The sequence below is a fragment of the Lygodium microphyllum genome, chromosome 23 (genome assembly GCF_053477565.2).
Source record: "Lygodium microphyllum isolate KBCC chromosome 23, Lygodium_microphyllum_v1.1.10, whole genome shotgun sequence".
Lineage (NCBI taxonomy): Eukaryota > Viridiplantae > Streptophyta > Polypodiopsida > Schizaeales > Lygodiaceae > Lygodium > Lygodium microphyllum.
The window spans coordinates 104208275-104280363 of NC_141157.1; the positions used below are offsets into that span (position 1 = coordinate 104208275).

At 40.4% G+C, this 72089-nt stretch overlaps 1 non-coding gene across 1 annotated transcript; it reads right to left on the reverse strand.

The window, feature by feature from the left end:
* Positions 1 to 48235: 48235 nt before the first annotated feature.
* Positions 48236 to 48500, reverse strand: LOC148016564 (signal recognition particle RNA). The gene has a single exon (XR_015688221.1).
* Positions 48501 to 72089: the final 23589 nt, after the last annotated feature.

Below are 72089 nucleotides of genomic sequence, written 5' to 3' on the forward strand. Positions count from 1 at the left end.
AAAATGAACAAAGAGGAATTCTCATCCATATTGCTAAACTTGTTGATAACAATTTTTTGGTAATATTTTCTTTCTTGTGTGCAAAAGGATCTTGAAATGTTTATATTTCTTCTGTGAAAAAGGCATGTGTAATGGCCTCTACTAATAGAGATGTGTAAGTCAAACTAATCAAGTATGTAATCAAGGCCAAAGGAAATTGCTCCAAACTTGAGAAGTATAAGCACATTGACCCTCTTGAAGCTTATAATGGAGTTATATTTTGGGGCTTTTGTTCAAAGAGCTTGAATCTTCGACATTCGTGTTCAAGGAAGCTTGGGGCATTGATTCTTCACCAATTTAATCTTCTTTAAGCATGTATGGATTGAATTTTATGGGATTTTGGAGCTTCATGATGGATTTTGAAAGTTTTTTCAACCATTGGACTAAATATTGATTCCAAGTGAATTAATCATATTCTTCAAGCTTGATCAAGGTATTTTACTTGCTTCATCTTTGAAATATCTCAATATCCACTTGTTTTAAAGCTTGTCCAGTTGTCAATGGGAGATTCTTAATCAATTAATTCTCTAAATTGATCAATAGATCAAAGATTATGTTCTTCTCATTGATCAGATCCCTCTTCATTGAAATTCAACATTCACTTTAGTCCTGTTTCATCATGGATTTCATTTACATTGTCTTAATGCATAACCTTGATTTGTTTGTATGATTATATTTTCCCAAGAAATAAACATTGTAAAGGGTAAGTACTTGCAATCAGTGAGTCACTCAATTGCATTTGTAAGATCCTTAGCAAACACTTATTTCTTGATTCCAATTTTTCATTCATCAATCTTGCATATCATTGAAGGCTAAAAGAAAATTTCACTTATGCATCTCATATTTGTTTGCTTAATTAGAATGCTCTAGCCATATTGATATTCCCATGAAGAAAAAGATGGATGGTGAGGGAGATAGTGGGACAATAGAGAGATGACCCTCTCCCACTATTAAAGTTTCTAAAGGGGTGCAATCAACCAACCCAGGAAAACTTTGCCCACCTCCTAGTGATTCAGAGCATGTGTAGGAAGCATATTATATTGTTATATCTTTCACCATAGGTACCACGAGTGGAGTCATTGAAGATCTAAAGATTTCAATTGGATAGCCTTGATTGGGACTCCATTCATGAGTTACAAGGATTATACATGTTATTACAGGTTTACTACAAGGAAAATTTCAATCATTATACTCCTTATAGTAGGGGATGTGTATATTATGTGGTAACATGGTATTTGGATCTTCATTTGGATGAATTATCAGTCATCTACAGTGTTTCAGGTTATCCCAGATTGGTTACAGGTCTTACACAGAGTATTTTACTCAAACAATGAATTGGGACCACTTTTGGAAGACTTTTTACTTGGTTATAGATATTATAGAGTAATTTAGAGAATTTCTAAGACTTATATAGGTTATTCTAGGTTGCACTTAGATCACATAGGTCATATATAGGGTACCGTAGGGTTGGAAGACCTTATCTTGGACTTAGGGGAGGTGGATGCACTAAAACAATGCTTCTACAGGGTGCAATACACTTTTGGACAATAGTCAAAGAATATTCCCAAAATATTCCATTTTGATTTTGAAATCGAGTGTTACAGCTCAACCTAAAGACCTATTTGTGGATTTTTTTTTTTCATCAAGAAATTCTTGATTCTGATATCTGACACAAAAGTTATAGCCATTTTTATTTTAGAGAATATATTAGGACTGCACTATACTAGTGAGCAGAAATGACTCGAAACAAGGGAAATAATAAGCTTAATGATGATGTTTAGAAAGAAATTAGGAAAGCACATCATGATGATGAAGATTCTTAAGAATATGGTACATATAGTACTCTTAATACCACTCTTTATAACCATGAGACTAGGCATTCCATTAAATACATGGAATTAGTTTCTAAATTGGATAAGGTGGTTGAACAATTGGTTCAATCCAATATGCAAAATCAAGGAATTGATGGAGCACATGGCCCAATCTACTAAGGATTCCTTGGAGAAGTTTGCTTCTTTCACTTGAGATTCTTTGGACAAACTTACTACTCAAATCTCTATACTTGTGGTAGCACAAATGCTAGACAAAGAGAGTAGAGATCAACAATCCTTTCATACGTCAAATAATAATTCTCAGTCAGGTATCATTGAAAAGAAAGGGATATCACATAACAATTATGAGATTGGGGAGACTTCTGTTAGAACTGATGAGTCGATTTTGAGCATTCATGGGTCAAATTCTTCTCAAACCATTGCAAGCCAACCACCTATTCCTCTAGATAGGTTTCAAACCAACTATCATAGGAGTGTCTCTAATCTTTCAAGCCCCAATGGTCATTACATGGACATGCAACCCTAAGTAACTAATGGGCAACAAGGCTTTGTTGAGAGAAAATTCCATGATAAGATATGGTAACCAAATATAGTGATCATTCATCATCACCAATTGATTTGGAGTAGTGGATGTCAAAGTTAGAGTCCTATTTTGATGTTTTCCCTAAGTCAGATGACCAAAAGATTCACTTTGCTATACTTCATCCTAAGGGTTTTGCTCATACATAGTGGAGGTACATAAAGAGGGAAAATTATGAGGTAGATAGTTGAAAGGAATTTAAAGCTATGGTTTGGAGCCTAATTTATCAGCTGATGTTATGGCCCAAAAACCTATAATACTATTTCATGCCATTGAGCTAGTAGAGAGAGGTATGATCATAAGTATAGAAGGGACATTTTGATGCAGAATTCTTTTGGAGAGAAAAGGATTGTTGCTAAACATGGTAACTTTGGTGGCGATGATGGAGGATTCAATACTTCATTCAGTAGTCCTTAGAGTCCCTACATACCCTACTTTCAATGATTCAAGACAGTAAAGTGTTTCAAAGACAACAATCAGCCATAAAGTGGAGCCTAAGCAAGGTGACAATAGATCCCAAAATAACTCGACAAACAATGGCAAGTTCATATCTATGGATATTTTCAAGGAAAGAAAGGAAAAGGGTCTATCTTTCCAATGTGGTGAAAAGTATACGATTTATCATGCATCTCCAAGTGTACTTCCAAGAGGTTGCTGATGGATCAGTCTTACGAGTTGTTGATGGATTTCCATTTGACACTAGTGGGTAGATTCCTTTTGATCCTAGTGGGACAAATTTACCTCTTATTGCCACTACCCTTTGTTATATTTCCATGGATGCTTGGACACGTTCAAAGAGCCCTAATACACTTTGTATGAAGGGTACAATTCATGGAAATGATTATATCTTGATAGACAGTGGTAGTACACCTCAGGGGGGGGTCACTCATGAATATATGTATATATAACATGAGTTCAAAATAAGGGGTTTTTAAAACACCAATTTTATACATTTTTTACATACAAAAGGGTGTCATATAAAGGGATTACTTACAAATTAAATAGAAAAGGGTTGTGTTTTATTTACAAAAATTCATAAATTAGGATATTTATAAATAGACCATGAATGCACATTATATAGTTTTGTGAATCCCCAAGCAGTACACATAGTTTTGTGAATAAGTTAGATGTGGATAGGTTACACTAATTTTCCACTAATTTATAGCAACCCATAAGAGTACAAGTAGCTAATGGTGAAGAGGGAATCAACACTCAAATGTGCCCACAGGTTCCCATATAGTTAGCTAAAAATTATGAGGTACATGGAACCTAATTTCTTTGGAAATGGGACCCATAGATATTGTGCTTGGTTGTGATTGGCTGATGACATTTGGAAAACTTACTATAGATTTCTCGCAGTTGTACATGAAGTTTGCCATTGATGCGAAGCCTATACAACTATAGGGAATCCTTAGTAAATCTGATTTTCAGCTAATCACCATGAAATAACTTAAAAATGAAGGGAGAGAGCCCTGAAGTGAAAGCATGGAGCAGAAGCAAAGCTATGGATGAAGGAGAGAGAGAGAGAGAGAGAGAGAGAGAGAGAGAGAGAGAGAGAGAGAGAGAGAGAGAGAGAAGATGTGGGAACTCCAATAGTCACAATGTATGACTATCCTTCCCTTTATTCAAATGTCATTGAAATGAACTCTAGCTGAATATGCCATGCTTTCCCATAGTAATGACAAGTCAATGAGGACTTATGGCCATGAGACTTATTATGAGACTGTCCAGGTGAGAGGGTCCATGTGACTAAGAGCGAGACTGGTGAGAGTATCTACCAATGGCGATCATTACCACCCCTACCATTATTTCCCCTAACTTTCAAAGCATGAGAGGTGCAAGAAGCATCAACATTATTATTGTTAACCTCTTTAAGAGTACACCCTCTACATCGTGCAACTATAACCCATCTCAGTAGGTGTATTGGTACATATAGCATTGCGAAAGGTATCCCATGATTCAGGTAGTGTAACTAAGAGAAAAAAGGGAAGAAGAATACTTTTGAATTCAATCCCTTGTGAAGACAAATGGTTGATAATGGAATGAAACTCACTTAACTGGGCTAAGATAGAAGTGCCATTCTTCATGCAAGGCCCATGAGTTGCTTCAACCAATACATCTAAGAAGTGGGGCTATGTTTATCATAGACATTGTGAATCTTTTCCTATAATTTCCATTCTCACAGCCCATCAGAGTCAAAATTATAGAACACCTACTTAGAGAGGGATAATATGATGGTGGACTTACATAGCTAAACTAATTCAACCCAAGTGGAAAGCATCAACATTATTCTTGTTAACATATTTTAGTAGTCAAGAGTACACTCTCTACACATTGTGCAAATTGTAACCCATTAGTAGGTCTATTGGCACACATAATAGTGCCAAAGGTATCCCATGATTCAGGTAGTAGTGTATTTAAGAGAAACAAGGGAAGAGAATGTGCCCTTGAATTCAATCCCTTTCGAAGCCAAATGACTAATAATGGAATGAGACTCATTTAAGTGGGCTGACATAGAATTGCCCTCCTTCATACAAAGGTCCATGAGTTTATTCAACCAATATATATAAGAAGCAAGGCTTTGTTTGTGATGGACATTGTGAATCTTTTCTCATGATTTCCATTTGGATTTCCTATGAGAGACAACATTATAGAATACTTGCTTAGAGAGGGATAATATGATGGTTGACTTACATAGGTAATCTAATTCAGCCCAATCATCTGGATTAATAAGTTCGGGCTTGACACCACCCTTATGTTTCAAGGGTCTAACTTGCATTTTCTACATTTTTAATATCAAAGATAGCACTATAAGTCAAGTCACCAACCATAATGAAGGCAAAAAAGTGCACAAATTGTCAATGCAAGCTACTTTAATTATTGCAAACAACCCTAAAATCAATGCTAGATCAAGCTAAAAATAAGGCGTACTGACTAAGTGATGAACTGTCCACAATCATCAATGCAAATAACTCTAAAATGAAGATGACTATTTGTATAAATAGTGTAGAAAACTATAATTACAACATGTTGAAAATGAAGTACATCAATAAGAGATCAATGCAAAAGAGGGGTAATCATCGATATAAGCAAACTACAACTTCCAAGGACTAGCTCCAACTAGCAATGAGTGAATATGCAAGACTAGCACCAAGATTTGTCAAAGAATAAATGTGTCATACTGAGATATATCCCATAGGCATAACTATCATGCATAGAGTGGGTCTCGTGGGTAACAGATGAGACCAACTAGAGGCACATCAGATTGAGCAATGTAACGAAAGCTCAGTACATAACCAACCAAGATGCAGACATCACTGTCAACATCATGTGACGAGGATAGGTGTGGGCCCAAAAGTAATGTCAAATCAGCCCACTAAGCATCAACTACATACATAAAGCATAACAAGAGCATGTACATGTCACCAAGTCCCACGGTCTCATTGTAAGATCCTCAAGCTCACATATGTAACCAAAATCTCAATATAATCTCCAAATGTCAAGAAGTGGCTCCCACTAAATGAAAGTTGAATGCCAAATGAGAAAAGAAAGCTCAAAACATAATGTGAAAGGCATCCATACATCCAAGTTCCAAGTAGCATACATTTGGGAGTATTCAACCCAAGTATCTTGCAAAGCTCTTACTAGAGCATCATATAACCATATATAATAGTTAGTGACAACCAATGGTAAGAATCAAAGCTCCAATATTTTCTCAAAGGTAATTTGAAAGCATATCCAAGCATGTAACAAGAACCATAAGTATTGATACATCACTGAGCAATAGGCATATGCTTTCATTGATAAAATGGCATTCAGTCTTTGCTTATTATAGCAATAAAAGAACTCTAGAAAATTGAGCGAAATAGGTCTCAAATCAATCCCAATGCATTCCAATGCATTGGTATAACATTCGAGTCATATGATATAACATCAAATAGATATCCTGTGAAGCCTAAGTGACCTTCAGATGATTAATCAAGTGATGCCCTAAACTATATGATAGCAAATTGTCGCAAAATGTGAATTAATGGCTGATCCCATGAGCTCCAATAGATGCCCAAACTCATGCTAGAGATGTCGAGAAAGTTTCTAATGATTGCCAAGAGTCGAGTGGAGTGCCAAGAGGAGCTGGAGGATGAGATAGGCTGGTCAAGAAGGCAGGGCAGCAAATAGATGTAATTCATGCTAATGTGGATGTCCCTATTACTGCTCTTAAAGCTAGTGTTGAAGCTTTGGAAGCACTCTCAGGTGCTCAAAGGAACCGAGTAATGCTCAAGAATAAGCAGAAAAAGAGGGACAAGAAGTCAGTAGAGCTCAATCCATACATCGGGGTGAAGAATCCATGGCTACCGTTGAAATTGTGTGATTAAGATTTTCTCCACAAGTTGAAGCAATGGGTTAGGCTCAAGCTCTCGAGAAAGATGGCTCTGATACCAGTTGAAGGTATTACAACTTACATGAGACTGACCCAATTAAACATAAAGGTCATTTTGTAAAACATAATTGGGTATGGTAAGATGATGTAGTCTCTCAGTTCAAAGCTAAAAGACCTTTCTAATTACCAACATGATAGGTTTATAAATGATACTTAGCTTCTCAACATCAAGGCATAGAAAAGGGAATCATGATGGAGCTGGGGAAGTCATTAAAAAAACCCTCACTCTCATGAGGAGTTTCAAATAGATGGGAAGCCTACAAAATGTGTAGCTCATGGAGTTAAATATTTAAATAAGGCATTTTGAAAAGCTAGAGATAAGGTGCACATTGAAATATGGCGTAAACGTATTGGATATGAAAATATGCAAAGGCTGAAATTAATGGAGTCCAAAGGATTGATTACAAGGTTGCCTTCTTTTAGAGTTGCAAAATTTCATAAAGTGTGTGAAGGATGTCATTTTGGTAAGCATGCAAGACAATCCTTTTTGCATGACAGAGAAGTGACCAGAAATATACTTGATGTTGTGCATAATACAAATGTTTGGGGACCTACACAAAATGTATCTCTTGGTGGCAGCAAATACTTTGTCACATTTATTGATGATTGTTCAAGGAAGATATCGCTATATTTCATGAAGGAAAAGAGTGATGTATTTGAGCACTTCAAATCTTTCAAGATAGCTATTGACATGGAAACAAGCTTGAAGGTTAAGTGCTTGAGATTAGATGGAGGGGGAGAGTACCTCTCTAATGAGTTTAATGGCCTCTTGAGGTCTGATGGGATAAAGAGGCAATTTACTTTGCAAGTATACCCCACAGGAAAATGGGGTTGTAGAAAGAAAAAATAGGCATATTGTAGAAGTTGTACGAGCATGGATGGCTAAAACAAATATGCCAAAATATTTTTGGTCTGAAGTTGTTTCTACTGTTGTCTATATTATGAATAGAACTCCCATAGCTTCAATTCATGGGTGACCCATGAAGAATGCTTTATATGCAAGAAGCCCAATGTATCACACTTGAAAGTATTTGGCTGTATTGCATATGTTCATGTGCCAGATAAGCTACAAAAGAAGCTTCATCCAAAGCTAAAAAATGTATTTTTATTGGTTACTCTTTAGAGTAAAAAGGGTATCGTTGTTATAACCCAGTCACATGTGAGTTGAGAGTGAGCAAGGATGTTATTTTTTATGAGATGGGTAGTTGGTATGCACCTATTGCTGGTGTATTGGATGATGATAATGATCATGATAGCTATGTGTGAAAAGAAAAGCAAGAATCACAGAGTCTTAGTAGACCGAAAATATCATCTGGTACTACACGTACAGTGAGCCCTTGGTTTGAGAGACTAGGAAGTAGCCCCATATCTTCAGTGCATCCACAAGTATTATAGACAAAGACAAAGAAAGAAAGAAAGTGTTGGATGGTAATGACATATCTACCAGTCATTTGGGATTTAATGGAGATTATAATGGTTTAGAGAGTTTGGATGATGGGCTTGGTATTCCTTCAATTAGGACACCGAGTGTACAGAGAGCACATAGTAATGTAAAGGCTACACTAAGTGATCCTGTGGTATATAGGTCTAGCAGGGTCAGATACCATATTAATAGATTTGGTTTTGAAGATTATGCATCTCACCATTATGCTTATATGATGAAGGTGTTGAGGATGTTGAGGCCACTTGTTTTGAGAATGCTATTGGTTATGCTCAATGGGATACCACAATGGATGAGGAGATGGATGCATTAGAAGCTAATAAGACTTGGGATTTGGTAGGCCTACCTAAGGGAAAGAAAACTATTGTCTATAAGTGGGTTTACAAAGTCAAGAATAATGTAGGTGGTTCAGTTAGCAGGTATAAGGCTAGGTTGGTTGGAAAAGGCCATGGTCAAATATGTGGCATAGATTATGAAGAGACGTTCAATCCAATTGCTAAGGTGGCAACAATTAGATACGTGATTGCCTTGGTAGTAGCCAAAGGTTAGAGGTTACAAAAAATGGATGTTAAGGATGCCTTCTTGCATAGTGAATTGCAAGAAGAGGCGTATATGGAGTAGCCATGAGGTTATGAGGATTTGGAGCATTCCACATATGTGTGCAGGTTAAAGAAGGCACTATATGGACTAAAGTAAGCACCTAGAATATCATACCAATATTAGATTTTATATTTGTGGTGTTGATCACTCACTTTATGTGAGAAGGGGAGATCTAGGTTTGGTCATCACAATGCATTCTCCGCTTTATAGACGAAGAATTGGGATGATGAACATCCTGGAGCAGATTTATAATCCATCACCTTTATACATAGAACGAAGATGGACGGGTGCTTCAGGAATCTATTATATAGCCGCCCACCGGTTTGCTTATCTACAGACCAACCTAAAAAGGATCAAGTGGTTGGAAGACTTGAAAGTCGTGAAGTTATTCGTTTTTGTGGAAGCTCACGTAAATTTGACTTTACATATTCGAGGTCGGAGGGTTGAAATGAACTCATATGTATATGAGGAAGTAACCTGTGTAATCCTCACCGATAGGATTAAAGTGTTGGGCCATCATGAGAAGTATGGATTCCAATGGAAAGGATATCCTAAACTTCCAATGACTTATCGATTCCTGAAGATCCATGACCCAAAACCCTACTATTACACAGTTCCTGTAGATAAATGCAATACAACGTTGTTCTCCCCAAACTAAATGTAACAATTGACTTATCATCACATGGAACGTTGTATTCGAAAGGGCTATGCCCATGTAAATACAAATAAAGACTTCTTTTTATCAATGTCTAGCTGTATATAAGAGTTGATAAAAAGTTAAGTAGGTTAAAAATGTCATATAAGCTAACGTCGATTATCGTATAATAACATTAAGAAAACCTTTATTCAAGCACAACCACAAGTACAGGTTCCAAATTCGCCTTCTACATCAAGTACTACTGTGATCCAGGAGAAGAAGTTCCTCCTCAAGCAGATTAAGCCACCCGAGTTTGACGGGAGAGGTAGATTTGTCCAGGCTGATGCTGAAATTTGGATTGAATCCATGGAGGATTACTTCGAAGTAGCCGATACTGCACCCGCCAATCAAGCAATGCTCGCCAAGTTAAAACTCACCGGCGAAGCCACACTTTGGTGGAAGCAATGGTGCAGGGATCAAGGGATCACAGAGGGATCCGTTACCTGGGAAAAGCTGAAGAAAGTCGTGCAGGGAAGATACTTACCACCTGCATATCGCACGCAGAAAATGAATGAGTTCTAAGAGCTAAAACAACTAGGACTCACTCTTGACGCATACTACTCTAAATTCGTCTCATTTTTAAAGTATGTGCCATAGATGGACATGACACAACAGGTGTCCAAATTTTGTGCGGGTTTAAATCCACCAGTAAATACCCGTCTTGAATCTATGCGTCCATCAGATCTTCAGGATGCACTCATTCGAGCGGCGCCTATAATTCAGGAGGTGCAAGCTAGACCAAGGGGTAACAAAACTTGGTCTTATAATGACCCGAACAGAGGAACATTCAGACCTCAAATGAAGAGAGTTCAAGGTCATAATCAGGGACAAAGAAAGAAAGCTAGGACGAATAACGTCAACAACTTTGTTCCTACTCAAAGTAATGGCCGAAACCTCCGTTGTTTCCACTACAACGAACCCGGTCACTTCAAGAGGCAATGTCCCAAGCTCGGTGGAGGACATCGCCAAGCACCTTTCCAAGGAACAGGCCATGGTCAAGGAGCCGCTACTCGAGGAAGAGGAAGAACCGCCTGTATTGCCAATATGCAAATGTGCGAAGAAGAAAAAGAAGAAGATCCGACCATGGAAGCAGAGTTCGAAAGAGCGACAGTCCACGCTGCTTTGCACAAGAAAGGGCCAAATCGCCAGTTCTCGGTGATTCAAACACCGTCGGACTATCAAGGTAAAGGTTTCAAAACCATGATCGATTGTGGCAGTACACATTCCTTTATCTCACCAGCATGTGCAAAAAGATTAGGAATAGCCACAGTAGAAGCACCTACCCTGCTTGTGGAATTGGCAAATGGTTGTGAAGTAACTTGTACCAGGAAAACTGCTAAGGTGGAATTCTTTCTGGGAGGAAAGAAGACTTCAGTTAAATTCAGAGTCATGAATTTAGGTATCCATGAGTGTCTACTCGGAATGGATTGGCTTAAGCCCAACGATGCCCACATTCATTGTGGAAAGGGTCAAGTTTCCTTTCGAAACTCTGAAAGGGAATTTGTCACAACTCAAGATGAGGCAGGAGTGCCAAGAATCCAATTGGCCAAAATATCTCGGATCATAAAAGGAGTCAGAAAAGGATTACCTATTTACTTGATCAAACTCAACAAGTCAGATCAAAAGCAAGAGTCTCATGAAGGACCTTCCTGGCTAAAGGAATACGTGGACGTATTCCCTGAAGAGTTGACCGAACTTCCGTCTCAAAGAGAAGTAGATCATGAGATTAGGGTTAGTACCTGGAGCTACGCCAATTGCCAAGAGACCTTATAGAATGTCCATACCAGAAGAAATTGAGCTAAAGGAACAACTCAAGCAACTCTTAGATCAGGGCTACATCCGGCCTAGCAATTCACCGTGGGGAGCTCCAGTACTATTCCAGAAAAAGAAAGATGGGACACTCCGACTATGTATTGATTACCGAAGGTTGAATCAATCAACAGTCAAGAACAAGTATCCTATTCCTAGAATAGATGAGCTTCTTGATCGTCTTCAGGGTGCAAAGATCTTCTCCAGGATTGATCTCAGGCCAGGTTACTATCAGATAAGGATGAAGGAAGAAGATATCCCAAAGACAGCCTTCAATACAAGATATGGTCACTTTGAGTTCCTGGTTATGTCATTCGGTCTTACGAATGCACCTGCTACCTTCAATAGATTAATGCAGGACATCTTTAGGCCATATCTTGATGATTTCGTGCTTGTCTTCTTCGATGAAACTTTAGTCTATTCTAAACAGGAAGAAGATCATGAACCTCAACTGCGGATTGTCCTTGAGAAATTGAGGTCACATAAGCTGTATGCAAAAATGAAAAAGTATGCATTCTTCAAGCGTCAGATTGAATATCTGGGATTCATAGTATCATCAGAAGGAATATCAGTAGACCCAGCCAAGGTCAGAGATGTGCTTGAATGGCCAATACTAGTATCCATCAAAGAGATACGTAGCTTTCTTGGATTGACAGGATGGTATAGGGTCTTCATAAAAAACTATGCTTTGATTGCAGCACCTCTGACGGATTTACTGAAGAAGCAGACTTCTATTGCATGGTCAACTCCCGAACAAAATAGCTTCGACAGATTGAAGCAAAGTTTGATATCAGCACCTATTTTAAAACTTCCAGACTCAATTAGGAGTTCGACGTAGTAACTGATGCTAGCATTCTTGCCTTGGGGTGTGTACTTATGCAGGAAGGTCATCCAATAGCATACTCTTCAAGGAAACTGAAGAACCATGAAAAGAATTACGCTACGCATGATCTGGAATTGCTAGTTGTCATCCATGCTCTAAAGCTTTGGAGACACTACCTGTTGGGTAACAAGTTTACTTTAGTAACCGATCATAAGAGTCTCAAATGGATCTTTACCCAGAACGAGCTCAACATGAGGCAACGTCGGTGGATTGAAGTGTTGGAGGAATATGACTTTGAAATCAAGTACCGACCAGAGAAAGAGAATGTAGTTGCCGATGCACTTAGTCGCAAGGCATTCCTAAATTTCCTGATCTTACAGAATCCATCAACGACCAGATCTCTAGCTACAAAAGTATGCCATGGTTTCTAGATACTTGAGTTAGCTAGAGAGGAAGCATGCCATGATTTGGCCTACCAAACTATGCTAAAGGAGATCTCTATCAAGGATCAGAATCAAAAGTTGCAAGCTAAATATCAGGAATTTTCCATTGATAATGGACTTGTCTACTACAGAACAAGGCTGTGTATACTAGCAAGCCAGTCACTTAAGCAGAAGATAATGTGGGAAGCTCATGATTCCCCTTTCGCAGGACATCCTGGCTATGCTAAGACTCTTAATGCAGTTAGGAAGAGCTACCATTGGGAGAGGCTCAAAGGTGACGTTCTCAAATATGTCACTGAGTGTTTGTCTTGCCAACGTATCAAAGCCGAACATGTCATGATGCCAGGGAAACTGCAACCGCTTGACATCCCCCAAATTAAATGGGAATTCATCAGTATGGATTTTGTTGTAGGCCTATCCCAAATCCAGGGAGGATACAACTCCATCATGGTTGTGGTTGACATGCTTACCAAGGTTGCACACCTGATTCTAGTAAAGACAAACTATAAAGCCTCCGACATTGCAAGGTTGTTTATCAAGGAGATATTCAAGCTACATGGTTTACCCAGAAGAATCATTAGTGATCGAGATTCTCTCTTCACATCACACTTCTGGAGAGCTATCTTTGAAGCTATTGGGACTCAACTCTATTTTAGCACTGCCTACCATCCCCAAACGGATGGCCAAACAGAGCAAGTAAATCAAGTCATCGAGGATATGCTTAGGGCATACTGCTCTCGAGAAACCAAGAAGTGGATTCAATACTTGCCTTTGGTAGAATTTGCCTATAATGCTTCTTACCAGCAAAGCATTCAGATGACCCCTTTCCAAGCATTGTATGGTCATGATTGTCGAAGTCCCCTAAACTTTTCTGATCCAACCCTAAGGGTTGAAGTGTCAAGGCGGATGTTGGAAGAGATGGATGATCAAATAAAGTCAATAAGACAAGACATACAAGCGACCAAGGATAGACAAAAGGCATATGCGGATTTGAAGCGTCAAGATAGAGTCTTCGAAGAAGGAGACATGGTCTTCATTTGCGTACGCCCTAAAAAGAGTTATCTATCCCTAGGAGATTGCAAGAAGCTAAGTCCAAGGTATTGCAGGCCGTACAAAATCCTCAAATGCCTAGGACCCAATGAAACGTCAGCTTAAAGAAACTAAAACAGGATGTTTCATCGTATATTACGATGCAAGACTTGCGCAGTAAGTATGAAGTCATATAGTGTTGTGATTGATTCACAAGAAGAAAGGTTAAATACCCTCAACAAGGATGGCGGATCCTTACGCAAATTATCTTGAAAAAGGATGTATTCTTTGATATCCTTCTAAATAAGGAAAATTAAAAAATCGGAAACTAAAGTATCCAATGAACTTTAGGGTTGACCAAGTTGGGTTAATAGGGTACGCCCTAACCCATAATATAAGGGATCTTGCCAAGTTGCAAGACACCCTGGAATGAGTGCAGATGCATTCGAAAGGAAAGAATCATTCCTTAGCATTTGCCAACAACAAGATCTGTTAATGAAAGTGTTTGTGCTTGCTAGAGAATTTAGAGCACTGTTTGATTTATGAATTACAAATTAAATGAATATCTATACTTCAAGTTGAAGGCCTGAAGGGAGAGGTAGCTTCAGTTACCCCCGACTGCCTGCCTGACCCTAACCAAGAGGGTTGTTGACCGTGCCGGGAACGTGGACCAAACCCGTCGCGAGAGGTTTCTTTGTTGAGCTCTACTTGGAACAGGAGGATGCTTGGGTGCCAGGGGGGGCTCTGGCCGTAAATCCCTCGCCTTCCGAGTCCTGCACAAGAGGCTAATGTGACTCGGGATTGGATCTCGAGGCCCGCATAGTAGTTTATGGGCGGAAACTTGGAATAGTGATCCCTGTGGATTACTGGTTAGCCTTCGAGCGGATTATGGACAAGCCTACGGGCGGAACTCCTTGTATTTCAAAGATAAATTTGATAATATGTTAATAAAGAACTTGTTTGATATTGTTTTTCTATGTCACGTGATAAGATTACATGAACGAACCAGTGCTTAACGGATTAATTAAAGAAGTTGATTGTTACATGTCCAAATTAATGTGTTAGATAATTACATAACTAAAACAAACCGAGGAAAGTGTGGAGGATGGGCCATGGGTCTGTCCTACGGTTGAGTGGTCCCGGTTAGCCGGGAACTTTTCTCAAAATCTCGAAGAACAGCGGGATGATCGTCAAAGGAAATGAATAATGAAAGCGATGACCTAAAGTTATGTCTTAACCTATTTATGCTGTTTTAGGGGAACGGAATGGGACTATGCCTTATGGCAGAGAGGTTGAGCTTTGCATCCCTCTCGTTTCCCATTCTCCTTGAACCAAGTGCAGCGTGAATCTGCTTCGGACCCGGCGCTTCTGCGTAAAGTAGTTCGCCTGGGTCCGACGCTAGTTACTGTTAAGTAATGACCAATTGGAAAAACCCTAATTCCGGTCGATCCTAAGTGGGAACGGCCAAGATACTTCCGCTATGTGGCAGACGCGTGAAGACCTAGATCACAAATCCTGTAACATTCCATGGGAGTGCCGGGCGGAGCTTTCTAGACATCCTTTCCGATGGACTGCTAAGACGTGTCTTGGAAGATACTAGTGGACACGTTACAGTTTTGGACTTCCTACTTTACGCAAAGCTACCCAATCTGAAGCAGATCCATACCGCACTTGCTTTAAAGAGAATGGGAAACAAGAGGGATGTGCCACTCAACCTCTCTGCTCGTATGGCATAGTCCCATCCTAGTCCCCTAAATTGGTATGAATCAAGTTCTAACCTAACCATATCTAAGGGTCAAATGATGGTAAAACCTTGTGAGAATCCTCCTTGTTATCTAGGACCACCCTACCATAGGACATGACCCATCGTGCTTCCGCCCACCCGCTTTCCTTAATAGCTTTAGTTTTCTAATTAGGTTCTATCACATCTCTGTGTGACATTCAAAATCAGCTTCATTAATTAAGACTTTTAGGGAACTTGGTTCGTTCGCATAACTTATAGCACAAACACAAAAACAGTGCAAGCAGTCCTTTTGACAAACACGTTCGTTAACTTATTTTCTTGTTAATCTTTATCTCCTGCCCATACAGGAGAATTATGTATCCCTTTTGTCCAATAGAAGTACTTGGTCCCAATCACATGGCACCATAATTTCTATCATTTATTTAGAATAGGATCTTCCAATGCCCCAAACATTGGGATCATGGTCATCTACAACTCCGTTCCAGGCTAGGCAAGGGGTGTCCAGAGTTCCACTCACCCCAAGCGACCTCAGAGTGAGACACACTTCTATGGTTGTTCTTTTCACCACTCGATCTTCAACTCGTGAATCAAGCAATGTCCTCTCGGGGTAATCCACAGTGCGATCTTGGAGATGATCCACCCATGCAAAATATCCTTCCTTAATTAATCCATTTAAGAATCAAGAATGATCAAGGCAATCAGCCTAATATCATTTTCTAAGGAGACATTCTGTTATTTCCCACGGAAATTTATCATTACTAACCCCTGCCATGCATTTACCATCACAAGCAAAGCACTTGGAATAATTATCCAAATCACATCCCAACAATTAGTTTAATGCAAGAAACATTTAAGACGATGTTAGATCAATCAACAAAACAATGACATCATTTTTCAATATTGCAAGAATAGTCGCGATAATCTTTCCATCGCACATTTTCCCTCCCCCTTAGGATCAAGAGCGGTTTCATGTAAAATTTACATAACACACCCTTCTTTTGACTAAGGCATATGTTGAGGTTTCAAACATTGTACAAGACATAAGTTCTATTAATCATTTATATTGATCAATAACCTAGCCCTAGTACATGAGCATCAATCTTCCCTTTGCCTTGGGTTTTCCTAGCACCTTGAGCTCTCTACTTGCATTTGAGGCCCAGAGTTGTTTGTATCTATTCCAATCCCCCAATAGGATCGGTAAACATAGTCGCTATCAAACGGATCTCAAGGCATCATAGTTATAATCCTAATGATTGTTGTTTGCACTAGCTACGCATAACTTCAAGATCCCAATGAACTAATAGCTCGTGATATTAGCAAGATTTTAACGCAAGATCAATTTGTGTACCCTCGATGTATGTTTCACACATGCACTTCGCAAACTCCATCTTTCAAAAACTTGAGATGAAATTTATCCCTTTTAGCGTTTCTTTCTCATGTGACATAATGTGGATCTAATGCATCTCATGCGGGAATTCAAGCGAACATTAGTCAAATTGGAAGTACGTTACTTATGACCGGTATCATAGTTGGATAGGATGTGATGCCCTTGGCTGAGGCTTGTTGCCCATTGAGGGATTGCCACCCGCACGCGACATTCTTTTCTTGGGGGCCATTCCTGATCTTCCTTGCTTTAAGTGTAATTTCATAGGAATTTCATTAGCCTCTTGAATAAGGGGGGGGGGGGGGGGCGGGGGGAGCTTACAGGATAGGGATTAAGTTTGTGTGAAAGGGAATAAAATCGGGAAGAAGGAAGAGGAAACGTGTGTGGCCACCCTCCTCTAAGGGGGAATCAAATCTATGTGTAGAAAGAAATTTTGATACAAATGGAACCATAGATGGTTGCATGCCTCATTAAGATGGGTCCCCAAGACTGTACTCATGGCACAAGGATACTATCAAGGAAATTTTTGACTCTTGGCTCCTAAACATACCGTTTTCACATACATACCTTAAAGAAAAACATATGAGTTTATGTGTTAGAACAAAAAAATGGGCTAATAGTCAAGATTATATTTTTAAATCCATAATTGAATTTTGAAACATCTCAACCCTAAATCCTATTATGGTACAATTGACCACGAGAAGGAATAATAAGACCTTTAGGTTCTTAGCTTCTTTGGAGAGAGAAAGGTTTATAAAGCCTAAGAAGGCCCTATAGGGTATATACACGGCAAAAAAGGTTATGGGTGAGTGTGGCTTCGCAACCACATGAACCTTTGGAGAACTTTTTGGGATTTTAACCCGGAGTGAGAGGGAAAGGTGAAGGGTGAAAGCTTATAGTAGGGGGGAGAGAGAAAAGGGTGTGTAAGGAAAAGGGAACACGGGGTTAGAAAGGGCTTAGGGGGTGTGTGTTAAAAGGAATATGAGGGGGGTGCAACACGGTTTCAAGGAAACACAAGAAGGGACTTTACAGATTTAGGCACGGGAAAGGGATTTGTGGGTTATGAGGCCAAGGGGTGTGGGTTTTAATGGCCCCACGAAAAAGGGTTAAGGCCTTAAGATCGGGATGGGATGAAAGGATTCCAAATGGGGTAAAACTGGGAAGGGGTGAAAGGGTTTTAAGAAAAACGGGGAGGGGGTGAAAGGGTAATGTATAGAAAGGGGCTTGAGGGTTTTAAAAACCCGGGGGTGGGGGGGGGGAGAAAATGAAAGGGATATGAGGGGGTGAAAGGGGGCTTAATTAGCCCCCCTTAGGAAGCTTCCCTATCCTACGTGGTAGGAGGGGGGAAAATCTGGCGGCGATGGCGGTGAAAAGTCCCTAGGTGGCAGATGATGGTGTCGTGGGGAGAGAGAATGGAGGTGACAGGCGGCAGCGGTCCCTCGGCAGCACCAGGCGGCGTTCTCCTCCTCTTCGACCTCCGTTGATAGCAATACCAGCAATGCCAAGGTTCCGTTCTAATCTCTCCCGGGCTCTCTGTCTCTGCCGCCCACCCCTGATTTTATAGGGGAGGGGAGGGAATCCTCCCCCCCTTGACCTGTCCACTTGCATGGCAATGGAGCTGAGAAAGCTCTAGCGAGGAGCTTGATGTCTCCCTACCCCCATCCCCCTTCCAGCACGACGCGCCGTTGATGGGAGGATAGGGGAAAAAAAAATTCCCCTTATGTTAATCAATTTGATATATTAGATTCTCTTCCCCTTAGAGGAATCGAGATGTCCTCATCTCGAGATAAACTGGGGATATTGATGGTTGAGAGTGCCTTCATCTACCCAAGTGGCATCCTCTTCGGGATAATCTTTCCACTGGACGAGGCATTCTCTCAAGGTTCTGGATCTTAACTGTCTCTCCCTAACATCTAAGATCCTATCCGGCCTTAGTTCAAGGACTCCTTGACTAGGCATTACAATTTGTTGGTCATCAAGTACATGGTTAGGGTTGGGTACATATTTTTTCAATAGGCTGATATGGAATACATTGTGAACCTTTAGGTTCTCAGGGAGTTGCAATCTATAAGCATTGGGTCCTAGGCATTTCAGGATTTTGTACGGCCCACAATACCTTGGACTTAGTTTCTTGCAATCTCCTAGGGATAGAGAACACTTTTTAGGGCGTACGCGAATGAAGACCATGTCTCCTTCTTCGAAGACTCTTTCTTGACACTTCAAACCTGCGTATGCCTTCTGTCTATCCTTGGCCACTTGTATGTCTTGTCTTATTGACTTTATTTGATCATCCATGTCTTCCAACATCTGTCTTGACGCTTCAACCCTTAGGGTTGGATCAGAAAAGTTTAGGGGACTTCGACAATCATGACTATACAATGCTTGAAAAGAAGTCATCTGAATGCTTTGCTGGTAAGAAGCATTGTAGGCAAATTTGACCAATGGCAAGTATTGAATCCACCTTTTCGGCTCTCGACAATAGTATGCCCTAAGCATATCCTCGATGACTTGATTTACTTGCTCTATTTGGCCATCTATTTGGGGATGGTAGGCAGTACTAAAACAGAGTTGAGTCCCAATAGCTTCAAAGATAGCTCTCCAGAAGTGTGATGTGAAGAGAGAATCTCGATCACTAATGATTCTTCTGGGTAAACCATGTAGCTTGAATATCTCCTTGATAAACAATCTTGCAATGTCGGAGGCTTTATAGTTTGTCTTTACTGGAATCAGGTGTGCAACCTTGGTAAGCATGTCAACCACAACCATGATGGAGTTGTATCCTCCCTGGATTTGGGGTAGGCCTACAACAAAATCCATACTGATGAATTCCCATTTCATTTGGGGGATGTCAAGCGGTTGCAGTTTCCCTAGCATCATGACATGTTCGGCTTTGATACGTTGGCAAGACAAACACTCAATGACATATTTGAGAACCTCACCTTTGAGCCTCTCCCAATGGTAGCTCTTCCTAACTGCATTAAGAGTCTTAGCATAGCCAGGATGTCCTACGAAAGGGGAATCATGAGCTTCCCACATTATCTTCTGCTTAAGTGACTGGCTTGCTGGTATACACATCCTTGTTCTGTAGTAGGCAAGTCCATTATCAATGGAAAATTCCTAATACTTAGCTTGCAACTTTTGATTCTGATCCTTGATAGAGATCTCCTTTAGCATTGTTTTGTAGGCCAAATCATGGCATGCTTCCTCTCTAGCTAACTCAAGTATAGGGTTGTTTGGCATAGATACTTTTGTAGCTAGAGATCTGGCCGTTGATGGATTCTGCAAGATCAGGGAATTTAGGAATGCCTTGCGACTAAGTGCATCGGCAACTACATTCTCTTTCCCTGGTCGGTACTTGATTTCAAAATCATATTCCTCCAACACTTCAATCCACCGACATTGCCTCATGTTGAGCTCGTTCTGGGTAAAGATCCATTTGAGGCTCTTATGGTCGGTTACTAGAGTAAACTTGTTACCCAACAGGTAGTATCTCCAAAGTTTTAGAGCATGGATGACAGCTAGTAATTCTAGATCATGCGTGGCATAATTCTTTTCATGACTCTTCAATTTCCTTGAAGAGTATGCTACTGGATGACCTTCCTGCATAAGTACACACCCCAAGGCAAGAATGCTAGCATCAGTTACTACCTCAAACTCCTTATTGAGGTCTGGAAGTTTTAAAATAGCTGCTGATACCAAACTTTGCTTCAATCTGTCGAAGCTATTTTGTTCGGGAGTTGACCATGCAATAGAAGTCTGCTTCTTCAGTAAATCCGTCAGAGGTGCTACAATCAAAGCATAGTTTTTTATGAAGACCCTATACCATCCTGTCAATGCAAGAAAGCTACGTATCTCTTTGACGGATACTGGTATTGGCCATTCAAGCACATCTTTGACCTTGGCTGGGTCTACTGATATTCCTTCTGATGATACTATGAATCCCAGATATTCAATCTGACGCTTGAAGAATGCGCACTTTTTCATTTTTGCATACAGCTTATATGACCTCATTGTCTCAAGGACAAATCCGCAATTGAGGTTCATGATCTTCTTCCTGTTTAGAATAGACTAAAGTGTCATCGAAGAAGACAAGCATGAAATCATCAAGATATGGCCTAAAAATATCTTGCATTAATCTATTGAAGGTAGCAGGTACATTTGTAAGCCCGAATGACATAACCAAGAACTCAAAGTGCCCATATCTTGTATTGAAGGCCGTCTTTGGGATATCTTCTTCCTTGATCCTTATCTGATAGTAACGTGACCTGAGATCAATCTTGGAGAAGATCTTTGCACCCTGAAGACGATCAAGAAGCTCATCTATTCTAGGAATAGGATACTTGTTCTTGACTGTTGATTGATTCAACCCTCGGTAATCAATACATAGTCGAAGTGTCCCATCTTTCATTTTCTAGAATAGTACTGGAGCTCCCCACGGTGAATTGCTAGGCCGAATATAGCCCTGATCTAACAGTTGCTTGAGTTGTTCCTTCAACTCAATTGCTTCTGGTATGGACATTCTATAAGGTCTCTTTGCAATTGGCGCAGCTCCAGGTACTAACCTAATCTCATGATACACTTCTCTTTGAGACGGAAGTTCGGTCAACTCTTCAGGGAATACGTCCGCGTATTCCTTTAGCCAAGAAGGTCCTTCATGAGACTCTTGCTTTTGATCTAACTTGTTGAGTTTGATCAAGTAAACGAGTAATCATTTTCTGACTCCTTTTATGATCCGAGATACTTTGGCCAATTGGATTCTTGGAATTCCTGCCTCACCTTGAGTTGTGACAAATTCCCTTTTAGAGTTTCGAAAGGAAACTTGACCCTTTCCACAGTGAATGTGGGCATCGTTGGGCTTAAGCCAACAATCCATTCCGAGTAGACACTCATGGATATCTAAATTCATGACTCTGAATTTAACTAAAGTCTTCTTTCCTCCCAGAAAGAATTCCACCTTAGCAATTTGCCTGGTACAAGTTACTTCACGACCATTTGCCAATTCCACAAGCAGGGTAGGTGCTTCTACTATGGCTATTCCTAATCTTTTTGCACATGCTGGTGAGATAAAGGAATGTGTACTGCCATAATCAATCAAGGTTTTGAAACCTTTACCTTGATAGTCTGACGGTGTTTGAATCACCAAGAACTGGCAATTCGGCCCTTTCTTGTGTAAAGCGGCATGGACTCTTTCGAATTCTGCTTCCATGGTTGGATCTTTCTCTTCTTCTTCTTCGCATCTTTGCCTATTGGCAGTGCAGCGGTTCTTCCTCTTCCTCGAGTAGCGACTCCTTGACCACGGCTTGTTCCTTGGAAAGGCGCTTGGCGATGTCCTCCGCCGAGCTTGGGACATTGCCTCTTGAAGTGACCGGGTTTGTTGCAGTGGAAACAACGGATGTTTCGGCCATTAGTTTGAGTAGGAACAAAGTTATTGACGTTATTCATCCTTGCTTTCTTTCTTTGTCCTTGATTATGACCTTGAACACTCTTCATTTGAGGTCTGAATGTTCCTCTGTTCGGGTAATTATAAGGCCAAGTTTTGTTACCCCTTGGTCTAGCTTGCACCTCCTGAATTATAGGTGCCGCTCGAATGAGTGCATCCTGAAAATCTGATGGATGTATAGATTTGAGACGGGTATTTACTGGTGGATTTAAACCCGCACAAAATTTGGACACCTGCTGTGTCATGTCCATCTGTGACGCATACTTTAAAAGTGAAACGAATTTGGAGTAGTATGCGTCAAGAGTGAGTCCTAGCTGTTTTAGCTCCTAAAACTCGTTCATTTTCTGCGTGCGATATGCAGGTGGTAAGTATCTTCCCTGCATGGCTTTCTTCAGCTTCTCCCAGGTAATGGATTCCTCTGCGATCCCTTGATCCCTACACCATTGCTTCCACCAAAGTCTAGCTTCGATGGTGAGTTTTAACTTGGCGAGCATTGCTTGATTGGTGGGTGAAGTACCGGCTGCTTCGAAGTAATCCTCCATGGATTCAATCCAAATTTCAACATCAGTCTGGACGAATCTACCTCTCCCATCAAACTCGGGTGGCTTAATTTGCTTGAGGAGGAACTTCTTCTCTTGGATCACAACAGTACTTGATCTAGGAGGCGAATTAGGAACCTGTACCTGGGGTTGTGCCTGAATAAAGATTTTCTTAATGTTATTATACAATAATTGATGTTAGCTTATATGACATCTTTAATTTGGCTATCTCGTAAACAATGTAGCTACTTAACTTTTTATCAACTCTTATACACAGCCAGACATTTGATAAAAAGAAGTCTTTATTTGTATTTACATGGGCATAGCCCTTTCGAATACAATGTTCCTTGTGATGATAAATCAATTTTTACATTTAGTTTGGGGAGAATAACGTTGTATTGCATTTATCTACAAGAACTGTGTAATAGTAGGGTTTTGGGTCATGGATCTTCAGGAATCGATAAGTCATTGGAAGTTCAGGATATCCTTTCCGTTGGAATCCATACTTCTCATGGCGGCCCAACACTTTAATCTTGTTGGCGGGGATTACATGAGTTACTTCCTCATATACATATGAGTTCATTTCAACCCTCCGACCTCGAATATGTAAAGTCGAATTTACGTGAGCTTCCACAAAAACGAATAGCTTCATGACTTTCAGGTCTTCCAACCACTTGATCCTCTTTAGGTTGGTCTATAGATAAGCAAACCGGTGGGCGGCTATATAGTAGATTCCTGAAGCACCCGTCCATCTTCGTTCCATGTACAAAGGTGATGGATTATAAATCTGCTCCAGGATGTTGACTATGCCTTATGGCAAAGAGGTTGAGCTTTGCATCCCTCTCGTTTCCCATTCTCCTTGAACCAAGTGCAGTGTGAATCTGCTTCGGACCTGGCGTTTTTGCGTAAAGTAGTTCACTTGGGCCCGACGCTAGTTGGTGTTATGTAATGACCAATCGGGAAAACCCTAATTCCGGTCGATCCTAAGTGGGAGCGGCCAGGATACTTCCGCTACGTGGCAGACGCGGGAAGACTAGATCGCAAATCCCGTAACATTCCATGGGAGTGCCGGGCGGAGCTTTCTAGACATCCTTTCCGATGGACTGCTAAGACGTGTCCTGGATGATACTAGTGGACACATTACATTTTTAGTGACAAATGTAAGGAAATAGGATAGAACTCACATATGTAAGAGAAGTATAAGCAATGTACATGATGAGGGAGTGACCTTGAAGGTTGGTAGAAATATCCAATAAGAATTTATGAGGAAAAATAGAGGAGTATCCATGTTGCCAAAAAAACTGAGAGAGTGATGATATTTTTCCATCTTTTTGTCACTAAAGTACCATAAAAATTTCTTGAACAACACAATTTGATAGAGAAGCCATGGAAAATGCCTTCTTGGGCCTCAAGATGTAGGGTACAAAGGGCATCTCCTTCTTCAACTATTTCTGAGATAGAGTTCCCTATTTTAGGATACAAGAGAAGAGACTGTTAGAGGTGATAAACATTGTAGTATTGAGAGTGATTGGAAGACCTAGAATATACTTGGATGGATGAGTTGAGAGTAGGAGAGCACAAAATGGAAGAGTCATGACAAAGAGATGGATGTGAGAGGCCTTCATTTGGTAGAGAATTGGGGTTGTCCATCAAAGAATTTTCTATGTATTCCAATAGTTGAAAAGAGAGAGTGAACAATGGACTTAATGAGGATACAATAATGGAACATATGGGTTGCATGATGTGATAGAAATATATTGTGACAAAGACTTTAGATAAGGGAAAACATTCAAAGTTTAACAAAAAAGGTTATAGTAAACATGTGGCAAGGGAAAGGAGCTAGGAAACTATGTGAAACATATGTGTGTTGGCACAAAGTAACAAGGTAGTCTATGTAAGTGAGGATAAGATTAAAGATAATGTTTGTGGATAAGGATCAATAAAGTGGAGGAAAATTGGAGGTAATGTAAAGGCTTGAGCTAGATTAGAAATGAGTGAAGTATATGTGGCATGGATAGCTCAATGTCTAAAGGTGAAGATAGTGAGGTTGGTTTGAGAAAGGATAGAAAATATGTGTGGCTAGGAAAATGATTATTTGAGGATAAGGTTGGGTGAGATTTAAATATATTGTGTATGGAAGATCACTTTAATGGATAATGGATGGATGGGACACAAATGAGGGTGAAAGAGAAGGGGTTTAAACCTTAATATGGCAAAGGACCAAAGGGGTAGGTAGGTGGATAGAGGAGATAATGTGTGATAAGGATGAAAATAATGATAAAGAGGACATATATATATATATATATATATATATATATATATATATATATATATATATATATATATATATATATATATATATATATATCTCTTAAGGAGAGGTAATACTAAAGAAGATAAGAGTAGATGAAGATGATAAGGATAGATAAAAAGTAGGTGAACAAGATAAAATGAGTTCGAGATAATGAGGATAAGGTGCATGTGGACAAGGTTAGTTTACCTTGACGTGGATTCAAGTCCTATCGATCTACATACAAAGCAATTGATTTTGATTGCATGTAAGAAATTAATCTAAGGATTAATTGAGTAGACAAAAGTTAGAAGCTAATAATCTAGGCCCTCAAGAGCTTGGTGTGCTCTAAGACCATGTAGTGGAACTGATGATGAGAGAAAGAGAGAGAGATAATGAGATAATGGGATAGAGAATGAACCACACACTTGTAATGCACACTTGCTTATACTCTTACATTGCAATAGCTAAGAGTACACACATATATACAATAAAGGTGTGGATATAGTAGGTTCTGTTGGTGAAGTATCCTCCACATGTTTTAGATTCATCTTATCTAGTTCACCTAAATTTCTAGATATTGTATTCTGAGATATTCTCTAAGTAAATGTTCATATGAAAACATTCTAATATTCTAACAAATTGTTACTAAAACAAAAATAGGCTTGAAAGTTAAATGCTTAAGGTCAGATGGAGGGGGAGAATATCTCTCTAATGAGTTAAGTGATTTTTTGAGGTCTCACAAGATAAAGTGATAGTTCACTTGTAGATATAACCCATAATAAAATGGAGTTGTAGCAATTAAAAACACAAAGACATATTGCAAAGGTCACACTAGCATTGATAGAGATGAAATAATATGCCCAAGTGTTTTTGGTCTTAGATGGTTCATATTGCTCTTTGCATTATGAACGTCTCTCATAGCTACAATGTCAAGGAGAGGACTGAGAGTTGAGAAAAAGAAGAGTGGAAGAGAGAAAAGAGGAGAGAGAATGAGTGATAAGGAGAGAGAAATACTAGTTTTTGACACGGTATTAGAGCAGCACCACTAAGAGAGGCTAGTTTTGAAGGCTGAAGTGAAGGTGAAGAAACAAGGTTCAAGCAAGCAAGCAACGAGTAAGAAGCTCTCCCATTCTTCCACTCTTTCTCTTGGATAGTGCTTATGGAGGCACCGAAATCAAGGTAGAGTAAAAATTTCAGATTGCTGTGAGATTTGGTGTGCAAGAAGAGCACTATATATTCGGCCTTGTTTTAGAGCCGCAAGGTTGTGGACACAAGTTTTAGGGTATACTGCAATTTTGACTGTGCCAATTGAAAGTGGATGCACATATTACATATTTCAAATTTACAATTTTGGAGGTTTTTGTCAAGGAGAAAATATAAGATTTATCTACAAACATGTTGCACATTATATGTATTGTTGAGCAATTAGTGAAAAAGGTTGCTTGGTGCATTGTTGTGCACTTGTTGAAAGGTTACAGAAGACTTGCTTGTTGTTTTATATCATTTTTGTGATAATGGTAGAGAATAGTGGAAATCCCATCATTGAGAAGCTTTACAAGAACAACTACTCTTCATGGAAGTTCCGTGTGACAAAAACTTCACATACAAATAATAGAATGCGAAAGAAAAAAAGGTGATGTATTGGCTATTTTTAATCATTGATAATACTATGCTAGGACATATTAGGAATGCAAAAAACTTGGACAATTTTTGAGAACATGGTTTTAGTAAATACAAAGGCACGAAAGATTCAACTCAAGCAAGAGTTGAATACCTTGAAGAAAGGGAATATGTCTGTCAATGAGTATGTTTTAAGTGAGGAGTATTGATGCTTTAACATTGGTTGATGCAATGCCTAATGACGATGACTTAGTTTCATTTACTTTGAGTGGTTTTAATAATAAGAAGGCTTAAAAATCATTAATCACTTCTGTTTATGTACAAAATGCATTTCCAGATTTTGATGAGCTAGTCTCTCTCATGATTACTGAAGAGATTAATATGCAAGGTGACTCATCTGAAAGAAATGGTGAACAGGTCCAAGCATTTTACTCAAGTTTGAGAAGGGAACATGGTAGATCCTCTTCAAGAGGCTGTGGTATGGGATTTACTAGTGATAACCAAAAAAATAAAAAATTTGGTGAAATACAGGTTTTAGGAGGCCAAGGAAACTTTAGAGACAAGGGCAGCTCTAGAGGAAGAGGTGGATGGAAGAATAGAGGTTCTCAAAATTCTACTATTTTTTGCAATTATTGAGGAAAAATAAGTCATATTGCAACCCATTGTTATACCAATAAGAATGATATTTGCAGTGGTAAATTGTAGCAAGGAAACTATGCATCGTCTTCATGACATAATGAAGAAAAAAATGAGCATCTGTTTGTTATGAACATATAATGAATGTAGTTATAGGAAAGGGAACACATGATGATGTATGGTATGTTGATTCAGGTACATCTGAACATATGACCAGCCATGCTAAATGGTTTGGAGAGATGTAGAACTTACAAAATCTAGGTTATGTGCAAATGGATGATGATTCATGCCACCCAATTTCACACATTGGAAAGGTTCCTTTATCCTTTCATGATGGCCAAGACAAAGAGTTTGACAGATGAATTACATGTACCATCAATCACAAAGAATTTAGTGTCTATTGCCCAAATGGTAGAGCAAGGATTTCAAGTTCAATTCAATACAAGAGGATGTTTTGTGGAAGACTTTAATTATAAGTCGACGTTGGTCGCAAAAGGAAGTAGAGTTGGCTGCATGTTCACTTTAGATATTGGAATTACTACAATGAATGCTACTGTGTATGCTAAAGGAAAAGGATTTGTTGCAAACATTGAAATATGGCATAAATGTATCAGACATGCAAATGTGCAGAGGCTGAAATTAATGGAGTCTAAAGGATTGGTTACATGGTTGCCTTCTTTTAGAGTTGTAGAATTTCATAAAGTGTGTTAAGCATGTCAGTTTGGTAAGAAAGCAAGACAACCCTTTTCTCATGACAGAGAAGTGAGCAAATATATACTTGATATTGTGCATAATACAAATGTTTGGGGCCTACACAAAATGTATCTCTTGATGGCAGCAAATACTTTGTCATATTTATTGATGACTATTCAAGGAAGATATCGGTATATTTCATGAAGAAAAAGAGTGATGTATTTGTGCACTTCAAATCTTTCAAGCTAGCTATTGAAACCGAAACATGCTTGAAAGTTAAGTGCTTCAGATTAGATGGAGGGGGAGAGTACCTCTCTAATGAGTTTAGTGGCCTCTTGAGGTCTCATGGGATAAAGAGGCAATTTACTTGCAAGTATATCCCATAGCAAAATGGAGTTGTAGAAAGAAAAAGCAGACATATTACAGAAGTTGCATGGGCATTGATGGCTGAAAAGAATATGTCAATTTTTTAATGGTCCAAAGCTGTTCATATAACTGTCTGTATTATAAACATAACTCCCAAAGTTGTAGTTCATGGGATGACCCACACAGAATGCTTTGCTGCCAAGAAGCCCAATGTATCATACTTGAAAGTATTTGGATGTATTGCATATATTCATGTGCCAAATGAGCTGTATAAGAAGCTTGATCCAAAGGCTAAAAAATGTCATTTTATTGGTTACTCTTTAGAGAAAAAAGGGTATCAATGTTATAATCCTATCACAGGTGAGTTCAGAGGGAGCAGGGATATTATTTTTTATAAGATGAGTAGTTGCTATGCACTTGCTGCTAGTGATGTATTAGATGATAATAATGATCATGATAGCTATGTGCGGAAAGAAAAGCAAGAATCACAGAGTCTTAGTGAACTAAAAACATCATTTGGTACTATAGTTACAGTGAGCCCTTGGACTAGGAGACTAAGGAGTAGCCCCACATCTTCTAGTGGATCTACAAGTGCTGTAGGCAAAGACAAAGAAAATGAGAAAGTGTTGGATGGTAATGACACATCTACTAGTCATTTGAGATTTGATGGAGATTCTAGTGGTTCTCTCAGAGCGTTTGGATGATGAGCTTGGTATTCCTTTAATCAGGACACCAAGTATACAGAGAGCACATAGTAATGTAAAGGCTCCACGAAGTGATCGAGTGGTACTCAGATCTAGCAGGGTCAGGTACCCTATTAAAAGATTTGATTTTGAAGGTTATGCAGCTTACTATTATGCTTATATGGTAAAGGTAGTTGAGGATATTGAGCCCACTTCTTCTGAGAATGCTATTGGTCATGCTCATTGGGATGCAGCAATGGATGAGGAGATGATTGCATTAGAAGCCACTAAGACTTGGGATTCGGTACCCCTACCTAAGGGCAAGAAAGATATTGGCTATAAGTGGATTTACAAAGTCAAGCATAATATAGATGGTTCAGTTAGTATAAGTATAAGACTAGGCTATTTGCAAAAGGCTATGCTCAAATATATGGCATAGATTATGAAGAGAAGTTCAATCCAGTTCCTAGGATGGCAAATCTTAGATGTGTGATTGCCTTGGCAGTAGCTGAAGGTTAGAGCTTGTAGAAAATGGATGTTAAGAATGCCTTCTTGCATGGTGAATTGCAAGAAGAGTTGTATACAGAGCAGCTAGTAGGATATGAGGATTCAGAGCATCCCACATATGTGTGTAAGTTAAAGAAGGCACTCTATGGACTGAAGCAAGCACCTAGAGCATGGTATAACAAGATCAGAGAGTATCTTGTAAATATTGGCTTTTATATTTTTGATGCTAATAACTCCCTTTAAGTCAGAAGGGGAAATGCATGTTTGGTCATCATAGTCATGTATGTGGATGACTTGATTATTACAAGTAACAACGACAATGGGATTGTTGAAGTTAAGGACTTCTTGAAGAAGAAGTTTAAGATGAAGGATTTGACTAAGCTGAGATACTTTCTTGGTATTGAGGTGATTAGATGTGATGATGATATACAGTTATCCCAAAGGCAATATGGCTTGGATATGTTATCCAAGTATGGTATGACAACATGTAAGCCTCTTTCAGTACCGTTGGAGCAAAGTGTGAAGTTGACTGCTGACATTGGGGATGCGATAGAAGACCCTACTATGTTCAGGAGGATAGTAGGGAGTTTGATTTACATGACTATTACAAGTCTAGACTTGAGCTATATTGTTGGCCTTGTCAATCAGTTTATGAAAATGCCTAGAAAGCCTCATTTGGATGCAGTTAGATGCATATTGAGGTACGTGAATTCCACTTTACATTATGGACTTTTTTATGAGGCATGTAAGGATGTACACGTGTTTAGATGATAGACAGATGAAGATCGGGCTGATAGCATGTCAAACAGGAGATCTACTAGTGGCTTCATGTTTTTTCCTGGTAGTGTAGCAGTTACATGGAGTAGTAAAAAACAACCTACAGCTGCTTTATCGAGTACAAAAGGCTAAGTATGGAGGTGTTGCTATGGTAGTATGTGAGGTGGTTTGGCTGTAAAAGTTATTAGGTGATTTGTATGTGCAAGGAGATGGTCCAATTGTCATTCACTATGACAACATGAGAAGCATAGGGCTAGCTAAGAACCCAATGTTCCATGCTAATACAAAACACATTGACATGCACTACCACTTTTGAGGGAGAATGTACTTACAGGAGAGATTGACTTGGTATATGTTAGTCAAAGGATCCGATAACTGACATTTTTACAAAGACATTGGGTGCAAAGAAGCTTCAAAAATTCCGAGCTTACTTGGAGCTGCAAAGATAGAGTTGAGCTTGAGGGGGATTGTTGAAATGGCAAGCTCAACACATGCAAACATTGATGATGGACTGCCTAGCTATATGGGTTCACACGTCGACACTTCTCACATTAGTGGTCATTATTATACTCACATGGCCAACAGCTTATCACTTATTATATTTAGTTTATTCCACCTAATTACAATTGGCATAGATATAATCCTTCAATCCAAGCTTCAACTTGGCTATAATATAATCTTTCAATTACCTTTATCCCTCTATCAACTTTTTTGTGTCTTCAGTGTCTTATATATAGTTTTGGTGCATTTGATCATATAGAAATCATTATCTTTCTCTACTGCCCTGATTACAAAGTTGTCTCCAATGGATGGTATCTCACACAAATGATTAGCGTTCTCTTCGTAAAGAGGAAAATTTGAGTCATTTCTCACCAAAAAATAAAAACTAGAGTTATCGATGTCTCCAACATCATTATTCTCCTTAATGCTACAAGCATCCTCTAATTATGTGCTAGGCCGGATGATGAGATAGTTCCATTCTTCTACATGTTGCCAGTTCTTGCTTCTCCATTGTCCATAGATACATGGATCATAAAAACACAAGAGTGTTTGATAATGTTAAAAAATGTCATGGATTATCCTTTGAATATTCATCAATGCAACGAAATGAGCATGAGCCTACAACATGGTCACAATCCTATTGGTAATAGTGTTGCACATCATCTTTGGAAACTAGCCAACTAACTCTCTATCTATTGCATCTATGCACCTTATCTTTAGCCTTTAAAAATGCATTATTTAAATATTTAACTACATGAGCTGCACATTTTGTAGGCCACCCGCCTAATTGAAACTCCTCGTGAGAATGAGGGTTATTTTATTGACTTCCCTAGCTTCATCATGCTTCTCTTTTCCATGTCTTGATGCCTAGAAGTTAAGCATCATCTGTAAACCTATCAAGTTGGTAATTAAAAAGGTCTTTTAGCTTTGAATTGAGAGACCACATCATCTTACCATACTGAATGATGTTTTGCAAAATGACCTTTATGTTTTCACCACTTATCATGTATAAGAAAACAATGATGTACAAAAAGAGTATCATCCAACATTCCTAACATACCTTATGTGAACAAGTATTGTAACTTGATTAGACCACCAGTACATGGGATTATATCTCATTTTGCATCTTAAATGAGTAATTCTCTGCAAAGACAATAACTAAAACAACAATATTAGATGGAAACTGCATCAAGCACTCTTTAAACTACTATACTTGCCATTGAAAAATGATGTTGTGCTATATGAAGCGCGTAAGATGAGAGGAGAACATTTCAATAAAAGTTGAGCTTCTCACTCGTTCCATCACCAAGTTCTTTATTTTGTTCTTAGTTCCACATGCATCCACTTTCCTTGTTGAGACATTTGTGAAGATCTTCACATTCATGTTCCTGGTGTCCACACTAAAGTCTCATTAGGACACATTGTCAACCTCTTAATTCCACATCTACTACAATCTCCAAAACAAGGATTTTTTAATATGGTATTTTAGATCACAAGGCTTTGTGCATATAAGTGATTCCAACATATTGGTGATGCTATGATATACTAATTAGTTTGCCATACACTGACTTGGATCATTATTTCTGCAACACAGAAAACATATGCAAGCATGATCCTTTCCATGGTGCCCAAACTTGTTTTGTCTCATTAGATTAAATGCCTCCTTAAAATATATCATTAAAACATGATATACACAGGAACACATATATCACTCCTTCAATTTCTAGACAAAGTAAGGTTTTAATGCCTCAAGGCATCTAAGAGATATTTGTACTTCTAGATGGGCCCTTATTTGCTACAACTAAACCTATGGCATCAAACATTCAAACTCATGAAGTTAGTTTTTCCTTTAAAATTATCATTGGTATTGTGCTAGAACATTTTGGTAGCCTTATGTGGTACTATTTAGTGTAGATTTAGGAATCCATAGTATCAATTCAATACTTTATAGTAACAAATTGAGGCTTTACGACAAAATTTTGGTACTATGCTAGGAAGTATAAAACAGAACTAGGCATGTTTAATAACCCCTTTGGGTTCTATATAGAACCAATTTGGTACTTTGTCGAAACATTTTGGCACCATTATAGGAAAAATAACAAAGTACTAGACCTAGTTGGTATCCATTTTTGTTTTACATAGATCCAAGTTGGTACTATACTACATAACCAATTTGGCACTTTACACAAGAATTTTTTTTGCTATGTTATGAAATATAATAGAGTACGTCAACCATTTGGTACTATAAAGTACCGATTTTTAACTTCACATAAGTATTTGGTACTATTATAGAAAATATAAGAGTATGGGAGCCCATTGATACCCCTATTTGGTACCATGTTGTACAAATTTGAATCTTTATAGTACTCTTTTGGTACAGTTCTAGGGAATGTACTAGAGTACTAGATCTTTTTTATAATGTATAGTAGCAATTTGGTACTTCACATAAGATTTTGGTATTTTATAGTACCCTTTTGGTACTATACTAGGGAATGCAATATAATACTATATATTTTGGTACTATATATTTTACTCTTCACTTTACATTTTCTACATCTTGTCAAATCTTCTCCATGATGTGTCATGTGGTTCATAGCCCTTATTCCAAAAACTAGTCCTCATCACTAGCTAACTTCCTTGGCAGGTGCACCCCTAAAAAATCATCTATATTGCATGCATTCAAAGGATATTAAGAAATACACTTTCTTTACATGAGATAAGGTCATAAAATGACTCCTTTTACTTTACTAAACTCACGATATTTTTTCAGATTATAATTTAAAAACCCAATTTGTAAATATAATCTTGTAAATTTTACTAAATAAAATATAATTTCCTTTTAACTCACATGGTATCTTACATGTTCTATAAGGTGGACTGCCTAGGGTGACTTCATCTTGTTGAGGCTCCTAAGAAGTTGCTTCAATTGTCTCTACCCTTTTGACCCAAATTTTAAATGTCATCCAAAGGTTTGGATTCCTCTTGAACAAGGTGCGTAATGGCACCCTAACATTGGTGGAGGCTAGGGTTGCAATTATGCTGGGATATATTTCTTGGAATTGGAAGTTATTGGTCCTCACTATGTGATTATGAGGTTGTAAGGATATGCTTCAAAGTTCTTCTTGAAAAAGTGGTTTAGAAGTACTTTTCCAAATGCATGGGAATCAATGGGGATTTATAAAGGTATTGTATTGGCTAAGCCAAGCACATTCATGTCATCCACTACTTTCTCTTCTTGCTATTCTACTTGGGCCTTCCTAATCTAGTGCTTTACTTTCTCGATCTTGGCTAGTTGTCACTCTAGATCAGCATATTCACCAACTTTGATTGTGGTGGCCTTTTATGTGTGGAGTGCAATAAGGGCACTTTGCACACTAAAAGAAAGTATTTATCTCACAAACTCTTCAACTTGATTTCACCACACTTCTCTTTTTGAACTCTACTAATCTCAAACATGAGCAAGTTGAAGCAAATCAAGTACCAATTGTTGGAATTAATCTCAAATCAAGAATTCTTCTTTTTAAGGGTTCACCATATCATTTTCAGCACTTTTGAAGAGGAAAATATTATTCAATAATGTTTTTTGAGAATTGGGACAGTCTCATGTAAGTTGTAATATCTTCTTATGATGGATTAGGTAAATCTATCTTCTCAGGATTGCATGAAGTAAAATTAGCCTAAGTGGATAATTTATTAAAAGGAGAAGTAATAAGCCATACAAGTGGTTAGGGTGCCCAACCTTTATTGAAAACACTACCCCTAACCATAATGTATAAAAGCCGAAATTAAAGGGAAGCGCTCATTCTTATATGAAATTTGTGAGATTTAACTTCCTCCTTTCCTTGGTTCCATTGCAACTAGAGGGACTTGGAGAATAAAACACTCTTAGCATCCATCCTTCTCTTATTCTTCTTCCTCTTCTCTTTTATATGTTCCATGCCTAAGAAAGTACAATAGTTGCAAAGGGCACCCTCAAGGAGCATGTGACCATCCACTTTACATTTTAGGAATGGACTACAAAGAGAACGTATTGGAGAGGTGTGTCTACTACAACCTGTTGAGTCATTGAAATTTCTCTCTTATATGAGCATCATGAGAGGATAATATACTGATTTAGAACTTAGAGTAGAGCGACAATGTGGGAGATATTATCTTTAATGAGTAAGGTCTTCATCCAAGTCCCATCATTGAATACTCCTAGAGTCCAAAGTTTGCAATGATGGTGCACATATTTGCAATTACCTTAATCAGGAGAAGGTAGATACAATCTAGTATCTATAGAGATCGTGCTCTTTAGATTGACTATGATTGTGGAGATTCATTACATGCCAACGAGCAAACAAATATCTTCTTGATAGCCAAATAATTGGACATAGATAAAGTAGGGGATGGCCCCTTCAACTTTATAGAGTTGTTTGGCTTAGTGTGCAAGGTAGAAAACCTTACCACTAACTCAAAAACAAGCACAACCATTTGGGATGTGCTCATGTAAAATGATATCGCAAACATTTGGGATGTGCTTAGGTAAAATGATGCTACCTATGAGAATGGGTATCACACTCAAAATTAGGAGAAAACAAAGATCTGCTTAATGGCCAAATAATTGGACATGTATAGAGTAGGGGGTGGCCCCTACAGCTTTATAGAGTAGGTTGAATTAGTGTGCAAGGAAAAAACCTTACCACTAACTCAAAAAAGAAAATCATAAACCTTTAGAATGTGCTTTAGTAAAAAAAAAAGTCATATTGTTCACAAGGTTAGATAGTAATGAGAAGCCCAAAATTTTAAATCTAAAAAACCTCTTCATAATGCGCTTTTCAAAGGTCATGGGTACAAGGAAAATCTTATTATATGGCTGATGAATCTTGAGCAACAAGAGGAGAAGAATGAGAGAGATTGTGTTTCAAAAATCCAAAGCATGCACAAAGGGATTCTTTTAGGAGAAAGACACAACTCCAAGGCTATCAAAAAAGCTATTGTCAAGAATATCCAAGACAAAAGAGTTTCTAAGGAAATTCCAAGTAATTCACAATTAAATAGATCCAACATCAATTAAACCCTTGATGAAGCAATATAAATCAATGATCTTCATAGGAAAAGGAATAGGGACAAGAAGGGGATAATCAATCAAACTTGATAAGACTTTAAAACAACCATTAAATTATTAACAAAACGTGTGCACTACGAAAGTGATAATTTGTCATTAGAGTACCCTAGTACTACTCAAGCATGGAAAATTTGTTGCTAACAATTTATGCATGAAAGCGCATACTACCAAGCCACAAGAAGACTCCTTCATTTTACACAATTTCTAGATCTAGGATATTGAGAAAAATCAAGGTCCATACTACTAAAGAGCACAAGAACATGCAATATCTATGCCACTAAAGTAAAAGCCAATGGCCCATAGAGTAAACATTAATCCATAAAGAATACTAAGACATCTAGCACCATTTGTGACTCACCCTCAATGATGCTCCTATACATTACATCCCATAGAAGAAGAGGAGTACACAACCCATACATCATGTATGATGAAGAGGGAAATGTTGTTCTCTTGGACTATCACCCAATTCTTATGACAATGCTAGGATATGGTCAAGGGAGAGAAACAACCTAGCCCCTTTGAAACCATCAAGTGCTACAATTTCGAGCGACTAGATCATGTTCCCACTAAATATCCACAAAGATTAGATCCTCCTATGGATAACCAATGGTGCACCACAATACTCTTTACCTCACAATTGGGTATGGATATGCATGTAATTGCAAGCTGCGCCATTTTCACTACTCGCCCACTTTTTGTAGGTGGCATCCCAAGCATAAGTGATACTAGTATAATAGGTTTGTAGGCTAGTTAGTGCTTGTGTGAAGACTTGGCTTCATTACTACTTGATGTATATGCAATCATTGATGCCTATATGGATATGATTTTGCTCCCATATGATATGGAAAATACTCTGAGATTGATGAACCAAATCTTCCAAAAAAATTCCCACTTCTAAGCAGCAATGAGCACATCATGTTTGGCTTGAATGAGCTCACCAAGTCTTGCATTGGCTCTCACTGTGTATCTTAGATGAAATTGTCATGCAGATCATGAACTGAAAATCATCAAAGATGCATGGGACATCTTGATGCATTATTATGGCACCACTAGGGCATGAAAAATTTAGCTGAAACAAAAGTTTAATACTATGGATAGAAAAGGATAGTCAATACAGGAGTATGTCATAGAGATCAAGATTATTGTTGATCAATTAACTTCTATTGGAGATGAAGTAGAGGATGAGGACTTGGTTGCAGTTATTCTAAATGGTCTTGGACATGAGTATAAGTTGTTTGATATATCTATATCATTGTGGTAAGAGATGAGTGATTTCAATGAGTTGATGTCATTGCTTCTTCACAAGGAGATCAAGCTTGGATTAGCTATTGGATCGAGTAGCTCAAAGGGTTGAGATGAAATCTTCTATTCAAATCAAAGAGGCCAAGGTAGCCATGGAATAGGATCCTCTCACAGTCAAGTAACTAACCAAAATGCATATCAGAAAGTGAATACTTAGCATGTGCAAAATAGTAGAGGTGGTGGATACTTCCAAGCAAGGGGGAGATCCAACTCTAGAGGTGGAGGTTCATTGGAATCTCAGAATACAAATAAGCAGTCCAATAAGGACAAGGGCTGTCACTACTATGGTAAATATGGCCATATTACTAGGAATTGCTAGAAGAAACAACCAATTTAGAAAACTAGAGATAAGCAATATGATCATTACGCCTCATCTAGCCATGTTGATGATGGTAGTGTTTACAGAATGTTTGATATGGCCTATGTATGGGGAGAGAAATAAAAAGGGGTATAGATAAAGACAGGGATATGGAGAGAAAAGGAATGGATAAAGAGATATAGAGGGAGGCAAACAAATAAAAGAAAAGGGAGAGAAAGAGGATTAGAGATTTTAAAAAAGGAAGATCATAAATGAGGGAAACAAAAACCTGTTGCTTGTCGTAATGTAGACCAAATAAAAAACAATGATGGTTGTGATGTCCAAGATCGTGAGGCATATCTTAATCATCATGTCCCATGTCCTTGCTCTCAATGCAAGCTAGCAATCAGATGAAAGAATCGCTTGTCTATAGAACACGCACGACGATTCGGTGAGTTCCAATCAGAGATCATTGATCAGGCAATCTCAAACTTTGAGCAAATGGTAAGAAAAGTGTGTATCCATCATGCCTTACATTCACAAACTAATTGAATATCATATACAAAAACATTAGACGTGCTCATAAAATTTATACAGGGGGAGGTGATGCCTCATCCTGAGGAGGAATGTACCTATTGCAAGCCAATTAGAAGAGTTCATGGGCATGCGATGGATGGAGTGCGTGAGCCAATCCACCAATTGGAAGGCACAATTCAGTCTACACCCTTGGCACCAGAGGAGATAGTTACCCTTTCGGACCTTCCTCCAATCTTGGATTTTGAAATGGAGGCAATGATCAATGCATTGATGCCTATGGATGCTGAGTCATCTAATCCGCTGAGAGAGGAAGTGTCCATACCATTGTATGATGGGTGCTGAGTATCTCACCTGAAGATGCCCGTCCATCTTCTTTCTCTAAAGACCACCACTATTAGGGCTAAAATCCCATGATTGGCATAAGATATGTCAGGCTTGTACTGGCCTTGATTGTAAGTGGCTTGCATATTTTGCTATTTAGTATCTAGTTATGTTCGCAATGCTTCTTCATTTGTGGTAGTTTGTATTACCAATCACGATCACGGGATGCCTCACTCCAAAAATACGCCGAGGTTGTGGAATTTAGTACAATGGATCTCACAGAAGGAGATCAAGCTATCCTCTATTGAATCTCCAAGAGAGGAACCGGTGGAGATGGTCTATCTCTTTGAGAAGTACCTACCCACCAGCATGCTCATGATACAAACTCACCTCGTGGTACATCTTGTAGATGAAGTGGAGATTGCGGGACCCGTCTATATGTGCAATGGATGTTTTTCTTGGAGTGCTTCATGAAAACCCTAAAAGGTTTTGTGTGACAATGAGCTTGGCCAAAAGGTAGCATGGCTGAAGGTTGTGGCTGGTGTTGGAGGCGTTAGTGCATATTTCACAGTGGCTACCAAAAGTGGATTCAAACAATAGTATGCTATGATTGTTGAAGGACAATGATAGACTGAGTGAAGATGTGGTGGTTGAAAATGGAGTAGGAAAAATTATGGATGTTGCAATGGAGGAGAAAGTGAATCATTTTTGTATGTTGCATCATGCATCCATGGGTGCTACTTCAAGAGATACTACCCCCATGGGTACACCAAATATACAAGGGTCTCCTAGTTATGCCTAGGAGTGCAGTCATAGCTGGAAGAGAACAACCTTAGACATACCTCAGAGGGGTTTAGATACCTTGTAGATGATACAACAGGTGGTGTGATCATGAATGATGAGGGGAGGAGGGTGATGTCTCTCATGAGAGAGTTGTGCTAACAAGTTTTTAGGCACAATGTATTGGATCATTGAAAGAATATACTCGAGGGGAGCTAGGGCTATATAGTGGCATCCTTACACGTGGAGTTTGTGGTATGTATCGCGACAGAGATTCTCCGCTGGGTGGATGATGGAATGTATGCATGTATACATATCACATAAACGATTGGACACACGCAAGAGATTAAAAGTGGTGTCTCAAAGCTTGAGTGGCTAGATGAAGATGATTGGAAGAGACTCAGGGAGAGGCTATAGATTCTCCAAGACATTGGCGACAAGCAACAGAAGCAACAGAAGCAACAGGCAACAACAAGGGTAGGATTGGAGATAGGGATCATGCATCATTTGGGGAGTAACGACCACAGGACTTATCTGGAGGACTTTGTAAGTTTTTCTTTTGTTTTTCTCGCTTTCTGATTTGCAATATCACTTGTTCTAACAATCATATTTCTAACCACTGTATTCCATTTTCTTTGCAGCACTAGATCACAAATCGAAATCCCATCGGCTTGGAGACTTGATATGTAGAGAGACACGGTCTCACTACACTCATCAATAGACTGTACGCATGTGGCAGCCCAGTAAGTCAATCATCTTTCTTGTTTGTAGTTACTAATTTTTTCTTAAATGCATTATGCATGGTCGACTGATGTGTAGTTGTTCATTTTGTAGAGTCTGTTTGATGCTCCTTTGTGTCTAGTTGAGCTTTCTGATGGTGAGGATCTGTATCTCATGCTTAGAGTTCGTTAGATGCTCCTTTGCGTTGAGATGAGCTTTTTGATGGCGAGGATCTATAGCTTATGCTTGGATTCTTGGAGCACACACCTTCTTCTTCTTTGGTCTTATGATCTATGCACGAATCTTCCATGTACTATTTCTTAGATAAACTTATTATCCTTTGTATCTTACAATAATTACAAATAGAATTTCATGTTAGTTGTGGCTCTCTTCTCTCTCCATGGTTCCATATAATCTCATGAGTTTTGATCAGCGGTCTTGTACTTATTCTATGTACCACTCTCGTGGGTTCAAGTACATTTTGCGCTCATCTTGATGACCATTGCATACCCAACATGTAATTTATTTGTAGAATATTATACAGCACATGGTGCTATATGTGGTAGGGTAGCTTGCTGTCCTAGCACAATTTTTTTTCCTTTGTAACCATTGCTAATTTCTCTACATGTATCACTATTGCTACCACAATTCACGTCGCAAACCGTTGCTATATGCATTGCTATTTGCGTTACTTTTGCGATGCAAATAGTGACACATATAGTGATGGTTTCTGCGACGATTTTGTAGAGAGGCTTTTACCTATGATTTTAGCGACGATGGGGGCAATTTATTTAATGAACATTTGCATCACTTTGAACATTGGTATGACGCCTGTATCTTGTAGTGATACTAGTTTCTAGGGTGAACAAATGACATGTCTTTTGCCTCAAGCTATCACCTTATAACCATTTCCAAACTCTTTAATAAAACATCCATGCTTATTGAACCAAAATTGTAGACTTTGCCTTGCCATTTGCCCAACTGATAGCAAATTCTTAGTAATTTAAGGAACATGTAGGACATCATGTAAATTCTTCTTCTAACCATCATGTATAACCAAAGGAACTACACCCTTATGCTTAATATTATGTGATTGGAGACCCCTTAATTAACATACCATACATCATCTGACTTACGGTCCTTAGTGGCATTACTTTGGGCTGATTTCAATGAGTTGATGTCATTGCTTGTTCAAAAAGAGGTCAAGCTTGGATTAGCTATTGGATCAAGTAGCTCAAAAAGTTGAGATGCGGTCTTCTATTCAAATCAAAGAGGCCATGGTAGCAATGGTAGAGTGTCCTCTCATGGTCAGGGGACTAACCAAAATTCATATCAGAATGTGAATACTTAGTATGTGCACAATAGTAGAGGTGGTGGATACCTCCAAGCAACAAGGGGGAGATCCAACTATAGAGGTAGAGGTTCATTGCAATCTCAGAATACGAATAAGCTGTCCAATAAGGACAAGGACTATCACTATTGTGGTAAATATGGAAAAATTACTAAGAATGGCTAGCAGAAACAAGAAAATTAAAAAACTAGAGGTAAGCAATATGATCATTATGCATCATCTAGCAATGTTGATGATTGTAGTGTTGATTGAATGTTTGGTATGGCTTATGTTCGGAATAATTGCACTAAGGAGACCATAAGTCAGATGATGTATGGTACATTAACTAAGGGGCCTCCAATCACACCATGTTAAGCATAAGGATGTAGTTCCATTGGTTATACATGATGGTTAGAAGAAGAATTTGCATGATGTCCTACATGTTCTTCAATTATTAAGGATTTGCTATCAATTAGGAAAATGGCATAGCAAAATCTACAATTTTGGTTCAATAAACATGGATGTTTTATTGAAGAGTTTGGAAATGGTTGTAAGCTGATAGCTTGAGAAAAAAGACATGTTATTTGTTTAGCCTAGATGCTAATATTCCATAGCTAAGAGTAGATAGTGTACAATTAGAGATATTGAGATTTGCTATAAGCGCATTGGACATATCAATGTCCAAAGGTTGTATACTATGCAAAAGAAGCAATTGTATAGGCTTGCCAAAGTTTGCCTACTCGGATTTAGGTCATGTTTGATGCATGTCAGTTTGCTAAGTAGTCTTGATTTCTATTCATGAAGAATATTCTCAAAACAAATCTAGACCATTGTTGTTGATCCATTTAGATGTTTGGGGACTAGCCCATAATGTTTCTCTTGGTGGATCCCAATATTATGTCACATTCATTGGTAATTTCAACAGATATACATGGGTGTATATCTTGAAGTAGAAGGATGAAGTACTTGTTTTTGAATAATTTGAGCAATAGGTTGAGAAGGAATTAGACTATTCTATCTCTTGTTTACACATGCACTTTATTATTGGGTTGAAGCCATAATGATAACTATGTATATGCTAAATCTCATTCCTATAACAAGGATTCATGACATGATACCTTATCAAAAATTGTATGGACACAAGCCGCGGATGTTAACTATCTTAAAGGCTTTGGCTGCATTGCACATTCTAGATGAAAAGAGAAAAAAGTTAGATCCTAAGGCATAAAAATGTGTGTTTATTGGCTATGCTCAGGAACAGAAAGCTTACAAATGCTTTGATCCATCTACATGGGAATCTATTAGCAACAAAGATGTCATACTTGATGAGTTGGCTTCGTGGTAAGGTCCCTTTGCTATTGTTCCCTATGATCAGTCTTCAAATCATGTATCTATTGCTATTCCACATCATAGTACTACTATGTTTGGACCTACAAGTGACGTATCTTCAAGTGTTTCTCCTTGGAGTGGCAGATTACACAGTCATGCATCACCATCCACTGATAGTGCTATGTCAATGAGGGAGAGAAGTGAAGCAAAAGGCAAAGGCAAAGAGAATGTTCTTGATGATGCTACTAGGATGTTGACTTCAAGATATGACTCAGCTAACATCTTGGATAGTGAATTTGGAATTTCATCCATTTATACCCTTGAAGTTAAGGAGAATATATATGTCCTTCCTCATGAGGAGAGAGGGGAGTCAAGCAGTCCACCTCTGTTCAAAACATCAAAGAGGGTGAGATACCCTACTGGCATGCTTATATATAGTGGATTTTCAACAATGCATTATGCATATATGATAACATTCATGGAACATTGATAGCCTACTACATTCAGTGAGGTTGTTGTGGACAAAAATTGGTGATATAAGATAATGGATGAGGATATGAATGCACCAACTCAAAATAGACTTGGGAATTAGTAGCACTACATGATGGTAAGAAGTCAATAGGTTATAAATGGGTCTATAGCGTTAAGTATAAGTCAAATGCCACCATTGAAGGGTATAAAGCTAGGCTAGTGGCAAAAGGATATCACAACAATATGCCCTAGATCATGAAGATACATTTAGCCCCATTGTCAAAATGGAAACCATCACAATAGTTATTGCATTGGCTGCAACAAAGGGCTGGAAATTACACCAAATGGATGTTAAGAATGCATTTTTTTAATGGAGACTTGGCAGAAGAGGTGTTTATGGATCAGCAAGAAGGGAATGTCCACACCCTCAATATCCGTACTATGTATGCAAACTGAAAAAGGCACTTTATGGGCTGAAATATGGTCCAAGAACTTGGCATGCATGGATTAGTACTTACTTGTAGAGCCTTGGATTTGTAGTTGGAAAGGCTTATCATAATCTGTTTCCTAACAAAACAAATGCAAGTCTTGTGATACTAGTGATCTATCTAGAAGTCTTGTGATACTAGTGATCTATGTAGATGATCTAATCATTATAGGGGATGATAACATTGAGGTACACAATGTTATGGCCATGCTGATAACATTGAGGTACACAATCATTATAGGGGATGATAACATTGAGGTACACAATGTTATGGCCATGCTAAAAACTAAATTTGATATGAAGGATTTGGGAGAGCTGAAGCTCTTTCTAGGCATTGAGATTGTGAATTCAGCTGATGGACTTTGGTTGATACAAAGACAGTATGCACTTGAGATGTTGACAAACTACAAACCTTTGGATACTCCACCAGATTAGAATAGTATGTTGAATGTTAACAATGGAGCTGAAATTTGAAATATTACTGTGTACAAGTAGATGGTAGAAAGTCTCATCTACCTTACCATTACTAGGCCTAATCTCAGCTACTCAATTGGAATTATTAGTCAATTCATGTAGAATCCCAGAAGACCTCACTTGGATCTAGTGAGAAGAATTATGCGCTATGTCAAGGCTAGAGTAGACTATAGACTCTTCTATGAGAGTGATAAGCACTTAAAGCTCATGGGGTATACTATTACAGATTGGGCAGGTTGTCTATATGATAGAAGGTCTACTAGTGGATATGCTTTCAGCCTTGGCAATGGTATGCCTAGTTGGAGTAGCAAGAAGCTACCAATAGTTGCACTCCCTAGTTCCGAGGCAAAGGATAGAGGTGTCGCATTAGTAGCTTGTGAGATTACTTGGTTATTGAAGTTATTGATAGATTTAGGTATGCAAATAGATACTCTAGTCACATTGCATGTGAAAATATGAGCAGTGTACTTTTAGCTACAAATCCTGTGTATCATGCTAGGACAAAACACATTGAGATACGTTATCATTTCATATGAGAGATGGTACTTGCAAGTAAGATAGATCTCCTGCATGTCAAAATCGAAGATCATGTAGTTGATATCTTTACCAAGTCATTATGTAAAGATAAGTTCAGTCACTTTAGAGAGTTCCTTGGATTACAATGTCCTTCTTGAGCTTGAGGGGGAGTGTTGAGAATCAAGCTCTACTAACTATATAGTACAGTTATAGCTTAGTTGTGTAGCTTTCATCCATTACCATCATGTATGATACAATAAGTGAGTCAGTGAATCAACCAATGTTAGTCAGTATGGTTAGTTAGTGACCGATCTCTCCTATTAGTTGTGTGTGACTAAGTTAGTGTACTTGTTATTTAGCTACCCCACATATCGCTCGAAAATCGACAACAAGATAGGGAAAAACTCTATTGGATTCCCAATTAGACTTCCATACAATGAAATTCACTATGTCATGCACACACATTACCCCCTTTCAATCACTCCTTGGTGCTACGTCCCCTCCCATGTGGGTGGACTCTCATATAGACTAAATTGGTTATATATCTTTCGGTGTATGTGTGTTTGAAATGTTTTGTGCTCTGTTTTTTTCTATAATTACTTGGCCTTTGAAATCTCTAAATTATTTCAATCAAGTTATATATATATATCTACTTTTCTTCAATGCAAACGAATATTAATAGATAAATTAGGTATGAAACAACGTGTTACACTGAGTGATATGGAATAATGGGAGACTATGAGGGTTCTTGGCCCTCTCTATTGACAGCTCCACACTGTGTCATTTTCTCTCCGTCTCTTTGAAAAAATGATCAGTTTTAGGATAACAGTTTGGATAGAGCAATACAAATATCCAAGAACGAGAAGATGCCAAAAATGCTCAAAAGATGCTTGCAAATCTACTAACAAGACCCTTTAATGCTCTAAGTGTCTTAACTCCAAATATCTACTAGTGGTATGTGCAGTAAAGTAATGATGTCATGGCATTTGCAAGGCTTCCACTCATGATATAGAGGTGTGCATATATGCATGCAACCAACTGGCTTAGGGAGGTAACTAACAAGGAACTAGGGTGAATGGCATCACATATTGGAACTCATCAAGGACATTTCTGGTGGTTGCACCCACAATTCCATATGATCAATAAGATTAGCCTTCAATTAGACTACGGGAGGAGATAGAGATTAAGGAAGAGGTAGTTGAGAACCTCATTGATCCTGGAACAAAACCTACTTCTTTTGTATGCAGCAAGAAGAACATTGGTGGCATGGATTTCCAAAAGCAATGGGGTGATAAAGGCAAGGCTCCTATGCATTCGGTGAAGGTGGTTGAAATTGAGGAGTTACCCGACCCCACAGTCAATGTTATTACCAAATCTAGGAAGAGAGTGAAGAAAGAACTAGTAGAAATCCTACTAGAGTTCTCTAGGCCATGCAAGAAGCCATTCGACATTAGCCTACAAAAGTGGTCAACAATAAAACTAGTGGTGATGTTGGACTTGGGTCAGTTTTGGAAAAGGTTCCAATGTGCACAGAGACAAAGAATGTAACACCATAGGCTTCAGTAGAGATACCTAATCTAGAAGTTCATATGCAAGATGCACCAGCAAAAGGAAATGCCATCCTACCACCTTACTATATCAACCTTCTTTAACCTATGACCACTTACACTAAATTCTTTAACCTATGACTTTGGCCCCTTTAATGTCAAAGGTGGAGACCTCAATAGCAACAACAACAGAAGATGTGGTATAGAAGGCACAGGACCACCGTTGTTTGACTTAACTATTCTAGTAACCTTTGCTCAATCTCAAGGTCAGATTATCAAAAATATTTTACTAGATAGTGGCTTGAGAGTCAATATTATCGCCAGTTGTCACGAGTTTGGCCTGATGGATGGGAGCCAAAACCTTGTTTCTGATCCATATAGCAAATCCATAGCATGCAATAGGTATGACCCTTGGGTGTACTTCTCTCTTTGGTGATAGAAGTAGCCATTATTTATTTTCTAGTATCCTTTATGATGTTAAATATGGTAACGGAGGGAAAAGATTGCTACCTTCTTTTAGGCTACCCTTGGCAGCTCTGGAAAGCTCGAGTTAGTCACAATGGGCATGTAGGCCATCTGATGGCATCAAGATAAGATCAAATTTTCTCTAACTAAGATTCCTTCCCCACCGCTCCTAGTAACCAATGAAATTGTGATTTATAGTGATCTCTTACAATTTGGGAAATGATATATTGATAAGTAAGTAGATCGTGATCTACCATGTAAAATAGCAGATCCTTCCAACCCAACTCCAGCTAATGCTATGGAGCGTTGGGAAGTAGTTTCATTAGTGGCTTCTTGATTTTATCAACATCGAATATCTTTACAATGAGATTCAATTCCTATCCACGTGCAACAATACTAGATGAATGTGCACACAAAGCTTGCGAGTTCGCGCTGCACCTTCAACTCTACCCCCTATGCTACCAATCAAGGACTTAGCTATCAAGTGGGAGGACAAGTCATAGAGCGAGAAGTTGGCAGAGGAGAATGTCACTACGGATAGTGATGAACATATTGTATTGGCTTCGGAAAGATGGAGGATGTATTCATATTACAACCAGGTGGTTCATCTCAACATCCTACCTTGGAGCTGTTGAAGGAATACTGTTAGGTGTTGGAATAGTAGAATGCGGCTTTGAACGAGTGGGCACAATCTTGTAGAATGATGTGCTCTGCTACCATGCCAATTTTGAAGCTAAGATAAAATCTTTATGGGATGAAACTCCTGAAATCGTGTAGGATACGCTTCCCTACCATGATGCATGTTGCTCCCCTTACACTTTTCACTTTAGAGCTCACACCTACAAGTTTCCCCCAATAGGAGAAGACTTGCACTCAACAAGATGATGTCAAGGAGTAGCACCAACAGAAGCCACCCGAGTCCTTTAACGATAAGGAGACCACTTCCAAGGATCCCAACAAGTCTACTCTAGTGTAATGAGATCGCCCGTCTACCTTAGATATCCGAATGATGCAGGCCCAATAGGACACAAAGCTGACAAAAAGTTACGTAGAGTGAACTTAGGATGAGGTACAAGTTATGCAATCGGAATGGACAATTAATCCAATGCAAACATGGTTGTTTCCTGAGGCCAATATCCTATAGAAGTTTTCAAGAGGATTGGGACCTCCTTTAGTAGTTGATGATGGAACTAGGTTCATCAAGGCATTGGCGATGGAACCGATTTATTATAACATTCAGTAGCCTTCACTTTGGGTATGGATGAGGACTTATAAGGAGATGAAGCATGACAAATATCGTCATTGTCGGGCTCTCTTGCCTCCACCTTTTGTTAGGCCGCGGCTTATGGACGGCCTCTAAGTACCGCCCCTTAGAATCCTTCAATGTCTCCAGCTCTGAACCTTACAACATGAGTGGTGTTCCTTCTGCCAGCATATCTGGTTTTGGTCGCGGTCACTCGAGATAAGCTCGTGGTAGCCGATTCTGGTGACAACAAAGAAGATGACGGGACTGCGGGTCCACGTCCACCACATGTGCCATCTATTTGGGTGCCAAGAAAACTAATTATTGGTGTCTATCGAGATCCGCAAAATTTTGAGGGTTTGTCGCCGGGGACTGAGAGGAGGCCGAAGGTTGGCCCGCAGACAAAGGTGGCGTTATCCCTCCACCGTCTAGAGCGAGGGGTAGCGTTGCTCCGTTTCCGGCCTCACGCGGTCCCCCCTCCTTCAAGCACGGAGAGATGCCAGTTCCCTCCGGGCGGCTACGATCTCGTCCACTCGAGACTTGGAAACGGGCGCCGCTGCGAAGGGCCGCATCCAAGAACGGCCTTGCGTCCCAGTACAACATACCAGCCGTCGACATCCGCCCAACCGTACATTCCCCCCTCCTCGGGTTACAGGCGTCATAATACACCCAGGAACGAGAGCATTGAAGGCCGCCGGCTGCCGCAATGTAAACCGTACCTGTCGTGCCAAGCTTCGCATGTGGGAGATGAAAGCCCTCTTGCCCGCGCCCCGATCCAGAGTCCCGAGTGACACACCTCCACACACAGTGACCTCGATCATGTGTTGACGCTTTCGAGTTCTCTAGACTCTCACACTCTAGAGCCGCCGTCCTGCCTCCTTTGAAATCCGGAGCTTCAGCAAAGATCCAGGCTAACTCAGGAAGAATGCATTAGAAGATCGTTCCCTTGGATTTTGGACGGCCTTTTCCTTTTCGACGTACGGTATATGCAGAGTATTAAAAACAGCTCTACTTCGAAGTTATATATGACACATACTTATGCATGGATGCTAGAATCGTTATGAACACTACACAGCGCTAGTTGTATGAGCTTTGGTGCATGAACACTAGTACTGTGCTCAGCATACTAGTCCACATATTATTCCCCGGTTATCTCCATGTTGGGAAATCCCTTAAGCCCATTTACATTATTGAGGACCTTACTATGGAGGATAAGGAACAATTGCTTAACTTGTTGGAGGAATACAGAGATGTTTTTGCCTCAACCTTAAGGGTATTTCCTTGCAAGTTCTCACCCACAAGATTCCTCTAAGGGATGGTACCAAAAGCTAATCAACAGTGAGCCTATCCAATGAATCATCGATATTCTCATCATGTCATGGAGGAGATCAATAAGTTGCTAAAAGCGAGATTCATCTACAAAATCGAGCATATAGACTAGGTATCATCAATCATCATGATACCCAAAAAGAACTGGAAAATTTGCATACGCATCAATTACAAGAAATTAAATGCCACAACCAAGGGAGATCACTATCCGCTACCATACATTGACCACATAATCAACTAAGTAGTAGGAAAGAAACTTACAGCTTCTTAGACGGGATTGCAAGATATAATCGAGTGCAAGTCCACCGGGATGAAAGACCAAAAAACTACCTTTCCCACCAATTTGGGGGGGGGGGGGGGGTATATTCACTTATATTGTCTCGCCTTTCAGATTGACTAATGCACTAGCAACCCTCCAGAGGGTCATGAGCACTATCTTTAAGGACATGCATGCTATGGAAGTAGCTCAAGGTATTTGTCGAGGACTTGTGTGTCCACTCTAACTAGGCATAACATCTTCACAAGCTTCACCTAGTATTTCAAAGATGCAAGTAGTATAACCTCTCCTTGAATCCCCTCTCAAGTTCTAAGCTTGGGCTATGTCATGTCTAAGAATAGAATTGCTACTAACTCCGCTAAAACCAAGGTTATCATGAACCTCGCCCCACATACCAATCCAAAGGGGGTACAGTGCTTCCTGAGCTATATCAAGTATTATCGATGCTTTATGCTAAACTATGCTACCATCACATGACTACTCTACAATCTACTAATTACATGGGCCTAGACTAAGGAATGCTAAGCTTCCTACAAAGCATTAAAAAGGACTCTCATGATTGCTCCTATCCTAAGAGCCCTAGATTGGCCCATAACATTCCATGTATAAATCAATGCCTCTAAAATGGAGTGTTATGAAAACCTCATGAGCATATCATGGATTTCCATGTGAACTTTGCTAGTCACCAGCTCATCTAGGTGGAAATGAACTATTCCACCACCAAAAGACAAGGATTAGTGATGGTTTATGCTGCAAAAAGATTTCAGCATTATCTCCTTGCTACACCCTTCACCTTCTTTGTTGACTATCAAGCATTACTGTACCTGTTAAATAAACCTTGTGCCATGGGATGCATCACTTGATAGCTCTTGTTACTATTGACGCTTTATTTCTTGACCATTAACAAAGTTGTAGAAAATCTACTCTCAATGTTCTTAGTCATTCATAGGAGATCAGCCCCATATTACCCACAAGAAAATGGCCAAGTATAATTGACAAGTAAAACACTGATGAATATCCGAACTAATCTACTCTCTTCCTCTAAAAAAAATTTAGATAATAAACGCATGGTAGCATTCTGAGCTTATAGAATGGTATACAAAATGGCCATATCCTAAACTCAAGGTAGCCTTGAGAGCTTATAGAATGGTACAAAAAATGGTAGCCTTACGGGCTTAGGAGTCGAAAGAGGCAAAAATTAAAAATTATATAATATTTTTAAAAAATAAATGGTTTTTAAAAAATTTTAATCCCTCATTTGCATAGATCTACGTTGTCTAAGATAGACTCCATCACAAGTAATAATGAGTCATTCACTATCTGCAAACTCATCTACCTACACTCCAAGTTTATACCTTGACTGAACTTGAGTTCACATTGTGACCCTCCTCAAGTTCACACAATCTACTTGAAGAGCATTGTCGCAGCATGTAGGCATTTGTCGAGGACTTATGTGTCCACTCTAACTAGGCATAACATCTTCACAAGCTTCACCTAGTCTTTCAAAGATGCAAGTATTATAACCTCTCCTTGAATCCCCTCTCAAGTTCTAGTTGTGGGTCAACCATAGAATAAGCTTGGGCTATGTCATGTCTAAGAATAGAATTGCTACTAACTCTGCTAAAACCAAGGTTATCATGAACCTCGCTCCACATACCAATCCAAAGGGGGTACAGTGCTTCATGAGCTATATCAAGTATTATCGATGCTTTATGCTAAACTATGCTACCATCACATGACTACTCTACAATCTACTAATTACATGGGCCTAGACTAAGGAATGCTAAGCTTCCTACAAAGCATTAAAAAGGACTCTCATGATTGCTCCTATTCTAAGAGCTCTAGATTGGCCCATAACATTCCATGTATAAATCAATGCCTCTAAAATGGAGTGTTATGAAAACCTCATGAGCATATCATGGATTTCCCTATGAACTTTGCTAGTCACCAGCTCATCTAGGTGGAAATGAACTATTCCACCACCAAAAGACAAGGATTAGTGATGGTATATGCTGCAAAAAGATTTCAGCATTATCTCCTTGCTACTATCAAGCATTACTGTACCTTTGGAGCCCCAAGAGGAACACCAAGGAACAGGGAATTCTCTTGCAAGAAAATCTATCTTGTAACATCAACAAGCTTGTTTATTATGTTTTATATGATCACAATGAAGAAAAGAACACCAGGCACAACAAATCTTCATGCAGCATCATGTAGATCTCCCACGGATTTGATAGAATCAACCATATTCTTCAATATCTTCACAAAATCCATCAATAGAACAAAGAAAGCAAAGGAATACACAATCTTTGAATGGAAATACATCACATAGTATTCATCTTCAATATCTTCATAGTCTTCTCTCCCAATCTCTTACATACAATCACTCTGTTTTAATAGAATTGGCTCTCTCTGACTCTCTCTCTCTCTCTCTCTCTATCAATAATACATCATATCCTCACTACAATCTCTCAAAATCACTCTCAATAATCCTTCTTAGGTCGTGGATACCCCTCCCAAGAGGTATGTCTGATATGAAGAGTCACCAGAGCTACTACAGTGTCCTTTCATAGCTCACTACTGTCACTTCACTTGAGTCTTCACTTGAGTCTTCAGCAGCTACTTCTTTCACTTCTTTCAGCTCTTTTGCACTTATATTCACCTCTTTCCAAGGCTAGAAAACTTTCCCAAGCTACACTCTCATCCATCAGAACACATACAGAACAGTCTACAGAACAGTACCAGAACAGCTACAGTACAGAACAGAACAGAGACAGAAGCTCTACAAAAGACCTACAGAAGGTCATCAAAACCACATAACTCATACTCAAACCATTCCAAACTCTAAAAAACTATTCAATAATCTTTCACAATATCTCAATCTTCATCAATCGATACTCCATCCCTCCTTACAGAAGACAATCAGAACAAAACAAAACAAAACATAAGCTATACAGAAGGTATACAGAACCAATCAGAACCTATCAGAACATCACAGAACCTCATATCTCTACTAATAAACATCATGAACTTCCAAAACACAATCAATATCATCCAAAACACTCTCAAACCACTTCCAAACCAATCAATCATCTCATAAAATCAACCATTCAGCTCTCAAAAACAACAAAAATCAACCAAAAAACAAGTCATTTCAACACTCAACATATCCCCACACTTAATAAGGAAGCGTCCTCACGACCCAAGAAAAAGGAAATACAAGTTCATTCAAAAGCTCAACTGGGATCTTCCAGATCTCTTCAAAAACAATCCATCCAACCACGACCCCATCACCACAATTCTTCAAAATGTAGCTCGCACGAAATCCAATCCAATAGGCAACCACCACGTTCGTTTTACATAAATGAACTCACAACACAAACACTACACACAACACAACCATCTGAATGACTCCTCCAAAAAGAGAGATTTTCATTAAAAATCATCCATCATACATTGGAAAGGTATCAATGAAGATGATCCCTCTTGAAAGATTGATGATTTCGGAAACGATCCATAGACAAGGATTCATCTACAAATGTTTTGGGAGGATTCTGAAAAAACTGAAGACAGCACATCCTTTCCAACAGGACAAGGTATCGGCTAGGCAAACAAAGGGCATGAAAATACAATATATCCAGCTGCTGGGAATCAATGCTCACATTGACATTCATGCACAACTTTGGAATAGGCTTGGAATCATTATGAGAATGCCTATGCATATACGCCAAAAGCAAAGTGAGCAGTTAATCTCACTGAAGGATCTACAGACTGTGAATACTGCTGAGCAAAATGAATATAGTTCTGATAAGCTTGACTGGCAGCTGTCCATTCCCCTGGAATTACTGGCCAATTTATATGAGATCTTGTAAGGGAATCATTCGAGCTCCATCCCCTTCTTCTGGAAATCTGATGATCAAACCCGTCATAGTCACTAACCAACTGAGGTGGTTGAGATATAGAAGTGTTAGGAGAGGGAAGTGGAATAAGGAAAAGTGGATGAAGGGAGGGATAGGCAAAATCATAAAAGGAAGAATGATTTAAAGAAGGAGTGGCAGAAATTTGTATGGAATCACTTAAAAAGGGTGTTAACTGATAAATAGAAAAGGTGGAAGGTACATGAATGGATGGAGAAGGACATGGTGGAGAAGGGGAAAATACTCGATCCTCAATAAAGGAACAGTAAGTAAAAATGGGAATTTGAGGAAAAGAGGAAGATTGGAAAAGAAGGGGTAAAATAGTTGTGGAATTAGATTGACAAAGGGAAAGATATAGATCATATCGGTGAGCCATTTGTTGGTAATACAAGAGGGTAGGAACATAAGGTCCTAAGAGAGATCTTCTATGATAGGCATTAAAGAAGGTAGAATCAAACGGATTATGTTTTGAAAGATAAGCTTAGAGATCCATCCTCAGTTGATTAGTACTCTGGGCATAGGTAAGGGCTGTGTTATGTCTTTGATTCAGGACCACAGAATCAATCATGGTATGCCAGGAAGTATCAGGACAATTAACCACTTTGGAGGAGTAACTCTAGAACATGCCACCTATTCATAACTCCAAATGGTTGACGTACAAAACAGCTTGTAGAACCACGTCTCCCACATACCATGCCATATCCACCTCTTCTGGAATCAATAAGTCTCCTCGTAGATACATGTATGACATCAACATGGTATCTGTCGTGACAGAATCTTCAAACACCATCCTTACCACCTCTGTCAATAACTTAGGAGACCAAGCCCCACTCCATCCATCCTCTAGAAGAGGTAAATCCATCGTGGAAAGCTTCATGTAGAAGGCCAACTTCTGTAAGTGGTAGTGGATAAAGAACTGGTGGAACATATTCTTGAAACTGCTCAAATGTAGACCATATCAAATCCATCCTGGATTGCAATCTTTCCACTTTATCTTGGAAGAGAGGACACAAGGTAGCCTATCTCTGAAGAACTGCCAAGTCTTGCTGTGAGAGAGAAGGAATCAAGGGAACATTAGGGCTTGGAGGAACAGACCGTGACTTTGCCAGTTGATCTTGCAACTGCTTGATTTGGGAAGCTTGTGATTCCACTGTGTCATTAGCAGTCTGTAAGGCTGAAAGTTTGTCATCTAAAAGAGTTTGGAACTTCTGCGCGTCTCTGGACATCCTCTCCTTCTCCTCTGAGAGGCTAGTAACCTCTGATTGAGCCCCTATTAACTGAATCTTCAAAGAAGATATCTCATCTCTTTGGGTTGCAATCAGTTGGGTTTGTTGCTCCATCTGCTTAAACAAATCTGCTAGGGTATCCTTAGCAGAGGCTAACTCGGATGTTGCCTTATGCAACTGGTCCTTAGACTGCATCAGTTCTTCATAAAAGGAAGCGTACAGCTGTTGAACACAGGCTGTCTCACTGACAGTTCAATGGAACTCTGAATGTCTTTACAGAGGAAAGGAATTGCATCTCCTGAGACTAGACTGTTCAGTGAGGGAACTGATATATCCAACGAACCTTCGCGATGTGCTCTGAACAGGTTATTAAAAGTGAGATACCCAGGGAGATCACTGCCAGAGGTAGCAGGAATGGGCACTAAAGGAAGAACTGAATGAGCTTTATCCGCTACCCGCTTCAAGCGTTTGCGCTGGATGACCAGGGGAGGCGGAGAATCATCATCCTCTATATCAATGGGTTCTGACTCATCTAAAGGTGGAGGAGGAGGTACTGGATCTGATGGAGGAGGTGGAGGCACACTCTTCTGTAAACCTGAGTAGGTCAAGAAGGCAGACAAGTACGATCCATAGGCGACATTGGTAACATTGTCCCTGGTGACTTTGACGAAATGTTGATCCATCTTAGTGAGTAGGTAAGTGCTCCAATCAATAGCTACTCCTTTTAACACCATCCTTGAAGCTGTGAAAAGCTCTTTGGACAAGTACTCAGATGGCGTTTTGGCAGGCATAAACCTGTCCTGGAGAAACTGACAGACCATCTTCCACACAAGATCAGTGATCATGGAAAAGGAAACTCCTGAAGAGTTGATCACCTTCTTAACATCCAGCAATTCCCTTGTCTGTTTTTGTAACAACTTCAAATTCTCTTCATTAGAGAAAAGCTGACGAGTGGTAACGAAGGGTTCACCTTTGGAAGGAAGAGACAGAGCCTTCCCTAGGCCTCGAGGTGTCAAAGTCATAGAAATTCCCTGGACCAGTCCCGACTTCTTGCTGTAGGAGGCCAGAAACTCATCACACAACGATGGATCCTCGGGAAGCAATGGAAAGGATGTAGCCACAAAAGCAGCAAGTCCCGCCTTCGTGAGGGGCTCAAAAGTGAGTAGAGAAGAGTAATCCCTATCGACTAGTGGGACGTACTGGATAGGGGGAGGAGCGTGAGAAGGCGCCATTCAAATGGTTACACACACACCAAACACAGACAATCAAGGAGAATGCCTGCAAAGCAACAGACAAAAAAACCAAGGATAAGATATCAACCACAGTGGTAAAACGTGACTCGACCAACTAACCCCAAGCAAACCACAGCCTAGAAAAAATTCGACATGACCTCGAGACATATGCGACCGAAAGCTTTATGCTATGCAACATACAAACACCCAAATCCCCGTATCAGGCAATAAAAGAAAAAAAACTATACACCATACCCTTAACCATAACAAAGAAACTGAACCAAAACATTACCACAACCAACACACATCAAGACCACAACTTTGATAAACCGGTGTTTGACCATGGAGACAACTCCGAAGACTTCGCATACCCATCCCACGAAACAAGTTCATGAAAAAGGGGAATTAAGTGGAGTGAGGGAGATATTAATTTAATGAAAGGTTCATTTTAATAAATTATTAAGAAATGTGTGAATTTTTATTAAGTGATAAACCTTATCAAGAAAACGGCGGTTCCTTCTTAAAAATGTAATTACCAATTATTAGGTGAAAGCGGTGCTTTAATTCGAATCCCGGACTTCGATACCCAGACTGGGTCTCTAAATGCAAGTTCATTGATTACAAATTAAGGTGATGTGGAGCGCTTTTTTTTGCCAGCGCGTGCTTTTGTGACGGCTGGTTCATTTTAATTAAAAATATTAAAGTGCCTCTTAAGCGCACTTAGCACGTGCTAAGTGAACGGCGGGTTTATTTTTATTAAAAAAAATGGTGTGTTTAGCGTGAATGCGCATGCCATGGTGGTATTTAGGGTTCATGTTAAAAATTATCTGTGGATTTTGGAGTAGCGGGAAAAAATAAGAATATAAAAGGGAAAATACCTGGTAGTGGGTGTATGTTTATGCAAAGAATGCGCTCTTCTTAATCCAAAAGGTATGTGGAGTTTTTTCTAGATTTTTCAGTGTGTGGTTTAAATGAAAGAGGATTTTTTAAAATGAATTTAGGATTTAATGAAGTATTTTGAAAGCTTAGAAAATAGTCCAAAAATAAGTAAAAATATGAATGGAATTTGTAGGAATTTTTTGGCAATTAATTTGGAATTTTTTAGCATTTTGAATGAATTGTTTCATTTTTTTGGTATTTTTAAAAGAATTTTTAATTTTAAAATGGTCTGAATTATTATTATTTTTCTCTGAAATTTGCAGGTTAGAGAAATATGGCAATTTACTGCAAAAATATTGGGAAATTTTCAAGATTTTTCTGTGATTTTTTTTTTGTAATTTTAAGTGTTTTTTAATGATTTTTTTAAACTTTTTCAATGTTTTTTGAAGGTTTGCGGGTTTTTGAATTTAAAAAAATCCGGGAAAATACCCAGAAATAGGCTACGTGTCAGCTGCGTGCAAACAGCCAGCTAACGATCTCCCGCACCCGCACACGAACAATCACAAACAATCTCAATCACCCACTCGCGCGTGTCAAAGGACGAGAAAAGGGGCCTGCGGGCTCTGCGTGGGACTGCTGGTTGTCGACGGATGAAAGGGGGGCGTAAAGGGGGTTTTCTGCGAGTGACAGGGGCTTATGGGGAGTTTTCAGCGGTTCTGCGGGGGTGTGAACAGTGCTTATGGAGGGGTTTGGTGGGTGATCTGCGGTTCTGCGGTTCTACTGGGGGGGGAACAAGGCTTATGGAGGGGTTTCTGTGGTTTTGCAGGGGAACAGGGGTTTGGGTGGGATTGTCTGCGGGTGTGCCTGTGGGGGGGCAAAGGGGGCTGAGATGGGAGTAGGGGGTTGGTTGGTAGTGTGAGGGTGGGACTGGGGCTTTCAGAGGGGTTTTCTGCGGGGTGGTGTGCTTTGGGGGAAAGGGGAGCTTAGGTGGGGTGTAGGTGGGTTTGTGTGTGTTTGTGGGGGGGGAAGGGGGGCTTGGGGGGGTGTAGGTGGGGTGTGTGTTTGCAGTGGGGGGAAGGGGGGCTTAGGTGGGTGTGGGTGGTGTGATTCTGTGTGTGACACGTGGTGTGCAGGGGAAGTCAACGGGGCCAGAGGCGGCATGCCAGGCGAGGGCAGGAGGAGGACGACGTGGTCATCGGCGGCGGCGGGGAGAGGCTGCAGGCGTCAGGAGGCAGGCATCAGGAGGGCACACTCGTCGTGGAGGAGGGGGAAGGCCACAGCGGGGCGGCGGACTGGCGACTCGGCAGTGTGGTCCTTGAGGCGGCGGCAGGGAGGAGGTAGGGCGCGGGCGTGCAGAGGCGGCAGAGGCGGCGGCAGGCGTCGTCATTAGGCGGGGGTGCAGGCCGTCTGAGGTACGAAGGAGGGCGGGTGCAGAGGGCGCCACGAGTGGCGTGACGGGAGGGAGGGCGACCACAGCGAGGCGGCATTCGGCGAAGGCAGCAAGGAGGATGCAGCGCGGCGGCAACCAGGCGTGTGCAGCGGCGCTGTCGGGCGGAGAAGAGGGAGAGGAAGGAGGGGAAGGATAGGAGTAGGGTGAAGGATGTCAAGAATCATGTGGTGGAGGGGGTTGCTCAAGATGCTACGCCGAACACACACAGAATGCACAAGGAGAAGCTCACTCAAGAGACAAGAAGAGAGATGGAGGCCAAAACGTTTTCTTGCTGATTTCTTCTTCTTCTTCCACACACTTTACAATGTACACAAAGTATAGATAAGATACAACATAAAAGGAAAGTGGCCTACTAAGTCAAACAATGCATAACCGACTACACTAGTCGACTGGCGCTATAACTATGCCAGCTGTAAATAGGTGTAACGACCTGAATATAATAAGTAATGAGTCAGTGGCCATGTGAGATGCATAATGACCACTGACGTGCTAAGTGTAGACGTGTGGACCCATCTAACCAGGTGGTCCATCATCAATGTCTGCATGTGTTGAGCTTGTCATCTCAACAAAGAAGATGGAGGGGAGGGGAGGAGCAGATGGGAGAAGAAGGAGGGGAGGAGAGGATGAAGATGGAGGTGAGCAGGCGGGAGACGAGGGAAGCGGAGGAGAAGAGGAGGAGGGGAGAGAAGGAGATGGAGGTTGAAGTGGAGATGGAGAGGGGATGGAAACGCGCAGGGAACATGAAGAGAGAGAGAGGGAGGCAGTTGGGGTGGGGAGGGGTCGGGGAGAGAGAAGGATGGGGGGGATAGGGAAGGGTGTGGGTAGGGGCCCAAGGGGAAGGGTAGGGGGAACCCATGGGATGGGGGGTGCCCATAGGGGGATGGGGGTGGAAATGGGTGGGGTACGCCCATGGGAGGGTACAGGCGTAGCCCACGGGGGGGTGCGCGAGGGAAAGGGTAGGGGAAAGGGTGGTCAAGAAGGTGGGTGGGGGCCCAAGAAGGCGCCCAAGGGAGGAAATGGGCGGGGGGCCCATGCAAGAGAGGCGTAGCCCCATCCCGCGCGCGTGCGTGGGGCGGGGTAAAAAAAATTTACCGGCCGTGACGGGATCGAAATAGCGTCGGGATGGCGGTACGGGGCACGCGGATGCGACCGGGGCACGTGGAGATGCATGAAATTGAAAACGGGCGCGTTCACGTGCAGGGACGAGTCTCGCAAAAACACGTAAAAAGAAAGAAAAATTAATACCTCCCAATCCGGACGTCAAAACAAAATGTCGTAAAAACAAAAAGTGGGCAGGACGGCAGGGGGAAGACAGGAAAAATGTGCAACAGACGTTCCGGGGGAAAGACAGGGCGTTCACGTGCAAAAAACACAAAAAAGGACCAAAAAACACAATTAAAAATTAATATCGGAAGATCCGTGCATCGGAACGAAGTGTAGGAAAAAGGAAAATTGTGCAGAAAGACGTGTCCAACAATGCTATCACGTCAAAACATAGTTCCGACTAAGATAAGATGCGTTCACATGGGAAAAACCCAAAAAACAGACCCGAAAATGGGATCAGAAATTAATATTGGAACCATTCACCGGAATGACATGCAATAAGAAGGAAAAATGTTCGCAGGAAGGAATGGCACAAGATTATCATGTCAAAACGCAGTTTCGGCAGAAGTAGGAGGGGTTCACATGCAAAAACACCAAAAATACGTTCGAAAACTCAGTGAAAAATTAATAATTAAAAATCCAGAAGTCGAAAGAGGGTGGATAAAAAAGGAAAAAGGTGGGGGAAGGCATGGGGGACATGGCTGTCAAATCAAATTGGAATTCCGATGCAAACAGGGCAGGTTCACATGGAAAAATGTCAAAAAGATGCATGAAAAAGGCTTAAAAAACCGAAAAATTAATATTGGACAAACCGTGCATCGAAAGGACACGGAGTAAAAAGGAAAAATGTCAGGGGAAAAGTGTTTGTCAGGGCTATGACGTCAGATCACGGTTCTGAAGCAAGCAAAGCGCGTTCATATGAAAAATCGGCTAATTTGCGCAAAATGCTTCAAAAATTAATAACTCGAAAACCGTGCACCAGAACAGGGGTAGGTAAAAAGGAAAAATGGTCATGCAAAAGGAGGAACATGGCTATAAGGTTGGATTGGGACTTCGGTGAACATAGTGTGCATTCACATGGCAGGACCACAAAATCAGGGAATGAAGGAAAACTGCAAGGGAACAGCCCCAAGGGTGGGTGGAAAATGAACGCTTGGGTTGGAAGGTACCCCATTAAGGTAAAAACAAGTCATGGCATAGAGGCATTAGCAGGTTGAGGCATATGCAGAAGGGTATGTAATGTAGACGCGCAGGGATGCGTTCCCACACTTAAAACATGAACGGGTAGGGTTAACCCAGCAACAGGGACCTAGGACCACGCCACAGACCATCCACTAATGTCCCCACACTTAAAACATGAACGTCACTGAGAAACAGAAGTTGTAGGGTTAGAAAAACTTGGCCCATTTTGTTGAGGATCAAGGTTGATTGTCAATGGCACATCCTGTGTTGTTGTCGGCTACTGGAGGTACCAAGGCATCTTCACAGCACACGTCCTTCATGGCAGGGACTACGCAGCAGCACCCAGGGAGGTAGCTGGTTGAAGGAATCACAGGAAATTTATCGATGATAAGGAATGTTACACTCAACTTACAATCACTCAAATGGAATGAAAGAACTGTCACTCGCCCCATGACTAATATCACTCGAGGAATAATGATTGAAACCCATATCGCATACCCTGGTTAGAAATCGACAAGGGGATGGTGTAGAGGGAGTATGCCAGGGTGCACAGTTAATGGTGCATTAGTGCATCCAACCCGTCTGGCATAAGTGCAAGGAGGAAGGCAAGGGAGCCTTACAGTGCAGTGTACTGAACAGGGTGACGTGTCCTGTGATGACGGTAAAGACCCATCCCATGGGTGCATAGGAAACCAGGGAACATACCTGACTCCAAGTGTCGTAACGTCCCTCAATCTCACCTCTCGGTAATTGATTGAAGAAACTCCAGTCACACTCAGCCCACCCTCTGTCTCACACTCTGCTGAGAGATACAAGAGGGCAACCATTTCCTAAAACCCGTTGATGTAATCCTCACGATCACTTGTGCAAAGGTTGTATGCCTTGTGCGCATTTGATGGTGCAACTGTGCATCCCGCCCTGTGCCGGCATATGGTGCGTGAAGGAAGGCCAGGGAGCCTTATGGTGCAGTGCACAGAAACAAATCGTGCTTTGTGCATTGAGAGGCCCATCCCGTGCGTGCAACACTTCATTCACACTACTCACCTCTCATTTGATTTGAAGGGAAAGACTGGTCTCTTAGCCCACCCTCTGTCTCACTCGTTGTTGATAGTTACAGAGGGCAACCCATACTCACGTCCTCATCCGGTTAGGATGAAAGCTCATGTCACTCAATTGTTTGTCGATGAAGATCGCGTCGTCAGTTGTTGAAGAGGCGTACCCAGGGAGGTAGCCATCAAATCGAACATTGTATTGGATAGAACATGTTGTCTGCTAGAGGACAGTTAGACGCTCTTGCAGAGAGACTCAGGACACAGCGTACCAAGGGAGGTAGCTTCGGAACTGGATCCTGGGGATATCAATTAATGAATCCACTTTCTGGACTGCTGGGTGTTGCCACCTTTTTCACAGCTAGCTTCTCGCCCAAGGGTGTTTGCCACCTTTTCTTGGAACGAGGCCTGCTATGATAGGGAATTGCTTCCTTTTCTCCCATAACAAATTTGTTTTTTTCTTATCTTTTTTTTTCCCTATTCCCGAGGGTGTTTCCACCTTTTCTCGAAGAATAGGTCGGCATGACAGGGACCTAAGTCCTTTTCTCCCATGACCGATATGTATATTTTTTTCTTTTTTTTTCTTCGAATTAAGCAAGGGAATGGTAGAAAGACCATGTATCAGAACCAACCTCGCCACTGTCGCTGGTGGAAAATAGAGGATAAGAGATCAAGGCTGGAAGATGAGGCTGAGGGGACAGAGGGTTGCGTCCACCTCATCAGGAGTAGCTGAAGAACGGCTATCAGAATTAACATCATAAGAAGTATAGTGCCGCGCCAACGAGGGAAAGGATCAGGTGACCATGATTGTCAGGATCCCCAAGGAGGAAAGTACTCCTTCAGGCGATATCCATTGATCAGGAAGGGATCATCAGAGGCATCAACGGTCTAGAGCCATTAGGGTTGACAGCAAGTACCTTATATGGGCCCATCCACCGCTGTTGGAGCTTGCCAAGAAACTTGCCAAATCGTGAATCATAGGCTAGGACCAAATCACCTTCTTTGAACTTGTGCTTGATGAAGCTGTCATGGTAAGCCTTACGTCGAGCTTGCGTGGTTTCCATGCACTGTAGAGCCATCCTGCGAGTTTCGTCCAAACATTCCAGGTGCAGGAGACGACATTGTAGTGAATCATCGTCCCCCAAACGCTCTTTGATAGCCACTCTCAAAGAGGGTAATTCCAATTCAACAGGGAAAACAGCTTCTGTACCATACACCAGCTGGAAGGGTGTCTGTCCTGTTGCTACTTTATGGGAGGTTCTGTACGCCCAGAGGGCCTCTGTTAGTCGATCATCCCAATCATGACGATGTGCGGCAATTGTTCTTGTCAGAATCGAGCAGAGAATGCGATTGGTGACTTCGACTTGGCCGTTGGCTCTGGGGTAATAAGGAGTGGACTTGCGATGGCGGATCTTATACAGCTCTATCAACTCTTCCATGACTTTGTTAAGGAAATGAGTGCCTCTGTCACTTACCAGCTCTAAGGGACTACCAAAATGGGTGATGATATTCTCGTACATGAACAGGGCCACGTTGTTACCATCATCCCGCTTTAGGGCTTTAGCTTCACACCACTTTGTGACATAGTCCGTACATACGAGGATGTATCGGTTCTGCTTCCTTCTGGTAGGAGGATCGATCGGGCCTACGAAGTCGATGCCCCACTTCTCAAATGGCTTCAATGGAAGGATAGGTTGCAGTGGCATAGCACTTGTCTTGGTAGGTTTTCCCATTCTCTGACAAGCATCACATCTTTTACAGTAATCATAGGAATCCTTGTGAAGGGTAGGCCACCAGTATCCTGCTAGCATAGCCTTCCTGACTGTAGCTTCTCCTGCAAAGTGGCCTCCACATGGCTCGTCATGGCAAGCCTTCAAAACAATCCCAATCTCATCTCCTGCAACACATCTTCTAAGCACTTCATCTTTTCCTTTCTTATATAGTGCACCGCCTAACAGGGTGTAGGGGGCTGATTCTAACATAAGCTTCTTCCTTTCCCGACTAGAAATACCAGGAGGATACTGTTGGGTTGCCAGCAGATTGGCAATGTCTGCATACCAGGGGGTTACAGTTTCTACCAGGAATAGGGAAGCATTAGGGAGGTCTGGATCATCCTGCTCCTCGTCTGCAGTTTGTGGAATACATGACAGATGATCAACCAGAACATGGGAACGACTAGGTTTGGTAATTATCTCAAAGTCGAACTCCTGGAATAGAAGGATCCATCTCATCATTCGTCCTTTCACATCCGCTTTGTTCATCAGGAAGGACAGGGCCTCGTGATCCACATAAAATTTAAAGTGGGTAGATAGGAGGTAGTGGCGAAACTTCTCTAGGGCAAACACCATTGCCAAGCACTCCAGCTCTGTCACTGTATAGTTCCGTTCCTGATCAATGACTTTTCGGCTTGTGTAATAGATGGGTTGATCGAGCTTCGAGGAGCCCTTTTGGCAGAGAACTGCGCCTAAGCCTTCAATTGATGCATCAGTGTGTACATGGAACTCCTTCGTCCAATCAGGAGGTTGCAAAATGGGTGCCTCAATCAGACACTGCTTCAGAGTGTTGAAGGCTATGTCACATTCTTCTGTCCAAACAAACTTTGCATCTTTCCTCAGAAGCTTATGCAAGGAGGTTGCCTTTGTTGCAAAATGAGCTATGAACCTTCTATAGTAACCCACATGCCCTAGGAATCCCGTCAACTGTTTGAGGTTAGTAGGTGCTGTCAGAGCTGCGATCTTTTCGATCTTTGCAGGGTCTGTTGATATCCCTTGTGCAGAGACAATGTGGCCCAACAGAACTCCAGAAGAGACCCCAAAGATGCATTTGTCGGGGTTGAGGGAAATCCCATACTCCCGGCATCGATCAAAGCATTGTTCCAAGTGTCCCCAGTGTTCACGGATCAAACTATAGACACAGAAGTCATCCAAATATACCTCAACAAAGTCGTGCAGATGATTTTGGAATGCGGCCATCATGACTCGCTGGAAAGTAGCAGGGGCATTGCAGAGCCCAAATGGCATCACTCGGTAAGCGTAGGTCCCCCATTCTGTGGTGAAGGTTGTTTTGGACTGGTCTTCTTCTGCGATTTGGACTTGGTTGTATCCGCTGAATCCATCTAGAAGGGAATAAAGCTCATGTCCTGCCACTGTGTCCAACACTTGGTCTGTGAAAGGGATAGGAAAATGATCCTTCTTTTTCTTGGAATTCAACTTGCGGAAATCCACACATATACGAAGCTTGCCATTCTTCTTGGGTACAACCACGATGGGTGAAACCCATGCACTATTTGCCACTGGATAGATGAACTCGGCTTCCAGAAGCTTCAGTAGCTCTGCTTTTACCAATGTGGAATAATTCGGGTTCATTCGCGCCTCTGTCATTGCCGTACTGGCTTGGCATCAGACTCCAGGTCAATATGATGTTGACATATTGTGGGATCAATCCCCTTTAGGTCTTTGTAGGACCATGCAAACACGTCCAAATTTTCTTTCAACAAGTTGTACAAAGTTGACAACTCCTCTTCTGGGAGGCTGCTACCCACCTTCAAGTGGCGTTCAGTGCCATCTGCATCCACAAAAGTTAACTGCCTTTCACCTTCTACTTCACGGATGAAGGTCCCGCAGATTGCTTCTGGGTACAGATCGGACTCCTTCAAGGGAGTGATGTCCTCTTCTGATGTCCCACTAGAACCAACTTCTTCTTTTGGTGGAGACTTAGGTTGGTCCTTGAGATGTTGAAATGGAATTAGAGCCGTTTCGGGTTTGATTTCAAGATTAATTGCCTCTTGGATTGAAGACTCCTCTTCTGACGACACGTCTAGGAATGTCACATAACAGGGACCCTCTGATGCCGGTTGGAATCGTGAAACTGGTGCTTGTTGGCACGGTGCGTCATCATCATCTTTTCTTGGCAAGGATGGGTTAGGACGGCAAGAGCCACTGCTGAAAGATGGCTTGGTCTTCTTGAACCATTTCTCATAAAGATTTTGCATATGAGAAGATCCGTTTACCAGACCAAATGGTACCATTGCCATTCTGTCCCATAGCATGAGCTCGTCTGATTCTGATACTTCTGAAACTTCTTCTTCATATGTATCCTCTGCAAGTGGGATAGATTCTTTTGGCTCACTTTCATAACCTTCTTCTTCCATATCATCTCCATCCTCTTCTGTCTCTGTCTCTGTTTCTGTCTCTGTTTCTGTCTCTTCTCCTTCTCTGTCTTTGCTTCTGTCTCTGTCTCTATGGGAGCTCTGTAAGAGAAGAACAGGTTCTCTGTTTCATCTTTTGCCTCTATCTCTAGCTCTGCTATGGCCATGTAACAGGGAGAGCAGTACATCCATGCTTCTATCTCACTGTCAGAAGTGATTTTGGAAATCGTTCCTGGTTCAGGCAGGAAGTATTCTCCCATTGATAATGGCTTTGCATCTTTTGGAAGTCGACTTACAATATCCACTGTTAAGGAACGTGCCACTGTTTTCTTGGGAAGGATTTGTTTGACAGCATCTTTGTCTGCTGATGTTCCATCTATAGCCTCATTAGGGGAGTTAGAAGATAACTCCAAGGAGGTGGATCCATGCCCTTTTTGAGCACCATATAGCTTCAGCACCACTTTGTTGGGTCCTCTACCCAAGGTCAAGGTTCCTTTGAACCAATCCGTCCTTGCTCTGGCTTCAAAAAGCCATGGTCTGCCCAGTAACAGAGGGTAGGATGTACCGTAAGAGTTTGGCTTCACCACCAGATAGGTTAGCCAATAATCTTTTCCGACCACTGTAGTCTTCACATATGGGAGAATGCCCAAAGGCTTGATTCTGCTCTGATCCGCCAGTCTGATGAGCCATTGGGTTGGTTGCACACCTTGTAGACCTAGATCCTTCATTGTCACATCCGTCATAATGTTCACTGATGAACCACCATCAATCAGTGCATTTGCAATGAAGCAGCCTTCTATCCACACGCCGGTCTCTAGGGTACCTGGATCTAGAAAGGCGTTAGCCACATCCACTTCTTTTACAGGCTCTGGAGCTTTGTTGGACTTTGTTGCTGTTGGGGGAGCAATCCTTAAGCCACGTCTTCTTGTCAATATACTTTTGAACCTTTTTCGGCAACTGGGAGACAACATCAATAATTGTCGGAATGTGAGGTTTGGTTTAAAGGTATCTAGATCTCTGACCAGATCGTATTCCTTAATAGGATCCACTGGCTTCTCTAACCGGTTAGGGAATGGGGCAACACCCATTTTCATTTTCCTTGTTTCTTCCAACAGGGGCATCATGGGGACTTCTTCTGCCACTTGTGGCACTTTCTCCTCTTCTATCTCCTGGACCTCTGGTTCTGTCTTTGGAACTGTCTCTGTGACTCTCTGTGGCACTGTAGTGCTCTGTACGGCACTGTAAGGCTCTGTTCTGTTCTATTTTTCTGGTGGAAGATTGAAATTTAGTGTTCTGGCAGGAGGATTATTTTCTTTCTGGATAGGTGGTTCCTTCTTCTTTGCACGTGTGATGGCAGCAACTTCCAATTCCACTAAATTGGAGGTAGGCTCTTGGGCCTTGGCCGGACTATCAATATCACTATTTTTCACTGGGACTGGGCTTGGATAGTCTTTTGCAGTGTGGCCTTCTCCTTTGCATCAACTGCATAAGGGCTTGTAATCCACTGACCTTCTGGGATTTGGACAATTTGGTGAAATGTGTCCCTTTTCTCTGCATCTGTAACACTCCACTTCTGATCTCTGACCACCACCAGACTGTCTTCCTCTGTAACTTTGGGATGGAAATCTTCTAGGTCCGAAATTAGGACCAAACTCTCTAGGCTTGGGTCCAATATCCTGTGTTGTCATTTTGGATTCCAGCAAGTTGAATCTTGTGTCTTCTTCCTTCCTTCTCCTATCATGCATCTCTTTCAGAGAGCAAATATCCTCTGTATGGTTCTTCCGCAAACAGTGGGAACAGAAAGCTCTAGGGATGGTTGGTTTCGTGTACATTCAGTGGCTAAATGGCCTGCTTGATGACACTTACCACACCAGGTATTTGACCGCATCACATCTCTTCCTGCTCCTGCCACATTGGATATGCTAGCGGTATTCACTTTCAGCGTCTGCAACTGCTCTGTAATCACATCCATCAACTCCTTTTTGATATTGGCAATTGAGTTGGATAAATAATCCTTCAAGCTTTATCCTCTTGAGGTACTGGCAGTAGGGTTTTGAGGAGTCTCTGTAATCACTGCATAAACAGGTTGGGCTGGTGTAGAGGGGTCTCTGTTCTGATTCTGATTCAGAGCTCCTGTTTGAACTGTTGGTTGTTGGCTCCAGTTGGTAGGGTTCCACTGTTGCTGTTGATTTGGCATTAGGAAAATTGGTTGGGACCATTGTTGTTGTGGTTGAACCATCATTTGAGGCATCGATCGTGACCACTGTGGATTTGATGCACTGTACTGTGATACTGGGGGCATCTGTGGGTAAGGGTAGGGGACTGTCCCTGGGACTGCATTTGGTGGGTACATCATTCCTGGCATCAGAGGAGGTAGGACTCCTCTTCCTGGATTCATCACCAATCTAGCTTCCACTTCATCGTACAGTCTTGCACCTTCTGTTGCAGCTTGCAGTGTGGCTGGTCTTTGCAGCTCCACAAACTTACGGACTTCTGGTTGTAATGATGTATCAATACTTATGGTTCTTGTTACATGCTTGGATATGCTTTCAAATTACCTTTGAGAAAATATTGGAGCTTTGATTCTTACCATTGGTTGTCACTAACTATTATGTATGGTTATATGATGCTCTAGTAAGAGCTTTGCAAGATACTTGGGTTGAATACTCCCAAATGTATACTACTTGGATCTTGGATGTATGGATGACTTTCACATGATGTTTTGAGCTTTGTTTTCTCATTTGGCATTCAACTTTCATTTAGTGGGAGCCACTTCTTGACATTTGGAGATTATATTGAGATTTTGGTTACATATGTGAGCTTGAGGATCTTACAATGAGATCGTGGGACTTGGTGACATCTACATGCTCTTTTTATGCTTTATGTATGTAGTTGATGCTTAGTGGGCTGATTTGACATTACTTTTGGGCCCACACCTATCCTCGTCACATGATGTTGATAGTGATATCTGCATCTTGGTTGGTTATGTACTGAGCTTTCGTTACATTGCTCAATCTGATGTACCTCTAGTTGGTTTCATCTGTTACCCATGAGACCCACTCTATGCATGATAGTTATGCCTATGGGATATATCTCAGTATGACACATTTATTCTTTGACAAATCTTGGTGCTGGTCTTGCATATTCACTCATTGCTAGTTGGAGCTAGTCCCTGGAAGTTGCAGTTTGTCTTATATCGATGATTACCCCTCTTTTGCATTGATCTCTTATTGATGTACTTCATTTTCAACATGTTGTAATTATAGTTTTCTACACTGTTTATACAAATAGTCATCTTCATTTTAGAGTTCTTTGCATTAATGATTGTGGACAGTTCATCACTTAGTCAGTACGCTTTATTTTTAGCTTGATCTAGCATTGATTTTAGGGTTGTTTACAATAATTAGAGTAGCTTGCATTGACAATTTGTGCACTTGTTTGCCTTCATTATGGTTGGTGACTTGACTGATAGAGCTATGTTTGATATTAAAATGTAGAAAATGCAAGTTAGACCCTTGAAACATAAGGGTGGTGTCAAGCCCGAACTTATTAATGCAGATGATTGGGCTGAATTAGATTACCTATGTAAGTCAACCATCATATTATCCCTCTCTAAGCAATTATTCTATAATGTTGTCTCTCATAGGAAATCCAAATGGAAATCATGAGAAAAGATTCACAATGTCGATCACAAACAGAGCCTTGCTTCTTAGATATATTGGTTGAATAAACTCATGGACCTTTGTATGAAGGAGGGCAATTCTATGTCAGCCCACTTAAATGAGTCTCATTCCATTATTAGTCATTTGGCTTCGAAAGGGATTGAATTCAAGGGCACATTCTCTTCCCTTGTTTCTCTTAAATACACTACTATCTGAATCATGGGATACCTTTGGCACTATTATGTGTGCCAATAGACCTACTAATGGGTTACAATTTGCACAATGTGTAGAGAGTGTACTCTTTACTACTAAAATATGTTAACAAGAATAATGTTGATGCTTTCCACTTGGGTTGAATTAGTTTAGCTATGTAAGTCCACCATCATATTATCCCTCTCTAAGTAGGTGTTCTATAATTTTGACTCTGATGGGTTGTCAGAATGGAAATTATAGGAAAAGATTCACAATGTCTATGATAAACATAGCCCCACTTCTTAGATGTATTGGTTGAAGCAACTCATGGGCCTTGCATGAAGAAGGGCACTTCTATCTTAGCCCAGTTAAGTGAGTTTCATTCCATTATCAACCATTTGTCTTCACAAGGGATTGAATTCAAAAGTATTCTTTTCCCTTTTTTCTCTTAGTTACACTACCTGAATCATGGGATACCTTTCGCAATGCTATATGTACCAATACACCTACTGAGATGGGTTATAGTTGCAGGATGTAGAGGGTGTACTCTTAAAGAGGTTAACAATAATAATGTTGATGCTTCCTACACCTCTCATGCTTTGACAGTTAGGGAAAATAATGGTAGGGGTGGTAATGGTCGCCATTGGTAGATACTCTCACCAGTCTCACTCTTAGTCACACGGACCCTCTCACCTGGACAGTCTCACAATAAGTCTCATGGCCATAAGTCCTCATTGACTTTGCATTACTATGGGAAAGCATGGCATATTCAGCTAGAGTTCCTTTCAATGACATTTGAATAAAGGGAAGGATAGTCATACATTGTGACTATTGGAGTTCCCACATCTTCTCTCTCTCTCTCTCTCTCTCTCTCTCTCCTTCATCCATAGCTTTGCTTCTGCTCCATGCTTTCACTTCAGGGCTCTCTCCCTTCATTTTTAAGTTATTTCATGGTGATTAGCTGAAAATCAGATTTACTAGGGATTCCCTATAGATATATAGGCTTCGCATCAATGGCAAACTTCATGTACAACTGCGAGAAATCTATAGTAAGTTTTCCTAATGTCATCAGCCAATCACAACCAAGCACAATATCTATGGGTCCCATTTCCAAAGAAATTAGGTTCCATGTACCTCATAATTTTTAGCTAACTATATGGGAACCTGTGGGCACATTTGAGTGTTGATTCCCTCTTCACCATTAGCTACTTGTACTCTTATGGGTTGCTATAAATTAGTGGAAAATTAGTGTAACGTATCCACATCTAACTTATTCACAAAACTATGTGTACTGCTTGGGGATTCACAAAACTATATAATGTGCATTCATGGCCTATTTATAAATATCCTAATTTATGAATTTTTGTAAATAAAACACAACCCTTTTCTATTCAATTTGTAAGTAATCCCTTTATATGACACCCTTTTGTATGTAAAAATTGTATAAAATTGGTGTTTTAAAAACCCCTTATTTTGAACTCACGTTATATATACATATATTCATGAGTGCCCCCCCCCCCCCCCCCCCCCCCCCCCCCCCCCCGAGGTGTACTACCACTGTCTATCAAGATATAATCATTTCCATGAATTGTACCCTTCATACAAAGTGTATTAGGGCTCTTTGAACGTGTCCAAGCATCCATGGAAATAGAAAAAATGGTAGTGGCAATAAGAGGTAAATTTGTCCCACTAGGATCAAAAGGAATCTACCCACTAGTGTCAAATGGAAATCCATCAACAACTCATAAGACTGATCCATCAGCAACCTCTTGGAAGTACACTTGGAGATGCATGATAAACCGTATACTTTTCACCACATTGGAAAGATAGACCCTTTTCCTTTCTTTCCTTGAAAAGATCCATAGATATGAACTTGCCATTGTTTGCCGAGTTATTTTGGGATCTATTGTCACCTTGCTTAGGCTCCACTTTATGGCTGATTGTTGTCTTTGAAACACTTTACTGTCTTGAATCATTGAAAGTAGGGTATGTAGGGACTCTAAGGACTACTGAATGAAGTATTGAATCCTCCATCATTGCCACCAAAGTTACCATGTTTAGCAACAATTCTTTTCTCTCCAAAAGAATTCTGCATCAAAATGTCCCTTCTATACTTATGATCATACCTCTCTCTACTACCTCAATGGCATGAAATAGTATTATAGGTTTTTGGGCCATAACATCAGCTGATAAATTAGGCTCCAAACCATAGCTTTAAATTCCTTTCAACTATCTACCTCATAATTTTCCCTCTTTATGTACCTCCACTATGTATGAGCAAAACCCTTAGGATGAAGTATAGCAAAGTGAATCTTTTGGTCATCTGACTTAGGGAAAACATCAAAATATGACTCTAACTTTGACGTCCACTACTCCAAATCAATTGGTGATGATGAATGATCACTATATTTGGTTACCATATCTTATCATGGAATTTTCTCTCAACAAAGCCTTGTTGCCCATTAGTTACTTAGGGTTGCATGTCCATGTAATGACCATTGGGGCTTGAAAGATTAGAGACACTCCTAAGAATAGTTGGTTTGAAACCTATCTAGAGGAATAGGTGGTTGGCTTGCAATGGTTTGAGGAGAATTTGACCCAT